At 45.9% G+C, this 64,945-nt stretch overlaps 2 protein-coding genes across 2 annotated transcripts; one reads left to right on the forward strand and one right to left on the reverse strand.

Moving 5' to 3' along the window:
* The first annotated feature begins 7,718 nt into the window (after positions 1-7,718).
* GPRC5A (G protein-coupled receptor class C group 5 member A) lies at positions 7,719-32,151 on the forward strand. Its single transcript, XM_046013923.1, has 4 exons — positions 7,719-8,123; positions 24,723-25,651; positions 27,899-27,957; positions 28,284-32,151. Exons 2-4 carry the CDS (start codon positions 24,730-24,732, stop codon positions 28,374-28,376), a joined length of 1,074 nt encoding a protein of 357 aa, XP_045869879.1. The 5' UTR covers positions 7,719-8,123; positions 24,723-24,729; the 3' UTR covers positions 28,377-32,151.
* A 15,025-nt stretch (positions 32,152-47,176) lies between these two features.
* GPRC5D (G protein-coupled receptor class C group 5 member D) lies at positions 47,177-54,871 on the reverse strand. Its single transcript, XM_046011799.1, has 3 exons — positions 53,977-54,871; positions 48,387-48,454; positions 47,177-47,248 (listed from the first exon to the last, which is right to left on the reverse strand). Exons 1-3 carry the CDS (start codon positions 54,869-54,871, stop codon positions 47,177-47,179), a joined length of 1,035 nt encoding a protein of 344 aa, XP_045867755.1.
* Positions 54,872-64,945: the final 10,074 nt, after the last annotated feature.

Genomic DNA, 64,945 nt, shown 5'->3' on the forward strand with positions numbered 1-64,945 from the left:
TTCTATTGTTACTACGGCTTCTGGTCAACAGTAGGCTATTAGCAGTTGAGTTTTTCGGGAGCCCAAAGTTATACTTGGATTTTCCACTGTGCAGGAAGTCAGCCCCCCAACCCCCACGTTGTTCAAGGGTCAGCTGTATATGCAAAGCCTCAAACCTTAGACAAGTCCTTGGCTCTTCTCTCCTTTCCTATCCCACATTCAATTCATTAAGTTCTGTTGGCTTTATCACCAGAATGTATTTGGAATCTGGTCACTTCCTACTGTCCCTACTGCTCCAACTGCTCTCTGCAGTCTTCTTCTCTAGCAATGGCCTCCTACTGGCGTCCTGCTTCCAGACTTTGCCAGCCCTGTCCCCAGGCCCCATGTGTACTCTCAACACAGGGGAGGGTGACCCTTGTGTCACCCCTCACCACCCAGGCTTCCTGTCTCTCTCAGCATAAAAGCCAAAGACCTCACGAGGATTCACAAGGGCTGAGGTGATCTGTACCCTCTTCCTTCCCCCCATCTTTTCTGACTTCAGCTGCTTCTCTCTCCATTGCACCTTCCTCCCCAGTCCCTCGGGCCTCCTTGCTGCTCTGTGAACATGCCAAGTTCAGGGCCTGCACTGCTGTTCCTAGATATCCGCAAGACTCACCCCATTACTCCATCCAGGTCTTTGCCCAAATGCAGCCTCCCCCCAAGGGTCTCCCTGGCCCCCTAGGTAGCGTCTCTTCCTCCACAACTCCTCTGCCCAGTTCGGCTGATCAGAAGTGATTTATCTCATTGTTGCTTTCTTCCTTTCATTAACATGTAAGCACGGTGAGGAGAGACTTTGTCTTGTTCCCTGTGGACTCCCTACCTTCTGGAAGAGTGCCTGGCATGTAGAGATACTCAGTATATATCTGTTGTAAGATGAAATATCACAGGCTCATACTGGGGAGTGCAGAACAAACAGATAAGAATGTGAGTCATCACAGAGTCCTAAACACTCATGTGTCTGAACCACATTTCCAAAAGAGCTTCTCATGTCTGGAAAGGTTTTTACCAGACCAAAGATTTTTGTTCTTCTGAAATGCCTCCCACAGCCTGGCTCTGTTATCCTCAGTTTCCCTAGAATTCTCCTTTCAGTGATGAATTTTTTAGTGCTAGCCATCAACCTTTTTCATAGACCATTTTTTCCTTTTGTACTTATCCTTCTGGATGGAGCACTTACATATAATAAAATGCATCCATTTTTAAGGGCTGGTTTGTTGGTTTTGACAAACACACACAGCAGTGTAACAACCACCCCAGTGAAGACAATCGAACACATCCATGACCCCCCAAAATATTCCCTCATGTCCTTCAGCAGGAGGTCTTCAGTCCTAAGCCCTGGCTCTGAATAAGCACGGATCTGCTTTCCGTCATCACAGATAAATTCTGCCTGTTCTAGAATTGTATATAATCGGAAGCATACAGTATGTACTCTTCATTTTCTTGCTCCTTAGAATGTTTTTGAGACTCATCCATGATGGTGTCCGTATCAGTGGTTTGTCCTTTTTCACTGCCGGGTGAAATTAGCAGACCATTCTGTTAAATAGAAAACCCTCCCAGGGTGGGCAGTTGGCAATCGTGGTAGTCCCTTAACACTTTAGTCTGAAATGAATTTCTTTCTTTCTTTTTTTTTTTTCGTTGAGCAATATATGGAAAGTATAAGAACATCGGGTAACTGGAAATGAGGGGGGAGGCCTGACAAAAGCAAGAGGCTGAAAGGCAATTTTGCTAGCATCACCAGTTTGCTTGTCTTTTGTGTACAGACTCTAGAAGCTGCCTTCCTGCCATCAGTGCGTAAAATCCAAGAGTGAGTAAATGAGTCTTGCTGAACACTTGCTAGGTGCGGGTGTATTTCTATTCGATGTGCTTGACAACACTGTGAATTACATGTCCGGCACTCCCTTCTTTCAGATGAGGAAACAGCCCTTGGAGCCATTAGTGGGATTCCAGCCTGGTCTTCCTAACTCTGAAGTTCAATCATTCAAGCTCATTTTAAGTCCTTGGACGGAGTGTAGCCCAGCTGGAGAGGGGTGGGGGGAGAGGAGGATCAGGGAGAGGAGGAGAGAGGGGGAGAGGAAGAGGAGGAGGGAGGGAGGGAAAGAAAGCATGAAATGGGAGAGGAGAAAGAGAGGTCAGGACCGATCCTCTGGGTGAGAGCTCCTGGGAGGGGGAGACTCTGGGAAGCTGCATTGGGTTTCCCAGCATGGAACCAGTCTGGGCACTTCCTGGGATGCGATCCTCTAACCCAGGCTCGGGGTTACTGGCAATGGCTCTCTGGTTTCAGCATGGCCGCCTCAGCGCAGAACTTCCCTCTGGAATTCAGACCCTGAGTACGGGGCACAATCCTAAAGTCAGTCCCAAAGCCGGTGGGGAGGCCCAGGCTGGCACGGGACCTGCTTCCTAGCAGGCTCACTAGAGCCCTGGCGCTGCTGGCTGGCCAGCGTGCTGACCGCAGGCGCGGGCTCCCTGCACCCTGCATTCCCGGGCTTCAAGTGTCATCTCTCCCGAGCCGCACGTGTTTACCCTTTGCACACTCCACTTCTCTCCCTTCCACCTGGTGGAGGTGGGAAGGCAAACCTGGGCCACTTCAACTTGAAGCACTTGAGATGCCCCCGCTGTGCTAGGTCGGCTCCCTTTACCATTTCCCATCACCAGCTGCTGGTGGTGGGAGGGAGGGCGGGGCGGATGAAAGATCGCCCACATTTCAGAGGTGTATTAGTTTCCTAGGGCTGCTGTCACAATGTATCACAAACCGGGTGGCTAAAAACAACCGCAGTTTATTCTTTCATTTCTGGAGGCTAAAAGCCTGCAATCCAGGTGTTGGCAGGGTTGGTTCCTTCTGGAGCTCTGAGGGAGAAACTATCCCGCCCCTCCCTCCTACCTGCTGCTGGTTGTTAACCTTGCTGTTGCTTGTGGCGTTGTAACTCCAGTCTCTGCCTGTGTCCCAAGGCTTTCTTCTCGATCTCCTCTGTGTCTGGGTCTCTCTGTGTCTTCTTCTTCTAAGGACACAAGTCACTGGATTTTGGGCCCCTGGAGTTGCTGTCCATCTTAACATGGCTTCCTGTTGGGCCCCTGCTTCCTGCTCCAGGGAATGAGCCCCGTATTTGGCTCCTGCTCAGTGGGAACCCTGCTTGCCAGATGAGTCTGGGATTCCACACTCAATCTGGCTGCTGTCCACTTGTCCAGCTTTGTCCCCCACTGCCCACACTTTGCCCTCGGACTGGAATGCTCCCCGCCTTCCTCACCCCTTTTCCCTCTCCAGGTGAAAAGCTCTTAGGCATCCTTGAAGCCTCTCCCCTGCGTGAGGGCCACCCTGAGTGCTGTGGGGAGTGTTGACTGTGGCCTTCGTCCCAGCTGTGGTCCTTGGGTGTTTCTCTCACACAACACCCAACACAACGCATTGCTTTCCCTTCGTTATCGCCCACCTCCCCACCAAACTGAGCAACTTAAAGGCAGCTACCGTTTGAGGCCCCCACAGTGATACAGAAGATCATCCACGGCTGTTCAATGGCTGAACAAGCATGGACGTTCCCTTCAGAGACCTAGGAGCATATTTCCCATACTCGTATTATATTCCCTACAATGCTTGGTGCGTAGTTGGCTCTCCAAAAGCTTCCTGTACAGTTTAGCTATTGAATGGAAAAGCCACTGAAGTGAAGGGAAAGAAAGGGGGGGGGGCCCTGGGCCTGAGGTTCCTGAATTCTGAGGTAGTGCTGGTTAAGGGGCCAGAACCAGGGGGTGCCTGGGTGGTTCAGCCATTGGGCGTCTGCCTTCGGCTCAGGTCATGGTCCCAGGGTCCTGGGATCAAACCCCGCATCAGGCATCCTGCTCAGCGGAAAGCCTGCTTCTCCCTCTGACACTCCCCCTGCTTGTGTTCCCTCTCTCTCCTGTGTCTCTGTCTCTCAAATAAATGGATAAAATCTTAAAAAGAAAAAAAAAAGGCAGGGGCAGAACCAGGACATTGGTTCCTGCAATCAAGTGTGGGAATCAGGGGGGCACCTGGGTGGCTCAGTCCGTTAAGTATCTGACTCTTGATCTCAGCTCAGGTCTTAATCTCAAGGTCATGACTTCAAGCCTTGCGTTGGGCTCCACACTGGGCATGGAACCTACTTGAAAAAAAAAAATAGTGGGGATCTAGGCGATGTTGGATGGTGGGGTGGATAAGGGGGTCTCAGCAGGGACTGGCTTCTGGGACTCCCAGCCTGAGGTTGACCCAGGCCCATCCCCATGGAAAGTGACCCCTTGCTGGCCCTACAGCTAAATGAAGGTCATTTCCAGCATCAGACCAGCCTCTTTTTTGGGGGAACAAGGCACCCTTATTGTGAGGCTCTCTCTTCTCATCTCATTTCCAGTCATGTGAGCTTCTCTTCTGTGTCCCTTAACAATGCTACCTGTCACTTGAAGCCAGGTAACACTCAAAGGAGTTGGAGTCACACCTGGGTCTCCAGATTCCCTTTATACCATTTCTTCCACTGATTTCCAAGGGCCTTCAACCTTGTTCTCCAGACCATTTTAGTCTAGAATAAGAGACCTAGCAAACAAATTATTTCATTTACTGGCCCCCTCCTTATCCCCATCAGGGGTAACTCAAAATTACTCAGCTCTCCCATCCTCCCAGGTCTCCACCCCAGCCACCCCCCACCCCACAACCAGACCCCATGGGGCTTTTTGCGGGCAGAGCAGGGACTAGTAGAGGCAAGCAAGGTACCCAAGGCTCACAAGTGAGTGCTTAAGGAAGCACTCACTCTCAGGGCTGCGTAAGTACCTCCTTAAATTTTGTATTCTGGGGTGTTCTGGCTTGGTGCTGGGCTGGTGTATTCATAAAGGGATGGGAGGAGAAAAAGAGGTTGAAAGGAGGGTAGAAGATTGAGTGCTGAGAGAAGAAGGTGGGGAATCTGAAATCATGGCAAAGTGAAGAATAATGGGTGTTTCCTTTAGGTAGATATCTACTAGTGCAATTACTGGATCTATTTTTAACTTTTTGAGGAACCTCGGTACTGTGGAATTTAAGAAACAAAACAAATGATCCTAGGGGAAAAAAGAGAGAGGAAAACTGAGAAACAGACTCCTAACTACAGAGAACAGACTGATGGTCTCACCCAGGGTGGGGGGGGGGGGGTAATGGGTTAATAGGTGATGGGGATTAAGGAGGGCACTTGCCATGATGAGGACCCGCTGTTGTATGGACGTGTTGAATCACTAAATTGGACACCTGAAATGAATATTACACTGTATGTTAACTAACTGAATTTTATTTTATTTTTTAAAAGATTATTTAAGCAATTTCTACACCCAGCATGGGGCTCGAATTCATGACCCCAAGATCAAGAGCTGCTTGCTCTACAGACTAAGCCAGCTAGGGGCCCCCCCAATAACTGGAATTTAAACAAAAACTTAAAAAAAAAAAGGCAAGAATAATGGGTTCATGTGGTCAGGGGTAGCTTTTCCCACAAAACTCACACACATACAGCCTCGGGTGTCCTACATGTTACCCAGAGAACAAGCAGCAGTAGGGAAAACAGAACACAGTCATCCCTTTCTCATTAGGTTTCCCTGAGTTTCTTGTCCCAGGAAAGCCAAAAATTGGAAAGAAATTTCCAAATTCATGTCCTCTTTGTTTTCACTCCGTCCTCAGATACTTGACATCTTTTCCTGGACATCAGGGACCTCGCCCTGGGCTTGCTGATTCAGAGTCTTAAAATGCCTGAGCTGGAGAGCCCTTAGGGGCTCCTAGTCCTGGGAGACACTAGTCACACAGGGTTTCAGGGCACCTGCAGTGTGGCTCCTCCAAACTGACCAATGCCGGTGTAAAACAGACACTGTGGTTCTGAAGCCCTAGTTTGAAACAAAAGAGTGTAAAATAGCTCACTAATGTCTTTTAAAAGCTTGACTATACTGAAATGATAATGTTTGGGCTCTATTCGGTTAAATAAAATATAGTAAAATTAAACCCCCCCCCCTTTTATTTTAAGTGGCTGCTAGAAAAAAAATTTTAAATTAAAACTTTTAAAAATTTTTAAATTTTTATTAACATATAATGTATTATTAGCCCCAGGGGTGCAAGTCTGTGAATCGCCAGCTTTACACACTTCCCAGCACTCGCCATAGCACATACCCTCCCCAATGTCCATTAACCCCACCACCCTCTCCCTACACTCCCCAACTCTGTTTGTTTCCTGAGATTAAGAGTCTCTTATGTTTTGTCTCCTGCCCCATCCCATCTTGTTAATTTAAAAATTTAAAAAAATATATTAATTTTTTTTAACACAAATCCTTGTGTGAGGGGCTAACTTTCTGTAGATCGGGTGAGGGAGTTGCTCTGCTACCTACAGAAGCCCTGCCCAGAAGCAGGTGGTCTAGGAATGGGTTAGTGCTCAGTTCCCCATTGAAAGGGCTTCCAGCCATGCCCTGTTTCCCTGGAGAGGCATTCTCTGTACACTAGCTGCTAGAAAATTTAACATTACGTATGTGGCTCCCATTAGATCTGTTGGACTCGGCCCTCATCCAACTTCGTCCTTGAGGAACCATGAAACAAGAAAACGGGGGCCAAAGACCTCACTTAGCAGATGGCTCACACTAAAAAACACTGTAATTTTCACCAACCTCTCAGTTGCCGCTACACACACACCCACACACACACCCACATACCCACCCCTGGGAGCCTGGGAGCCTGGGAGGGGAGCCGGCAGACCACAGAACCCTGGGCTGCAGGCCTCAAGCAAAATGTTCCAAGACTCAAGATGTTGGCTGTGGTTTCTTGGGAGTGAAACGAAAATCGAATAAAATCACATTTTAAAAACCCAATAGACTCTGGAAACTTGGGGGTGGGAACAAAGCTGGGGAGCCCTAGGCCTCCCCCTATGAATTCACAGGCACAGTAACGCAGATTAGTTTACCAGGTGTGACAATTGGCGCCTTAAAAGCCCCGAACCACTCCCCCACCCCCACCCCATGACAGTTGGGGCGGAGCCTTTCCTGAGACCTGACGCGGAGGGGCAGCTAGTCTAGGATTGTTTGACAAGTAAACAAAGCCAAGTTTCACTAGGATTGGCTTGATAAATGGAAGAGGAGGGGGCCGCGAGGGAGGGGGAACCAGACTCCAAAAGCAAATTCCTTTATTTCATAATTTTATCTGGCGTCCCCATTCTCATCAACGTTCATTGTCCCTTTGCTTTCAGAGAGGCAGTTAGGAAAGCACAGAGATAATGATGTCTGCGCCCTGGGACAGCATTCACAGTGCACATCTGACAGTTCCGACCAGTGGAGTTGCGGAGCTGACTCTGGACCGCCGAGGAATTTTCCTTGGTTTCCACCTGGCTTCGGCTAGGAAGCCAGAGTGTGGTCACCCCGTTCCCCGCGCCTGGCTTCCCATCCTGCACGGGTGGGTGAGAGTGATAGAAAGGTTAAGCCAGGTGGAAAGGTGAGAAAATCCCGTTGCTCCCGCAGTAGGCGAGGAAGGCCCACCTGGAGGTCAGCTCTCCTTGCTACAGACGCGCACAGGCACCCGCACGCGCGGGCTGGGGGACCCGGGATTAACATAGGAGCTACCACCCCGGTCAGCCCTTGCCCTGGGCGGAGGGGAGTGCCCGGCGGGGGTTGTGCCGGGCGGGGAGGGCGGGTGTCGCTCCCCGCAGCCCCCGCCCCGGACGGGACAGCTGGAGGCCCGCTAAGGAGCGGTCCCCTGAGTCGCCTTTCCTCCGCTCCTTGGGACCCGCCGGTGCGCGCGTCCCGCGGCCGTCGGATGCGCTGGGTGGGGCCCGGGTGGTTCACCCTGCTCCCCCCCACCCCCCCATTTCTAGGGTGACTGTGCCGCTGACGTCAGACGGCTTTTGGTTCATTCCCTGGCACGGAGAGTTTATTTTCACGACAGCAAGCAGCGCCGCGGAACTGGAATAGGCGTGTCCTCTCCCCCGACCCTCTCCCGCCCCTTGTCCCTCTGCTCACCCCCTCGCTTGCTCCCTCCCTCCGGCGACTGCTGCCTTTATAACCGCTCGGCGCCGCGAGGGCGGGATAGCGCCTGCCGGCTTCCCCAGAACCCAGGGGCTCCAGGGCCGCCTCCGACGCGCGGGAAGCGAGCAGCTCAAGTTCACGCGCCAAAGCTAGGGCTTAAGGTAAGTGAGGCGCACGCCGCGGGGGCGCGCTGGGTCTCCGAATTTAAATCCTGGGCGGGGTCGGGGGGAGTGCAGCGCTGCATGGGGTGGGATACAAGAAAAGGGAACTCCCTGGTGATGGACTACAGCTGTCTATGAGGGGGAAAAAATCCCAAGAAAGGAATTTCTCTAGTTTAACTCAACTCAGGTTTTTTCCCCCGCTGAGTTTCCCAGGCTAAGACAGAGGCGGAGAGCCAAAAGACAGGATAATAGTTTGTGCTCAGACACGTTGTACAAACTTTTAGCAGGTGGAATCCTGGCTGGGCAGGTGAGCAGTTTTGGGATCGTACTAGGGGAAGAAAAAAAAAAGGAAGGAGATTTTATTTTTTATTTTACTTTAAAAAATATTTTATTTATTTGACAGAGAAAGAGAGCACAAGCAAGGGGAGCAGCAGGCAGAGGGAGAGGGAGAAGCAGGCTCCCTGCTAAGCAAGGAGCCCTCTGTGGGGCTCTATCCCAGGGGCCTGGGATCATGACCCAAGCGGAAGGCAGACACTTAATCTTAACCGACTGAGCCACCTAGGCAAACCCCCCCACAGCCCCGCAGCCCAGAGAAGATTTTATTTTATTTATTAATTTTTAAATTAAAAAATTTTTTAGAAGATTTTATTTATTTGACAGAGATCACAAGTAGGCAGAGAGAGAGGAGGGAGCAGGCTCCCTGCTGATGGGAGAGCGATACGGGACTCCATATCAGGACTCTGGGATCATGACCTGAGCCAAAGGCAGAGGCTTAACCCACTGAGCCACCCAGGTGCCCCCAGCGAAGATTTTAGAGGAAGGGATTGGGAGTGGAGAGGGTTGGGGATTGAGAGTAGGGGAGATGGTGACAATTGCTACTTCACGCAGGTGCTGAAAAGTTTTGGTTGATTTTGTCCTTCCACAACAAGCATACCCTTCTGAGTTTTGGGATATAGATTGTAGAAGCCACGGCTTTCCTTGGTGTGTCAGGCTGTGGGCTCCACCACATTCCCTCCCTGGCTGTCCTTTGAGTTGCTCAGGAACCTCATTGCAGATGGAAGTTGAATATCCAGTAACAGCCTACCTTCTGGCGACAGCTAGATAGGACCCAGGTATGGTCTCAAGGCTGTCTGAAATGCTCCCTTCAACTCCATGGGGAAGGAAGGGTTAGTCATAGGGGAAGCCTGCTCTGAATCTAGGAATTTTTTGAAGGATCTTTGGTTCCTGACTTCTCTCCATGCTGATTTTCTCCTCAGGCCACACCTGTTGAAGGGTTCAGTTGAATCAACCGCTGCTTAGGGCTCATTCCTGAAGGGAAAAACCTGAACTGCTTCAGATAGAATGGGCTGGGGCCCATGGGAGGGGTGAGAATGGGGGTCAGAAGTTCAGCCTCCAGGTCTGTGTGCTGGCTCCTACTCGGAGAGGGAAGAAAAGGCAGAAAGGAAGAGTCAGCAAAAGCGTTACCTGGGAAACAGGGGCTCCTCTGAGGGTATGGCGAGACGTGGGTCCTGGGGCAGATAGAAAGGATCAGAACATTCCTGGGACGTGCTCTCGGTCTTGAATCTGGAAAACTGATTTCTCATCTAGGCTCTGCCTCACTGTGTAGCTATGAGGCAGCCAGGTCCTGGGCCTCGTGTTCCTCCTAAGGAGTCTTGGGAAGGCCCCCAGCTCCTTCCCATGGCTGAAATTCTAGCCCCTCTGTGTCTGCACATGTCCCTTTGGGAGTCCACCTTGGAGTCTACTTCTTGTATTCCACTCCTTAGTGAAAACTGAAAACGGATTTTATTTATTTATTTATTTTTAAAGATTTTATTTACTTATTTGACAGAGAGAGAGTGAGAGAGAGCGCAAGTAGGCAGAGTGGCAGACAGAGGGAGAGGGAGAAGCAGGCTCCCCACTGAGCGGGGAGCTCTATGCAGGGCTCAATCCCAGGACCATGGGATCATGACCTGAGCAAAAGGCAGCCGCTTAACCCACTGAGCCACCCAGGCACCCCTAAAACATACTGTTTTTGTAAATGTTCCATAACCACTTCAACATAAGTAATCATATGGAGCACAGGTTGATAAACTAGGTCCATGGCCAAACACATCTCACAGCCTCTTTTTGTAAATAATTCTGTTGAACACAGCCATGCTCATCTCTATGGCTGCTTTCAGCTACAAACATATGACCTGCACAGCCTAACCTACTTATTAGTTGGCCCTCTACAGAAAATGTTTGCTGATCACAGATATAGAGGATCTGAATTATATGATTAACAATGGGGATATGAACATATGAACAATAGATATGAACATAGAAAACATGAACATAGAGATTATTTCAATTAAAGTATCTATAGAACATTTATAAAAATTTACCATATTATTATTCCTTTGTCTTTTTCATCTGCTGAAGACTGATAAAAAATATTGAAGTCTCCTAGAAGTATTAGAGTCTCCTATAGCTAGTATTTCTTTTGATTTCTCCTTGTATTTCTGGTAGTTTTTGTTTTATGTATTTTGGTGGTATGTTATTCAGTGCACGAAAGTTTATAATAGTTGTATCTTAAATGTGGAGTATACCTAATTATTAAAAAGCAAGATTTTTGGTCCATATAATATCTTTTTGCTTTAACTAAATTTGTGTGATATTAATACCTTAACTTTTATTTCTTCATTTCTTTACCTTCAGCAAGCTATTTAATTTTGTACTTGATATATAATACCTGAAAAATAAACACTGTTATTATTACTTATATTTGAATTTATTTACATTTTTTGCTTTCAGTTTTTTTTGTTTTATTTTTAGAGGCGGGGAGGGGAAGAAGAAGAGGGGAAAAGAGAATCTTAAGCAGGCTCCACAACTAGGGGGGAACTGCCTTGGGCTGATCTCACAACCCTGAGATCTTGACCTGAGCTGAAATCAAGAGTCGGATGCTTAACCAACTGAGTCACCCACGTGCCCTGACTCTGAACTGTTTCTGAATCCTGTTGTTTTAGGCAATGTTCTTATAAGTATTAATATAGTTTAATTCAGTCTTTTTTCATTTAATATTTTATTTATTTATTCATGAGAGACAGAGAGGCAGAGAAGGAAGCAGGCTCTTCACAGAACAGGAAGCCTTATGTGGGACTCGATCCCAGGACCCCAGGATCATGATCTAAGTCAAAGGTAGACACTCAACCGACTGAGCCACCCAGGCATTCCTAGTCTTTTTTCAGATGAAAACATTACCATTTACATTTATTGTAATAAGTGTTGCTTGTTACTGCCAAATAATTTTTGGCCACATGGTCTGTTCTCTCCGTCTTTTCCCACATTAGATAGCCTCTATCTACTTGGGTGCTTAAGTGGCTGGTTGTGCTATTCTAAGGGCTTAGACACAGCCTTGTAAGGAGGGATGGTAAGTTTAGCTTTGGACTTGTTGGATTGAACATGAATATGTTCCCTTTATATATTAAAATATTTAAGGGGTGTCTGGGTGACTCAGTCAGTTAAGCATCTGTCTTCGGCTCAGGTCATGATCTTGGAGTCCTGGGATCAAGCCCCACATCAGAGTCCCCACTTGGCGGGGAGTCTGGTTCTCCCTCTGCCTCTGACCCTGCTTGTGCTCTCTCTCTCTCTCAAATAAGTAAAATCTTAAAACAAATATTTAGAATAAAGTGTATTTGAGGATTGTGAGCTGGTATAGTAGTAGAGGACTTTATCCATCTTTTCCCTAGATATTTTATTTCTTAAACTCCTGGGCCTAATCGCTTTGGAAGTTTCACTCAAAATCTTATTTTCTTTTGTGTTTTTAAAAAGATTTCCAGGGTGCCTGGGTGGCTCAGTGGCTTAAAGCCTCTGCCTTCGGCTCAGGTTGTGATCCCAGAGTCTTCAGATGGAGCCCCACATTGGGCTCTCTGTTCAGTGGGGAGCCTGCTTCCTCCTCTCTTTCTCTGCCTGCCTCTCTGCCTACTTGTGATCTCTGTCTATCAAATAAATAAACAAAATCTTTTAAAAAATAAAAAGATTTCCAGTATTTTATTTTATATTCTGGCATTTTATGTTACAATAATCTAAATTTCATGTGCTTTGTTTAGAATGGAGGAAGATGGTATGTAATGATCCGAGGGATCTACCTGAAAGTGATGAGGTGGCCATCAACACTGTAGTTATACTTGTTTAGATCTGCCCAAGGAGGTTCAGTAATCTTTTTTCTCCCAGTTAGTACAAAGAAACTCAATTCAGTGATGTTATTCAGATGTTATTCATAAGCTGTTGCCAAAATCATTTTTATGTCATCAGAATTAGGATGACTACTCGGAACAGGGGATCCTGGAGATTTCCCTGTGGACACTTTCCATTTATAACTAATCCTTCATCAAGGGCAGAGAAATTCCTGTGGGACTCCACCCTCATCTTAGAACTCAGCCTAGATAAAAATACGAGGATAAGCATCAGTACGTATTCATCTTCAGACCTTCTCCATTACTCACACTTGATAATAAATAACTTGCTTTGAGTAAATATTCAGTGGTCAGTCTTAGTCCAAGACATTGGCTCTGCAACCCTGGTGTAGATCAGAGTGCCTATCGAGCACCATATCTACAAGTGGAAAATTGGCTCTGTTATCTTAAGAAGCTTGTTAGCTGATGGTTGAGTCAACATTGATTTTAATGTTTAACATAAAACATATATATGGAAAAACTTGAGAGCTAAGAAATAATGAAGAGACCCACAAATTCAGAATGAGATGGGCCTAATAATTTTTTTTAAAAGATTTTATTTGTTTATTTGACAGAGAGACAGAGATCACAAGTAGGCAGAGAGGCAGGCAGAGGGGGAGGGGGAAGCAGGGTCCCCGCCGAGCAGAGAGCCCGATGTGGGGCTCAATCCCAGGACCCTGAGATCATGACCCGAGCCAAAGGCAGAGGCTTAACCCACTGAGCCACCCAGGCACCCTGGGCCTAATAATTTTTTAAAAACCTCAAGATAGAGGTAAGTTTTGGGCTAAGTTTTGAAGAAGTATGGCACATGGCTTGTGACTAGGAGGGGAAGGCTCTTTCTGGCTGGGAGAAAAATGTACACGTGGAGGCAAAGAACACGACTTTATCACAACGCCTTGGGTAAGCCCAGTTACCTTCTGGAGAGAAATAGCTCTTGGAAGAGTGGCTTGTCTTGTGTGAAGGTGGAGAAGGGGGAGTTAGGAAGGCAGGAGGAGAGGGGTGGACCCACGGAGAAAAACCATGAGGCTCAAATTGTGACTGAATCTGTTAGATAAAAAGGGGCTAAAATGTTAATCCACAGATCCCTTCCCTTCTTTGTTCCTCTTCCTTACAGCATTTAACTGTATCGACTGCTCTTTAATTTTTATTTATTTATTTTTTGAAATTGCTCCTTGGCTTCTGGGAAACCACTCGGGCTTATCATCATCATCATCATCATCATCATCATCAACCCCTGATCATTTTTTTAAGCACTTTTCGCTGACTCCTGCATTGACGAGGTGGTGTTCCCCTGGTCCTGTCCTTGGCCCCCTTCTCCATACTTGCTCCCTGTGTGATCTGGTTCTCCTCTTAAAGCTTCAGATACCTCCTCTAGACCCACCCGGCATGTAAGGTGGAAGCCTCAGATTCGTAGGTCCGAGGGTCAGCACAACCTGGGGTCCTATAGCCTGGCTTCTAAGCACCGTGAGATCTCAGGCAAGTTATTTAATTTCTTTGTGCCTCAGCTGTGAAAAAGGGGCTTAAGAAGAAGGGTTGTTGAGGGAATTGAATGAAACAGAGTGTAGTCCCGAGGAAGCTCTCAGGACTTCATGCTTATCGTTTCTGGATGCCCCCCCCACCCCCTTGCATGGCCCATATTTATCTTAGATTCCGCACAGCTCCATTTGGCCTTGGTGCTCACTGGCCTGCGTTTCTAAGTTCCATTCAGTTGTGTAAGCCAGAAATCTGAGAACGAACCTGGGCTCCTTCATTCCCCAAGCCCCGTCTCTTCTGCCTTCCTAAAAATCTCCCACTATTCACCACACATCTTTCACGCCTCTCCTCCTTGGTCTCTATAACTTAAAAAAAAAAAAAAAAAAGACCCATTAGGTGGACGAACTCACTGTTTCTGCTGTGCCCTCAGCCTTCCTTGCACACCCTGTGCCCCCTTGTTTGTATGTCGGTAGGACCCTACTGGTCCTCCCAGGGGCAGCAACCACACTTTGGATCCGTGTGACTCATACATTTAACACAGTACCTGACACAAAGTAGGCACTGAAATGTTTGTTGATTGAGTGTAGGCTCGCTCACTGTGGAGACTTCTCAGAGCCCGTTTAAGTGGAGAGAGGCTGGAGTCGGGGAGAAAAGCTTCAGAGATCTTGACAGTGATTTTGACATAAAATGAAAAATTACATTATGCTTAAGACTGCGTGTAAAGGGATAGTCTTAAAGCTACTTGACACTGGACATGGAAATTCTTATTTATTTATTTATTTATTGAGGAGAGCAATCGCAAGTGAGGGGGAGAGGCAGAGGGAGAGGGAGAGTCTTAAGCAGAGCCCGATATGGGGCTGGGGCTCCATCCCACAGTCCTGAGAGCACTGCTGGGCTCCATCCCACGACCCTGAGGTCACAACCCCAGCCAAAACCAAGAGTCCCACGCTCAACCCACTGCACCACCCAGGCACCCCTGGACATGTAACTCCTAAGGGTCAGTCTTCTCACCTGCAAAATGGGTTGTAGAAATAGTAAGTGAGACAGATAACAGATGTAAAAACATGTAAGTGAGAGAATACCTATAAACACCTGAACAATCTGCATTTGTGCCCGGCTCTGGGGAGCTCAGTATGTGACAGTAGTCCTCACTGTTTTTACTCGTCATTATGTAGTGACCATGACAATATATCAAATGGGGCAATTCAGGAGGAAGGAGAAAACTAAAATGCTAAAAATGCACACATTTGCCTGGCTGGGGGACGTGAGGACTCAGTTTCAACAATCACAGGTTATTCGGTATTTATTCCCCAGGCAGTGCTAACAGGTAGGTATTGTCCTCTACATTTTCAGATGACAGAATGAGATATGTCTCATAGGAGGAAGATAAGATTGGCTTTGGCAAGGCCTTGGGCCCCAGGTTATTCACGCTCAGATACTCTGGGGTGGGGCGGGGGAGGGGAGGGGTGCAGGACCTCTGGCCAGCCTGCGCCACTTTCCAGGTCTAGGTAGGCTTCAGCATCCCACCCCCCTGGGGAGGAGAGAGGGGTGGGGGGGAGCTGCAGGACTCATCAGTGCTGGCATTTGTGCTTGCCTAGCAGTCAGTGCCATACATCTGTGTCTGTGAAGATTGAGTCTAGGTCTAGGGTCAGCATTGCACTACCCGGTGGCTTTGTCCCACAGGTGCGCCTCCGCCTGGTGGCCCTCTCCACCTGCACTCAGACCCTGAGTCACCTCCAGCCTTGTTAGGGAGTTTGATCAGGAGTTGGCAGGACGTGTACTTTTAATGACGGGAGGTGCGGCAAGAAGAAGAATGAAGGGGAGGGAAAAAGATGTGGCAGTTGTCCAAAAGGAGCTTCCTAGAAGGGTGAGCAGTGAGACTGGAGTGGGTTCTCACCCTCTCGTTCAGCACCCCACCCTCATTTTACAGGGGAGAGGAGGGACATTCCAGATTTGTGTCCGCATCTGATGCAGTCAAAACCCCTTCTTTCTAAAGGGGTGGGGTAAAGACTGGGCTTGGAGTTGAGCCCAGAAAGTGACTCCTGCCTCCCCCTTCCTCCCTTCCCTCCCTGCCTTTCTCCCTCCCCTCTCCCCTCCTGGTCTTGTGCTTCTTCCTTTCTGCCTTTTACTTCTCCTTTTTCTTTATAACTTTTCATGCCCTGACTCATTCCAGAAGGACTTAGGACAGTGCCGGGTGACTTCAAGGCCTCATTTGTAGGTGTTGGTGAGTTACTGGACGGTGAGTGGTTAGCTCAGTTAGCGGCTGCAGTAAGTGAAGGGGATCTCACTCTTATGACTAATGAAAGTCCTTTCCTCACGTCCCAGGTCAAAGGCTACATGCACTAAAACTGTACCATGTTCCTCCAAAGTGCAGGATTTAGTCATCAGGGAGTTGGGTGGGAATGGAAGACCGGATACTGGTAAATCGCTCTCGGCTTACCCGGAAATCTCAGGATTCATGCTCTCCTGGGAGACCCCTGGAGTCATTTAGATGGGAGCATGGTTCCAGACCTGGCCCAGAGCCCCTAGCCTCGGACCCAAAGTGTGCTCTAGACAGCCTGCAGGAGGAGGAGGATGGGAGAAAGGGAGGTTAGAACTCAGGACAGCAAATAGGAGCTAGTGAGGAAACCAGGTCCGCCCCACCCCATCTCAGGAGCAGCCCTACCTCACTCACCAGACTCCTCTCCTATCCCTGTGCACACTTGTCCATCCTGGTTAGGCTTTTACCATGCATCGGGTGCTAGTCCAGAGACTAGGGAGAAACACTGAATGTCTCCGTCTACTCAGAGCCTTTGAATCCAGAGGAAGATACAGACTTAGCAATAGGCATAGCAGGGCTGTGTGTGCTATAGGAAGCACAGGGCAGGATTATGGCTCTTCCCCAACTCCCCCTCCCCGACCCCCTCACCTCCCTGCAAAGAGTGGCTTAGAGGGGACAAGCCCGGAGAAGCAGGTGGGTGTTTTGAAATGGTCCAGGAGAGATGGGCAGCCTTAGGGTGGGGAGACATGGAATATTCAAGACATGGAGAGATGGAAACCATTAGGACATGCATGTTGGGTCTGGTAAAGTGGGACAAGGATTTCTCAGGCAATTTCCCAAATCAGAGGTAGATGTGAAGTTGGCTTTTAGTGCCTCTGCCCCAGTTCACAAATGGGGAGACCCCTGCGATGCCTCCCGGCCCGCTCTCACCTTCTCTCCCAAGACCTACTTTCCTGCCCTGCCTCCTGCAGCCAGTCTAGGGGACAGTCACTGTTTTCCCATATAGGAATCTGAGGGTATGCACAGTTGGAACAGCTGGAGCAGGTCCCAAGCAGTCACGCCCATTTCCGAGGGCAGGTCCCTCCTGGCTCTAAAGTTCTTTCCAGACCAAGGGCTCCTCGGTGTAACTTTGGGGTTAGAGTTCCGGTTTGAACCCCCACCCTGCCGTTTCCTTTCTGCATGACTGGGCTGAGTCAGCTGACTTGTGCCTCAGTTGCTGCAGGTGGAGGACAGCAGTCAGGATGGCCCGAGCTACAGCACGAGGTGCTTGTGATGGTTAGGAGAGGAGAGCCCTAAGAGCGGGACTGGTGTGCACTAGGAGTGTGTTCGTGACGAGACTTTCTGTCCCCATTCAGAGCAGTCCAAGAGTACATCGATTCTTTCAGCCCCCATGTGGTCTTTGTAGGCGCTAGTCCTTTCTTGTCTGGAACCTGGATCTCTCTGTCCTTGCCTATGGTTCCAGAGGATGCCCAAAGAACCCTGGGTTACATTCCATTTTCTCTTTCTTCCTCCGGCCCTCCATTTTTCTCCAAGGCGGGTTTCGCTAGCTCCTGGCAGTTCCTATTCTCAAATGCTGATTGCTTCCTCTTTCTCCACAAACCTTGCTTTCTAGAAGTCCTTTTTAGCTTCTCAGAACCCTGTCCTTTCCCCGAGCCACCTTCCCTGTCTCTTTTACTCATCTGGGCCACTCCCTGGGTGACACAGGGTCTTCTCTGTACAGAGCTGCTCGTGAATAAGTCTGAGGAGTTTTTTTTTTTTCCCTCTGACCAAATTCAAAGTACTTAGAACATTTCAGACCCATTGCACAATGCCTGCCCTTGCTGGGGAAAGAGGTGGAGGAAGGCTAACAGAGGTGAAGTAAGGATAATTCCAACAAAATTAGTCACTCAGATAAAACGTGTTTGTTAAGAAAAATTTTTAAAAGAGGTTTGTGAGAGAATTAGGAAATATGAACCCTAACTGGATATTTGATATTACAGGGCTATTAACTTTTGAAGTGCGGTTAAGTTAAAAAGGAGTTTTATCTTTTAGAGAAACACACTGAAGTGTTTGTGCATAAAATGACAGGATGTCTGAGGTTTGCTTAAAAATAATCTGGTGAGTGGGGGTGGTGATGGTGTTGGAGCAGAATTGGCCATTTATTGGTAATTTCTGAAACCAAGTGATGAGCCTGTGGGCTCTTTGAGTCTGCTTGACAATGTCAACATTTCTTTTAAAACAGTGGGTTAGGGAGAGAGAGAGTCAGAGAGCAAGTAGGTGCGGAGGCGACGGGCAGAGGAAGAAGCAGACTCCCCGCTGAGCAGTGAGCCCCACTCGGGGCTTGATTCCAGGACGCTGAGATCATGGCCGGAGCCAAAGGCCACTGCCCAAGTGAGCCACCCAGGTGCCCCTAAAAACAGTGTTCCAAAGGCACTTCAGGGACTGTTTGCCCATCTCCCCATGTATGATTGGAATGGGCGGTGGAGGTGAAATGCAGGGCAATTGCAAACCCATGGCCCATTGCTCTCGTTGGATCCCGGTCTGCAGGTGCCAGGAGGCCCAGGACACAGCCCTCTCCTGCACAGCTGCCACTAGAAGGGAGGGGCCAGAGATCTTAGTTGGCTGTCTCAGCTGAGGGCCAGATGTTCGGCCTCACTGTTCCTCTGGCCAGCACCACGACTGACTGTCCTTCAGGCAAACACCTCATCTATCCCTGTTAAGATTTAGAGTTTTCAGGCCCAAAGTCCTTCGTGGTTATGGGGCCATGCTGATGACTGCTCCTCAAGGGACATTTCTACCTTGAAAGCTGGGGAGGGAGCAGCTGGCAGGGTGGGACAGAGAGGGGGAACCACCTTTGCAGTGAGGCCTCAGCCTTCCGACAGATTTTTTTTTTTCAGCGTAACAGTATTTATTGTTTTTGCACGACACCTAGTGCTCCATGCAATACGTGCTCTCCCTATTACCCACCACCTGGTTCTCCCAACCTCCCACCCCCGCCCCTTCAAAACCCTCAGGTTCTTTTTCAGAGTCCATAGTCTCTCATGGTTCATCTCCCCTTCCAATTTCCCTCAACTCCCTTCTCCTCTCCATCTCCCCATGTCCTCCACGTTATTTGTTATGCTCCACAAATAAGTGAAACCATATGATACTTGACTCTCTCTGCTTGACTTATTTCACTCAGCATAATCTCTTCCAGTCCCGTCCATGTTGCTACAAAAGTTGGGTATTCATCCTTTCTGATGGAGGCATAATACTCCATCGTGTATATGGACCACATCTTCCTTATCCATTCATCCATTGAGGGGCATCTTGGTTCTTTCCACAGTTTGGCGACCGTGGCCATTGCTGCTATAAACATTGGGGTACAGATGGCCCTTCTTTTCACTACATCTGTATTTTTGGGGTAAATACCCAGCAGTGCAATTGCAGGGTCATAGGGAAGCCCTATTTTTAATTTCTTGAGGAATCTCCACACTGTTCTCCAAAGTGGCTGCACCAACTTGCATTCCCACCAACAGTGCAAGAGGGTTCCCCTTTCTCCACATCCTGTCCAACACATGTTGTTTCCTGTCTTGCTAATTTTGGCCATTCTAACTGGTGTAAGGTGGTATCTCAATGTGGTTTTAATTTGAATCTCCCTGATGGCTAGTGATGATGAACATTTTTTCATGTGTCTGATAGCCATTTGTATGTCTTCATTGGAGAAGTGTCTGTTCATATCTTCTGCCCATTTTTTGATATGATTATCTGTTTTGTGTGTGTTGAGTTTGAGGAGTTCTTTATAGATCCTGGATATCAACCTTTTGTCTGTACTGTCATTGGCAAATATCTTCTCCCATTCCGTGGGTTGCCTTTTTGTTTTGTTGAGTGTTTCCTTTGCTGTGCAGAAACTTTTGATCTTGATGAAGTCCCAAAAGTTCATTTTCAGTTTTGTTTCCTTTGCCTTTGGAGACATATCTTGAAAGAAGTTGCTGTGGCTGATATCGAAGAGGTTACTGCATGTTCTCCTCTAGGATTCTGATGGATTCCTGTTTCACATTGAGGTCTTTTATCCATTTTGAGTTTATCTTTGTGTACAGTGTAAGAGAATGGTCGAGTTTCATTCTTCTACATATAGCTGTCCAGTTTTCCCAGCACCATTTATTGAGGAGACTGTCTTTTTTCCACTGTATATTTTTTCCTGTTTTGTCAAAGATTATTTGACCATAGAATTGAGGGTCCATATCTGGGCTCTCTACTGTTCCACTGGTCTATGTGTCTGTTTTTATGCCAGTACCACGCTGTCTTGGTGATCACAGCTTTGTAGTAAAGCTTGAAATCAAGTAACATGATGCCACCAGTTTTGTTTTTGTTTTTCAACATTTCCTTAGCAATTTGGGGTCTCTTCTGATTCCATACAAATTTTAGGATTATTTGCTCCAGCTCTTTGAAAAATACCGGTGGAATTTTGATTGGAATGGCATTAAAAGTATAGATTGCTCTAGGCAGTATAGACATTTTAACAATGTTTATTCTTCCAATCCAAGAGCATGGAACGGTCTTCCATCTTTTTGTGTCTTCTTCAATTTCTTTCATGAGTGTTCTGTAGTTCCTCAAGTACAGATCCTTTACCTCTTTTGTTAGGTTTATTCCCAGGTATCTTATGGTTCTTGGTGCTATAGTAAATGGAATCGATTCTCTAATTTCCCTTTCTGTATTTTCATTGTTAGTGTATAAGAAAGCCACTGATTTCTGTACATTGACTTTGTATCCTGCCACGTTACTGAATTGCTGTATGAGTTCTAGTAGTTTGGGGGTGGAGTCTTTTGGGTTTTCCATATAAAGAATCATGTCATCGGCAAAGAGAGAGAGTTTGACTTCTTCATTGCCAATTTGGATACCTTTTATTTCTCTTTGTTGTCTGATTGCCGTTGCTAGAACTTCTAATACTATGTTGAACAAGAGTGGTGAGAGTGGGCATCCTAGTCGTGTTCCTGATCTCAACGGGAAGGCTGCAAGCTTTTTCCTATTGAGGATATTTGCTGTGGGTCCTTCGTAGATAGATTTTATGAAGTTCAAGAATGTTCCCTCTATCCCTATACTTTGACATGTTTTAATCAGGAACGGATGCTGGATTTTGTCAAATGCTTTTTCTACATCAATTGAGTGGACCATGTGGTTCTTCTCTCTTCTTTTATTGATTTGTTGACAGATCTGAAAAGGGGTGAGGTGGAGAGGTGAAGGTGAGAGCAGAGGAAATGCGCCCAGCCTGGATCTCTCCCTTCCCCAGTGTATAGTGCGCTTGCAACCAGCCCTGGGCTGGGGGCTTCTCCCTCTCCTATGCTCCTGGCACACCCCAGCCTGGCCAGTCTACTCCTCCCTTCCCGGTACCACCCCCACAGTGGGTGTGCACCTAGGCAAGGCAGAACAGACCTTGGGGACTTGGGTTTCAGGGATGCCTGCCCTCTCCCTCCCATTTCTCACCCTGCACTGCCCTGAAGAGGTAGAACAGGACCGTGATCCATTCTTTGCTCTGTGCTCCGTGTGTGGTAGGCATGACCCTGCAGTAGAAAGCAGGTGACACACCCTGGTGACAAAGGGCCATGGGAAGCCTGTGGCAGTAATGGCACATTCTGTCTGTCTGTCTGTCCCTTCTGTTCTACTAGGGCACTTGTCTGTTTTCTCCTTAACCGCTGACTCTCTAGCCTAGTGACAGGCACATGGTGGTGCTCAGGACACATTTGTTGAGTGAATGGCTGATACAATACCAAGTTAAGCATGGCAAGTCGAATTTCATTAAAAATTTGGGAATATAGGGATGCCTGGGTGGCTCAGTCATTAAGTGTCTGCCTTCTGCTCTGCTAGGTCATGATCCCAGGGTCCTGGGATCAAGCCCTGCATTGTGCTCCCTGCTTGGTGGGAAGTCTGCTTCTCCCTCTCCCATTCCCCCTACTGTGTTCCCTCTCTTGTTGTGTCTCTGTCAAATAAATAAATAAAATCTTTTTTAAAAGTTAGGAAGATAGATTGAAGCTATACATTATTTGTTATTTATATCACTTAAGTTATTTTAACACACCACACCTATAATATTCTAGCAGATGCATAATTGTGTATGTGTATGTGTGTTTTATATTGCATATATATATACATATATAATTTTTTTCCCTAATTGGCATGAGAATAAAACAATGCTAGGGTGATGACTATCTCATCCAACTGAAATGCAGGTTTTATATATTTTTAAAAAGATTTTATTTATTTGGCAGAGAGAGACATCACAAGTAGGCAGAGAGAGAGGGAAGCAGGCTCCCCGCTGAGCAGAGAGCCTGATGTGGGGCTTGATCATGACCTGAGCCAGAGGCAGAGGCTTAACCCACTGAGCCACCCAGGTGCCCCATATCTTTTTTTTTTTTTTTTTTTAAGATTTATTGATTTCTTGGAGGGTGGGAAGGAGCAGAAGGAGAGAATCTTTTAAGCAGACTCTGAGCTGAGTGCAGAGCCCAGCCATCATATGAGGTTCTGGATCCCACGACCCTGGGATCGGGACCTGAGCTGAAACCAAAATTCAGATACTTACCTGACTGTGCCACCCAGGCGCCCTCGGATTTTCTATCTTTAAGGGAAGCAGTTGTTTGAGTTCTGTCTGCATTGACGAAGATGCTCGCTTGTCCTGGGCAGTTAGTGAGCAATGGCTCCTTCCATTTCCCACTGTGCTGTTTCCCCGAGTTGAGGTTGGATCTTGAAGACGTAAGATAGAAGAAAGAGACACGGGTCTTCTTTTTCCTTTTTTTGGGGGTGATCACAGCATCCCACAGAGCTGTGAAGGGCCAGAGAAACCTTGTCTATAAGCATTTATGGGCATGTGGTGAAGACATTCTGGCTGTTTTATCTGCTATCAGGAAAGAGACAGGCTGGAGTGAATGTTTTGTACCTTTTCCTGCTTCCTGGTCCAGTGGTTCCCCTTCCTTCCAATTCCTTTCTGCACTGTTAGGTGTTAGAGGAGGCCAAGATCTTTCGCTGGTTATTTTCTGTGGAGGGGTTCTCAGTGAGCCTTCTCTTCCTCCAGCCCGGTCTCCTACTCCCTGCCCTGACTGTATTTCTCCTCAAGTCGTTCACAACTAACTTTTCACTGCGAAGTAAGCGATCCTATCAAGGAAAAGAAAATCTACAGCCCCCTCTCCCACCCCAAATCTGTTGCAAATAGCATTGACAAAACAAAAGGAATTGTGTCCTAGATAAACAGCCAGATAATCCAGAAAAAAATGATAGGTTGTTGATAAACTTTCGAAATTCAACATCTTCCCTGACATTGACTTTGGACTTTGAGTACCGTGTATTTTAAGGAAATGTACAAACTCCTTCTCTCTTCCAGTTTCCCATTGTATCTTCCTACCATGCCCTGAATTCTTAGGAATTTGATTTCGTGAGGTTTGGGACATCAGCTGGGTTTAAAATTGACTTGAAGTTTGTGGGAGCAGAGAAGGAAGCAGGTGTGGGAGATAAGGAGAGATATAAAGGAAGTATAGCCAATCAGTTTTGTTTTTTTTTTTAAGATTTTGTTTACTTACTTATTTGAGAGCAGGGATCCTAGAGCCAGATAACTTATGTTCAAATCCTGCTTCTGCCATTTTCCTCGTGGTATGATGTTGGGGAAGTAACATCACTTGTCTCTGCCTCAGTTTTCTCATCTGTAATACATGGCTAATATTTTTTACCTCCTGGGGGTGCTGTGAAATTTAGCTAATAAATATGACAGGTGATTGGAAGAGTTTCTGATCCAGAGTAAAATTGAGCAGTAGCTATCGGTAATATCTTTCACTGGATTATCCACTGGTTTTTGGTGTCTCCTCCAGGACTTCCCTCCCTACAGATAGTTAATAAAGAACTCGTTGGGACAGAGAAGACTCTTCCCATCACTTTTTGGAATAAGACTAGAGCCAGCTTTACAAACTTTAAGGAGGGAAAAAAAACCCCTTCTAACATATGACGAAAGAGCTGACAGGAAGAGGTTTCAGTGCTGGTGAAGTGGATGTTTGTTCTTCCACAGAGAAATCTGCAGTTCAGATTAACTCCTCATATCCATGAAAGAATGGGATGCATACAGGGTGCCTGGGTGGCTCACTTGGTTGAGCGTCTGCCTTTGGCTCAGGTCATGATCCTGGGGTCCTGGGATCGAGTCCCATATTGAGCTCCCAGCTCAGCGAGGAGTCTGCTTCTCCCTCTGCTCCTTCCTGCTCATGTGCTTGCATGCTCTCTCTCTCTCAAATAAATAAATAAATAGAAATCTTAAAAAAAAAAAAAGAATGGGATGCTTACAAATGCCTGAAACAGATAAAGGTGGGGGAAAAAACCCTCGAGACTGATAAATGATGATTAAAGTTTAAGCTTAGAGATTTCCAAGTTCATGAATTCTGACACAGTACCAGCCCAATATCAGGAACCCTGGCAAGTTATTTTTCGAAAGGAGACCTCAGAACCCCTAACCAGAGCACCGAGTCGTCTGGCGTCAGGGTACCCATTAGTATAGCTTAAGTGTGGGGAGATTGCGCGTTTTCCTTCATCAGTCTTTAGAATTTGCCAGGAGAGCTGGAGACACGTTGCTTTATCAAAGGAAGCAAATTCAGGGGCAACACCCTGGTCAATCTTTTTGGGTCCCCGTGCCTGAGTTTGTTAGGAGATTCACTTCTCCCTCCCCCCAACTTTGCTTCCACGCAGGACCAGAATGGCCACCACATCCCCTCCTGGTTGCCGCTCCAGCCTGGCCACCAGATACCATAGACTTTGTGATACGACTGAAATCTGGGGCATTGTCCTAGAAGCAGTGGCCGCAGTTGGGGCAGTGACCTCGGTGGCCTTCATGTTCGCTCTCCTGATTCTCGTCTGTAAGGTGCAAGACTCCAACAGGCGAAAAGTGCTCCCCACCCAGTTCCTCTTCCTCCTGGGCGTTCTGGGGATCTTCGGCCTCACCTTCGCCTTCATCATCCAGCTCGACAGCAGCACTGGGCCCACCCGTTTCTTCCTCTTCGGGGTCCTCTTCTCCCTCTGCTTCTCCTGCCTCCTGGCTCATGCTTTCAACTTGACGAAGCTGGTGCATGGGAGGAGGCCCCTGTCCTTGCTGGTGATGCTGGCCCTGGCCGTGGGCCTCAGCCTCGTGCAGGACATCATTGCCGCGGAGTACCTCATCCTCACCATGAACAGGACCAATGTCGCCATCTTCTCTGAGCTTTCAGCCTCTCGGCGCAATGAAGACTTTGTCATGTTGCTCATCTACGTCCTCTTCCTGATGGCGCTGACCTGCCTCACATCCTGCTTCATCTTCTGTGGGGCCTTCCGCGGCTGGAAGAGACATGGGGTCCACATCTTCCTCACCATGCTTCTCTCCATCGCCATCTGGGTGGCATGGATCACCCTGCTCCTGATTTCCACCTTTGGCCCCACATGGGATGATACCATCCTCAGCTCGGCCTTGGTGGCCAATGGCTGGGTGTTCCTGTTGGCTTACGTTGCACCCGAGTTTCGGCTGCTCACAAAGCAACGGAACCCCATGGATTACCCTGTTGAGGATACATTTTGTAAACCTCAACTCATGAAGCAGAGCTATGGTGTGGAGAACAGAGCCTACTCTCAAGAGGAAATCACCCAAGGTACAGAGCATGGCTGGGCGAGGATCCCTTGTAGAAGGATGGGGGGAGAACCGTAGGATATTGTAACTGTAAGGAACACTCAAGACAGTCTGGGTCATACCCCTGACAAAATAGGAAAGGTCCCCAAGGCTCAGATCCTGCTTAAAAACATCCAGCTAGTTAGAGTTCTAATAGAACTAGAAGCTGGCCTCTGGAGTCTTAATCTCGTACTTCCTACACAATAACCTGTGGGTTTCTCTGAGTCAGAATAAGACGGAGAAAAGGAATCACTGAAGAAATCTCTAGAGACAGGCAGGTGAGATTGTGTTCTTTATAAAAGAGAAATAGGTATTCCTTCCAGAAATGTGGAGCCTTTATAGATTTGAATAGAGAAAGCCGCACCATGATTTCTTCCTATGGTCACAGAGCACGGAGGCAGGAGAAAGCCCTTTTATCATAAACCAGCAGGGATCTCCATAAAGCTACTGGGGATTCTGATTTATCCTGAAGAGCCACATCTGGGGCGTGGGAGGGAAGAGGTTTTGTCTGACATAAAAGAGTCTATCGATTTGGCTCCTGCCTGAAGTTGTGAGAAACCAGGTGTTATGTTGTTCTCACAACAAACAAAGGGCTAAACTCGTAGCTAGTGACTGTCCTTGCCCCCAAGGAATCTATTCATTGATTTCTGGGCCTAATCAAGGGAGGGGGATGGGTTCGGGCAGGAGAGAGGGATGGGAGCCAGCGAGATTCTTAGCTTCAGCTAACAATTTTCTCTGCCCTTGCAGCCGGGGGTGCAAAGCTCCCTGGTGCTTCTCACAGCAGCTGTGGTCCCTGTCCTGGGCACTGGAAAGCCTGAAGGGAAGCGGGGATGTCTGGAGGAGATATCTTAGCTCCACCAGCTCCTGTCCTTTCTCCTGCCGTGGCTCTATCACCACACTCCTGGACTCTCTGTTATCAATCCTTAACCACGATTCCTCCCTTTCATCCCTCTTTGCATTCATTTTATGGACCACTGTCACCCTCATCTCCCTGAAATACTTCTTGGACTACCACATTTTCCTGCTCACGTACCTCGCTGGCTCCCCAGTACCCACCATATTTGCTCAGGGAGGAGGCTTTTCACAGCCAGAACCCAAGACCCATGGAAGCCATGCTCGGTCCAAACAATCCCAGTCACCGCCTTTCCCTGTCTGTGTGTCCAGGCTCCAGGCACGTCCTTCTCCCAGCCCTCCTCCTTTTCCAGTCACACATTCCCTAGTCTCATTATTCACTCCACCCACAAGCTGTAGAACTTTGAGATGCTCTTATCAGAGTGTGTCCCATTCCATAGCTATTCATGTGGCTGTCAGATAGCCCTCCAGCGTTAGCCTCAGGCCAGAAGTCATTCTGGTTAATCTTTAGATTTTTTTAAAAAAGATTTTATTTATTTATCTGAGAGAGAGACTGAGAGAGAATGACAGAGATAGTGAGAGAGAGAGAGAGAGAGAGAGAGAGAGAAAGAGAGAAAGAACACAAGCGAGGAGGAGAGGGAGATGCAGGCTCCCCGCTGAGTAGGGAGCCCAATGTGGGACTTGGTCCCAGGACTCCAGGATAATGACCGGAGCCGAAGGCAGACCTGTAACTGACTGAGCCACCCAGGTGCCCCTGGTCTTTAGATTTTCCACAGGATCTTATGTAGAGAAAGTATCTGAGGTATGTGTAAAGTATACTGAACAGGTACATTTTGGGGGGGATATCAAAGGGATGTTTTAATTGTTTTCATGATGATTGTATGCGTTTTCTCTTCCGTTCCAGTGTTTAAATCCCTCTCATTTTCCCTAAAGACACAGAAAACAATTGCTCGAAAGTTCTGCCCCCTCCCAAAGAAAGTAAAAAGAAAAAAAAAATTTTTTTTCTTGTGGACAGTTAAGGAAGTGGGTAAATCCTCAGTGAGATTCACTTCTGGCCAGATCTATATCTGAAAAGACTGGTTTCAAATGGCTTTTGGGGTGGTCTTGGGATGAGGTGCCCTGGCAGGGAACTTTCTGGAAAGGTGCATCCCTAGTGATCCTCTATTGGTAGCTATTCATTTATTCCTTCAATGTGGTGCGTGCTTTGTGCCTGGCCCTGGGCCTGGGATAGTCTCTTCCTCCATGAACCTTAAGATTCTACTGGGGAGACAGACAGATAGCAGGGCATGACTGACTGACTGAGTGGGGGTGAGCACAGGCCAGAGCAGGAAGCCGGTTGGGCCCAGGAGCTGTAACCCCTCCCCTCCCTCTCTTCCAGGTCTTGAAGAGCTAGGGGATACACTCTACGCTCCTTATTCGACCCATTTTCAGCTGCAGGTAAATGGTTTCTCCTTTTTCGTCAGGGGCATTAGCTCTCCGGTATGTTTGTCCTTCAGGAACACAGGCTGTAGCCATTCTGAGGGCCCCTAGATGGCCATCTTGGAAGGACAACGTGTCTCCTTTCCTGGATCTGCCTCAGGGGTTAGCACTGGAGACTGAAGTATTCCTAGTGTTCTGGAGTATTCCCAGGGGACAAGGAGGGGCACTTCAGGGGGACGGATGGGAGAAGGGGGAGAAAGTTAAGGTTCCTGCCCAGATTGGAGCTCTGTTGAAATTATCTGGGAATTGGAGTGGGCTTAACAATATGGCTGCTTCCTTTTCAGAATCGGACCTCCCAAAAGGATTTCTCCATCCCACGGGCCCAGACTCGGACTAGCCCTTACAATGACTATGAAGGAAGGAAAGACGGCAGTTAGCTGTTCCGAAGAGTGGGACGGACAGCAAGTCAGCCAACCAGTGGGGAGTTCCGAGGGCTATGGGCTAAATCCCGAGCCTCCCAAGGAAACTGTACAAAACCTTTCAGGAAGAACTTGCCTTGCCTTGGCTTCTGGAGTTGCCGGGCGGCTAACAAGACTCCAAGGCCTAGCACTCTAGTATTTTCCTTTGTCCCAGGCTTGGGATACTTCTTTTAAGTGGGAGGGAGCCTCCAGCAACTCAGGGTGTGCCCCTTACTGAGCCCAGTCATTCCAGCAGTGACTAAAGCCATGGTCATCTGAGGCTTGCTGGCTCAGTGAGCTTCAGGAGCCCGCTCTGGTCGCTCAAGGCTGGTTTTGGGAGGACCGCTCGGCCCAGAGCAGAGCTGCAAATGTGAGTGAGAACAGCCAAGGCCTGTCCCTGCTGAAATCTACACTGGAAGCCATCGGACTGTCACGCTCCCGCCTTGTCTGGGTACGAGAGACCACAGGTACCCCAAATGTACCCATCTCTGTGGCACTACCATGGGGCCCCTGTGGGTCCCCAGCACCAATTCACTGGTCTCCATTTCCAAATTTGGTGTCCATCCCCGGACATAAGCTCCCCTGTCTGCTTTCCCAGAACTTTCTCTTCTGTATCTCATGGGCAGGGGACAAGCCCAATTTCTCCTTGGTGGGAGAATTCATGCTCTGTTCTTGCTCTAAATTCCGGGCACGGATTCTTCTGTCGTCCCCTTGCCCCTCAGCTTCTGTAAATAGCTTCGCACTGTATTCAGCACCTGTGTTCTGTAAGTGGGCATTGTCTACAAATGGGGAGTGTTCCTTGTAGAATAAGTTATTCCCCGCTCCTCATGTGGAGACGCAATAAAGATATGGTGGCAGGTCCTTGACGGTGGCAGAGGGACAGTGCGAGGGGTGTGCACTGGACTTGAAAGAGAGACGGCGGGCACTCGTCTTCACATGGAGCTGAGGTCCCGGAGCTGAAGTTCAAGGTTCAATTCCACTGGGTGTGCATTTGACCCTTCTCTAGACATTTCTCCTTCTCCTCCTTATGTCAAAGACAAGTGTGTTTTCCCTATTTGTTGAGGTGAGGGGCAAGGGTGACACGGGAAGCCAGGAAAGGTCACAGATCCTAAGGTTTTGCTGCAGGAAGGCAGAGGAATCACGACCTTGGAATGGGGTTTGGCAGGCCAAGTCGGACAGGGATGAGATTTCAAAGGCAGCTTCACAGTCCCCAGGTTTAATTGTAGGAGGACATATATTCCAATCCCTATTTGACAAAATTGGTTCATAATATCCTTTGGAAAAGACACAGTACCTGACAGTTTTTATTTACTTAATTCCAGAAACAGCTGTGTGGGGTAGGGCCACAGGGAACAGTTATTGACGAAGAAAAAAAAAAATCCCCATGTACTGAAACGGATGACATTTAAACACCTTGTAGCTGAGTTAGGGGGTTACCTCCTAAGAGCCCAACGCTCTGCTTTTCATCAAAAGGAAAACCTGGTGTGGGGAGAGGCTTGGTGATGTTGGAGGTGAACTGACGACACTCTGAATTAAGGATGTTCACGTGCCACAGAGATTTGGTTGATTGTTTCTCACGTGGCTTTGTGCTAACATTAGCCTAGTTTTGCGCTGAAAAGGGGGAATTACAAATTATGATTTGGATCCTTCTAGACCATTCTAGTCTTTTCTTAAGAGGCCATAACCTGGTGAGGTTGTTATGAGGGGAACACAATATAATTCCAAGTCTATCTGTCGCAGTGTAGGTACTCAAGAAATACACATTCCCTCCCCTCTTTTCTTTCCTCCTCTGGGCTTTAGCCTATCAACCAAGCAAAGGGGGCTGAGTGAAAGGTAAAGCCACAGAGGACCCTGGATCTGCTTTCTTTTTAGGGAAGAGCATCTCCCAGACTTTTGTATCTCTTCAACCTCTTCAAAAACGGGAGAAAACATGGGGATGGCACTCTCTTCTAAGAAATACAGCATTGGGGGCATCTGGGTGGCTCAGTGGGTTAAAGCCTCTGCCTTCAGCTCAGGTCATGATCCCAGGGTCCTGGGATCAAGTCCCACATCGGGCTCTCTGCTCTGCAGGGAGCCTGCTTCCTCCTCCTCTCTCTCTCTCTCTCTCTGCCTGCCTCTCTGCCTACTTGTGATTTCTGTCTGTCAAATAAGTAAATAAAATCTTAAAAAAAAAAAAAAAAGAAATACAGCATTGGGACAAGTAGACCATCTCCTCACAGACTTCTTTTCCTTGCCAGGAGGTAGATAAACTCTCCCCATTCAAACAGCCCTTGTCATCCTCGTGGCTGCTACTCCATCTTCAGGTATTACGTGTTCAGGACGTAATTAAACTCTTCTGTTAAAATAGGGACATTGCAGGGACTGCAAGTGTTGGTACCTGGCGATTGCTGTGACACCCGAGAAGAGGGTTTCAAAGACTTCCTGTTAGGTCTCCACCATCCCTGGGCTGAAATAGAATGTGCAGATTTAGCCCAGCCTGGTCTCTGAGTGATGCCGGTTGATTGACTACTGGGAACCCAAATGGCCTCTCCTTTGAACTAGGTAATGAAAGGAACCTCAGCAATCTTCCTCCCAGCTTTCACCGCCAGGTGGGAAATAGACTGTCTCACTTCAGGTTGGGGGCAGCTCCACGGCTGCCATACTCCACGTTTCCACTTGATGGCGGTAAAACCTCAGGGATGGCCCTCGGGGGGCCGGGCCTCCGCGAAGCAAACCTCTTGCCCCAGCTTTCCGGTGACGTTCAATGGGCTCCAGGCCAATGCGTCCCATTCTAAAAGGCTCCTGTGCCTGAGCTGTTCATGCGTTCCCTCCCGCTCTGACAGACTTTCAGGGCCCCGTGTCTTATTTTTGTGAAATCCTCCAAGGTATTTGGAGCCCATTTGCATGCAACCTGGCATCTTTGCAGATAGCGGCCTTATATGCTGTTATTAATGCGCACGAGTATTTATGTGGTGAGAACATCGGCTTTCTGTCAGGAAAAGCGTGCCCAAACAAAGAGCACTGCCTGGCCCCGGAAATGGAAATCCCTCCCATCCTCCAGCCCCAGTCCCAGCCTGCATTCTGGGTTCCCTTCCTGCATTTCTACACTTGTCCTTACTGCTGAGACCGAACTGTGCCCAGCTTATCTTTTCCTTCCTGGCCCGCTTCCTTCTGTAGCAATCAAGGTTCACAGGGCTGCCTCGTCCCAGCCCCAGTCTGAAACATGGAATTGTTTCAGAACTGGAGGTGGAGGCGTCAGAGAAATCTTTCTCCAGCGTCCTGGACTGCTGAGATCTGAGATCTGGGATTCGGGCCATCCGCCTCCAGGTTGAAGATGGGAGGCCTTTGCACGTTCTGGGGGTTCAACCTGTGGTCATCTGGAATCCCTTCCACCCAGCGCCGACAATGCTTTTCCCCCTGCCTTGGCTTTAGGACAATCTGGGTATGCAGATGGCTCTCTGTGGCCATGAATCAGGGCCTGACCCTCATTTCTGCAACCTCCAGATTGCTAGAAGTTTCTTAACCCTTCAGAATGGAACACTCCAGTGCCTGAAATGTCGGGGTTTGAGAAGGTCACAGAACTTCTTTTGTTGGTGCCTCATGGCGTTCATTGTACAGAGCAAAGAGCTCAGGCCTAATGGAGTTAAGGCACTGAGACCAAATTTCTGGTTTTGTCTACTGCCAACACTTGTGTGGTCAGTTTTAGGCCTTTTCTCCCGAAAGTGGATGTCTGAGTAAGGACTCATAAAATGACCACGGTCACTCTCTATTTTAAGTTTTCCTCTTATTTTCCTTTGCACCAACCCCCTCCTCCATTGCCTTTTCTCCCCTGATCTCCCCTCTAGTCATCATCTTTCCCTCCTGCATTTAAGCTGTGGCGAGAAGGACGCGGTAAAGATGGGCATATTCTGGTTAACCCCATGTCACACTCCCATGAGCCCCAAGCCAAATGAACATTTCCCTCTCAGGAAAGTAGACTGACAAAGGAGGAATTGTAGGACAAGGCAGAAGTATAAAAATAAAAATAATAAAAAATAATAAAAATAAAAAGGGGCACCTGGGGTGTCCAGTTAAGGCTAAGCATCTGACTCTTGATCTCAGCTCAGGTCATGATCTCGGGGTTGTGGAATCAAGCCCCAAGTCGGCTCCACACTGGGTATGGAGCCTGCTTGGGATTCTCTCTCTCTCTCCCTCTCCCTTTGCCCTTCCCCTGCTCTAGTGTTCTCTCTATCTCTCAAAAAAAAAAAAAAAAAAAAAAAAAAGTCAGAGTTCTTCATTTCCCTGCCAGCATGAAAATCCTTCAACTCCCCTGACTCCCATATTAAGTCAAAACCCATACAGGTCCCTCCTGCTCTCCTTTGTAGTATGAAACTAGTGCTTCCCTCAGGGGGCTTTGCTGCAGCCCGGGGGATGGGCATCCTCACTCCCCCTGTATTTCCTGAGGACAGATTTCTGAGGCAGTCCTTGAAAACCTTTGGGAGTAACCCTTCTATTGTCATAACCTGAGCCACGTGTCTCAAGCACCAGATCCAAACAAGTTCTTCAACAGAAAAGAAGGTGACCCTTGAATGGAATTTGGTTACCACAGGTACAACACCAAACTGTCCGGTCTCAGCTGCTTCTCCTCCAGGCTCCCTTCTGTATTCTGATCTATTAATCCTGCTGGATTTTTATCAGCTCAATTAAAAAAAAAAAAAAAGAACCTCTGGCAAGCCCATGTAGCTACGCCCTAAGCTCTGGGGCAAGGTGGTGGGGGCCAGCACTGTAGAAGTATTACCTCTCTCTAAGAAGGAATAATTCCAGATCAACTTTTTTTTACCCACAAGAAATTGAAACAGAAAAAGCATAGATTGCATTTGGCATGCTATCTTTATGAACAAGATGGGAAAAGGCAGGGGTAATGGTAATAAAGTTAGGTGGAGTCCTAAGTCAAACATTCCAGAAGACCTGATCATTTAGAGATAGAGGTCTCTAGTGGTTTTCCACAGGGCTCTGTCTTTGGCTCTGTGTGGGTAACACTTTAATCCACCACTCGAATAAAAATAAAACATATTTATCCAGTTTTGCACATGACACAACATTAGGAAAGACTGAATAATAAAACGGAAGGCAACTGTATTGCAAAGGACTGGAAGCAAGATCCCACACCAAGAATTTACTTTAATAGATGTAAATGTATTCTTACCCCCCAAATAAATCACATAAACATTGTTTGGAAAGGCTTGGTTTGACAGTAGTTTTCATGGAAAAGGGCTGGTAGTTTTAGGTGTCTACAAGACTGACAGCGCCCAGTGATGTGGTTTAGAAGGGCAAAGAGCCAATGGCATCGTAGGCAAGCATTGGTGAGATGGTGAAGCCTGGGTCAGGGCGGGTGCTGTTCCCGCCTAATCAGGGGGCACGGTCTACCACATCCGAATATTAAATCCACTTCAGTGCATCTCCCCGTGATGGAGGAGCTTCTAGGACGGGAGCTCTTTCTAATGACATGATACACACCAGGGTTGATGGAATGGGGATGTTTGACCTGGAGAGGGCGAGACTTTGTAGGGCACATTCGCATAGCGAGGAACACTTACCATGTTCCTCTTCTGTGCCAGCTGCCTTTTGAAGGGCTCTGTTTGTGCAATGTTATTTGCTACTTATAGAAACCTTATGAGTTATTATGATTATGATCTTGCTTTTGCATTATACCTATAGAAACGGAAGCGCAAAGGCGACACAACTACCAAATGATAGGGCTGGAGGGTGAAAGCGGGATTTCTTACGCATAACCCCGTGCTGCTGCTCAGCTGTCTTTAATTAGAACAGCCTATGAGGTGGCTCAACGGTAAGAAATTTCAGGAAGGCAGATCCCAGAAGAGCTTCCTGCCAAGTGGTGGGTCATCTGCTGCTGGAGGTGTTCGAGCTCAGTGACGCTCCATTGAGGATGATGGGGGAGTTCTGTGTTAAAAGTCGGCAGGAGTACATAAGCTCCAGGGAGTGCTGGAACGCTCAGGGTTCTGGACTTTGCAATTGCTGTGTTGCTCCTGGTATTGGAGTCTAAGAACCATGGAGGGGTTATCAGTGTTACTGTAGTTTTCTTCTCCCACACCTGCAACCCCAACCCCCCAACCCTCCCCGCCCTTCAGGTGAAAACGAAAACGCTCTTCGTTGTTGGGACACACCCTTACCTGTTTGTGTGTCAGTGTTGGTTGTCACAATCTATCCCCTGGCTGGTAGTTTTATTTTACAAAACAGCTCTTCACAGCCTTGCTTAGGACTGGAAGGTGCCACTCGGAGACCTCACGTGCTATAGTAAACAACACTTTGTTGGCAAATGATGATTATGGAGACTCCTCTGCAAAGGCACTTGAACTTAACAGAAACTGGTGTGCCATGTCTGCCTGAGGTCCATGCAGCTAGTGCCTGAAATATCACCCGCTTGAGTTCTTTACACAAAAGCTACCATTTTTTTTAAGTACCAAAAAACCGGTTCCTGTTGTCCTTTGAGGCTGATTCATTGCATAAGAAAGAAATCATGGTTTGTATTGCTCAGCAAAATCAAAAAGGTTTGTGGGTTGTGCTTGCATAACCTGAGCTTAGAGTCTGAGTCATACACCCATGAACCCTGTGAACACTTGGGAAGCAGGCAGCGGGTCAGAGTAAGCATGGCTGTATTGAAATAGCAGTGAGAGAGGGAGGAGGACCAGGCTGAGTTGGGAAGAAAGTGTGGGGGTGGGCTGAAGCGGGAGGGAGAGAAGGCATATAGGTGGGAGGGAGGGTTAGAGAATCAGGGGCTGGCCAAATAATGAAGAAACAAGCATCATGAGGTGAAATGGAAATTAAGGCCTTAAGAATCAGAAATTCAGGAAAACATGAAGTTACAATTCCCAGGGTGTCATGAACTGTCTGTGGGATTAGGCAACCTCTCCGCAGAATCTCTTAGTAAGAGAGGCTGTTTTTTCCTGTAAGTTCCCAGAAGGTCATTTGTGATGAAAGAGGGGGATGGTGTGAGGGGGAGCAGCCTCCAAAAGGCACAGACCCTGACGTGTGCAGGTGGTTCTTTTAATGATATTGACCAACCCCCCCTCCCACCACCCCTTTTCAAAGGCGCTGGCTGGGTCCTCTGTCCCTTCCTTTTCCTGACATGCCTGGTAGCTGGGACATACCACATGGGAACCTGAATTCTTTGTTCAGGTGGCTGGTGTGTGTGTGTGTGTGTGTGTGTGTGTTCGTGCACATGCACACGTATGTTGCAAATTAAGAGGAAATGAGAAGAGGAAGAAATACAATGCTTTATCAGTTCTGCATAGAGGGAAAGTGGAGAAGTTTTTAGGCTCTCCAAATATTTTTTCCAGCAGTCTGTGAGAGTCTCTGAGATCCCTAGTCTATGTGCGGGTTGTCCGCTGGTAATCGCACCTGAATGTTCACCCCCCCCCCCCACACACATAGCACATCTATACATGTGTGCATAGATCAGATGTGACCATCAGGTACACAGCCCTTTCCACAGTGAGATGAGATCATATCCTTAATCTGACTAACTCTAGGTATGCATATAGATTACAGTGCCAATAAAAAATAATTTCCATTCACATCAGTTAACAAAACAGAAGATTGTTGGTGGTGAAGGAGAGAAGGAGGCATGCCACCAGTGTCCCTTCCCTAGGGCTCACAACCCACCCCGTGACCTAGCTTTCCACAGCCTTCCCCAGGTAGCCTTAGGGCGGTGTCACAATCAAATAGCATTACCTCACTTTCTGCAGCTTTCCAGATCCCTGCTCTTCTCAGCATGTGTCTTCGGCCAGACATGCATTCCAGTGTGAAAGACCTTCCTATAGATAGTGAAGAAATTTGAGGAGGTACCCTATACACCTAGTTGTGGTTAGTCCTAGGTAGGTAATCACGAGGCTATTGGGGTGGGCCTAAACCCTGAAGCAGGGCCTCTCAAACATTTTCAACTATTGGGACACTTAGAAAGTGACACAAATATTTTAAATGGATGGGGGTGAATGGGGAGGGGGGTGAATGGATGCTGCCACTCACTGCCAGATGTAGCCAGTCTGGGGCGCTTGTCACCTCAAACCCTGCCTGGCTGCCCCTACATCTAGGGAATCAACATTCCGCCATCTTGTAATGGACTCACTGTCTGGTTTGCCAGTCCTTCTTGGGTCTGATTCTGCACGTTAGGGTTCTGGATGGTTTCAATCATTCCCTTAGAGACAAGTTTTCCCATAAGTCTATGCCTCCCACTTGGGTCTTACTCCAGCTCTTCCCAAAGCTCTCCAAACTCTTCTTCACGGTGTTTACACCTCTGTCCAATATGGCTTCCTTTGTGAGCCCTCATCCATCACGGTAATGCTGCGGTCTCCCAGTAGCTGGTCTTCAGTGGGCCAGTCCGTTTTCTTCTGAGCGCTTATGATTTGATATTGTATTTATTTGCTGTTTCACCTGTTCTTTTTTTTTTTTTTCTTTCTTATCCCTCTGTATGCTTCAGGAAGACAGCAACTTGTCTTCTATTCCCAGAGCCCAGCATAGTGTCTGCAGACATAGGAGCCTTTGTTGCATGAATGAATATAATTTCGGGGAGAGGTATTTTTTTGCTCATCACAGGCTGATTGGGACGGATTACCTCATACAGAGAACACCACGGTCAGATTCCGTCTTGACTGTTCAGGGGTCTTCAGTGCCATTTCTCCTGAAATAATTTTGATGAATATCTGCTGATTAACCATGAGTTGATTTTTTTCACTGTGTGAAGAGCTACTTACAAGCCTCAGGCTTGGAGACAAGAAAGGAGCTTCTCCAGTTGTTGGGCTGAGTGCGTTTCATCACATCCAAGTTTTATTTCCCCGAGGCTTTTCTTTGTCAAGCTTGGGAAAGCGCTGTTTCCTAGGAGAACCACACAAGAACAAGCTGCAAATATAAAAGAGGAAAACATCCCTCAAAGCAAAATTCAGAGAAGTGTTTTAGATTGATTCTCCCCAAAGATCAATTGCAATCTTTTCTTTCTTTCAAGGGCATTATTTTTCTAAACTGATTCGAACCAAATGGATGAACATGGACCTTTCAGTCTGTATAAAGCTAACTGGAAATAGATGAACATGCCAGCAGATGGGTTCAGGAAGGATTTATCTTCCTAAATTTCAAGGCAGTAAGCTGTTTTTGGCAACATTTTCTCTTAGGAGAACTGGGTGAGTGTGTCCGGGGTTGAACATCACACTGGACAAAGGGAGGAAAAGAAGACATAAATGGGAAACGGAATGTTTCCAGTGACAGGACCAACTTATAAAATCTTTCCACTGATTCTGCCATATCCAGCCAATCACTTTCTGCCGTCCTGGGCCAAGCTAGGAAAGCCTGGACAGTCTTTGCTACAAACCAGGGCAAAGAGGGAGAACTTTCTCGTCCACAGAGCAGTGCTTCCCAAACTCACTCTCTCTTTTTTTAAAGATTTTATTTGTTTATTTGACAGACAGAGATCACAAGTAGGCAGAGAGGCAGGCAGAGAGAGAGAGGAGGAAGCAGGATCCCCACGGAGCAGAGACCCTGATGCAGGGCTCAATTCCTGGACCCTGGGATCATGACCTGAGCCGAAGGCAGAGGCTTTAACCCACTGAACCACCCAAGCGCCCCCAAACTCACACTCTCTTAAGAGTCACATGGGTACCTGTTAAAAATGCAGAGTCCCAGAGCCCTCTCCTGGAGGTTCTCAGTGAGCAGTCTGGGTCTGAGTATGAACATTTCTATTTGGAACAGGTGTCCTAGCTTCCTAGCTGATTCTTCTGATCCAGCAGGCTTGAGGAAAGGCAGTGGGTAATTAGCTGTGTTTCTTCTTCTTTGGCAGATCAACCAAAGATTTTGCAGGCACACCCTGGTCACTGCCTCCCCAGCATTTGAATTCCAAGCCAGAGGAAGAATCCCCGTATGTTTTCCAGTGCTATGATGTGGTTCTACAAACAGTACTCAGGTTCCCTTTCTAATCTTTTTTTTTTTTTTTAAGATTTTATTCATTTTCTACAGAGAGAGAGAGAGATCACAAGTAGGCAGAGAGACAGGGGGAAGCAGGCTCCCTGCTGAGCAGAGAGCCCAATGCGGGGCTCAATCCCAGGACCCTGAGATCATGACCTGAGCCGAAGGCAGAGGCTTAAACCACTGAGCCACCAAGGTGCCCCGACAGGTTCCCTTTCTGGAGGGATCTTGGTGCATTTGCTGCCGTGGTAAAGATGGAACTGGGCGTCAGGAGAGAATCCCTTTAGGGATGGAATGGTCTTTTTCAGCAGGAGGTCCCCACCTGGGGCCCCCTCCTTGTGCTCCCGGTACAATCGCGCCTCCTCTCAACTTCTACCTTTGCCTCTAACCCCCTTCCTGAGTCTCTGTCTCTACTGGAAGGTCCATAGCCCTGTGTTCATCTGTGCATTTCCACTTCAAACTCAGCTAGTACAAGACAGGACACATTTGCTCTCCTCCCCACCCCCAGATCTGTTTTCTCTGGAACCCTCCCTCCTCTGAGTTAGCTCCCCTACAAAACAGAATCATCATCCACTTGCTGACCCAGGCCAGGGTCCTGACTTTTCCGTCTTCCTCGTTCCTTACATCTAATCCCACGTATCTTGTTTAAGGCAGTGGTTTGCAACCCTGGCTTCAAAACAGAACCGTGTGGAAAGATTTTAAAATGCACCCATGCCTGGGCTCCAGTCCCAGAAGTTCAGATTTAATTGGTTTGTGGTGAGGTCAAGCCGTGGAGAGCTTTTAAAACATCCCAGCTGATTCTGCTGTGCGGCCCAGGTTCCATCTCTGTTCCCAGTTCCACCCTTCCACGCAAATCAGATCAGCGGGGCTGGGGCTCGTGGGGGGAGAGAGTAAGCACTTACCTGGGGCACAAAATTCAAGGGAGCACCCAAAACCCCAGTGACAATATGTCTAAAAACCGAAATCAGTGCCCAAAAGTCCATGATAAACAACACATCACCATTCTATAAAAACAGGCTGTTGTGGTTTGTCGGTTTGCCCTGCCTGATTACACAACAGGGGCAATTGTTTCCCATGGGGCTGCCATTCCCAGGCTTGTGTGGCTGCCATGTCCCTCCCTGGGTTTATGAGGATTGACAAAGTAGTGGAAACAGATTGGGCAATGGGCTTAGATTTGTTTCAATGGAAAGTTTCCAATTGGATAAGTGTAAATAGGAGTGCTCTTTTTGCCTTCTGCCTAAGAGTCCAGCAGGGCTCAACACAGCATGGGCTCCCCCTTTGCAAGCTCCTCACTCACACCCTGGCTCGCTTCCTGCCTTTGGGATGTTAAGTTCCCTGTGAGCTGACCCAGCCCAGCTCCGCACCCGACTCCTGTTGCTGCCCACTACCGTGTATGTGTGCTCTAGCAATAACGCACGCTTTACAGGTCTCTGGATGGGTCTTGATTTTGCTTGCAGCTATGCCTTTCCTCAGGCATTTTTTTCCTGCCTTGCAGATCTGGGTAATTGCAGTCAGCTGAGAAGTTTTTTGGTGGTGGTGTTTTGGTTTTTGGTTTTTGTACTGCCCAGAAACACTTGGCTGAGATCGTGAGTGGAGTTGGAAAGCAGCCTTACTTGCTTCACTTACCAAGCCCCATGTCCTGGCACGAGTCTGCATCTCTGGGGTTGGGGGAGAGGGGCACATTTTCTAATTCATCCACCCATAGGGGGCACATTTTTCTAGTTTGCACAAAGACCCTGTTGGTGGCTGCTCTATCATTCCCTCCATCATCTGCCCTAGGAATTCCTGCCTACCTATTTAAGACAGAGCTCAGGCTTTTGACCTCTCACTGGTAAGTCTTCCTTGCCCTCAGTGGCTCAGCCAGAGTGAGTCTGTGTTTTTAAGTTACCACCTCACTTCACCCTTCTACATGCTTTTAGGATGGCAGCTATCGCAGTAAATTGTAATTATGGGAACAACGGTGGAGCCACGTGACTGGCAGATCATCCTGGCATCTATCAGTCAAGAACAGAGTGGTTCTCCTTTAATCTAAGGATGTCTTTGAAGAGCACGAGAACAATCAGTGGTAAAATAAAATATTCAGACAAGTAACTCCTCCTTTTACTTCAGGATACCAAACAACCGGCTCATGGCCAAGTCAGTGAGAATGGGCTGGGCTGGCCATGGTAACCGCTCCGACTCTAGGTGATTTAATAACAGAGGCTTATTTCTTGCTTCTACTACATCTTCATCTTGGAATCCAGATGGATAGAGCAGCCACGGCTTGCCACCATGGTAGAAAGAATTCAATTTCCTGAGGGTCTTGGACTGACAATTAATTGCTTCTGCCTGGCATAGACCTTGGAATTGACATCATTTCTGCTTAATGTATTGGCCAGAATTAGTGTCATGGTCCCACCCAACCTCAAAAGTGCAATCCTGCTTTGTGCCTGGAGGCGGGAGAGTTTGAAAACATTTGGCAAAGAGCACTTATGACTACCAGAGTTAACACTTTATATAAAATTGACTTTCTTTACTTCCTAAATAGACACATTCTGCTGCTTGTTTCAGTGTTTAGAAAAAAGAGTTATCAATAGCAGGACATGGTGGTAACAACTGTAGCTAAAAACCAAAAGCACAGTCTTTTTTGGAAATCTGTCAGTGACATCTCTGCCCATAAATAAGGATTCTCATGGGATATGTGACTATTTCATTTTACAGATGCAATTTAAATTATACTGTTAAAAAATAGCAGAGTGGCTGTGGCCCAAACACAATTTTAGATGAGATTCTTTGTATCTTAGAATGATATATATATATGTGTGTAAATATATATATATGTATCTGTATATATAAAAATACATATATGTAATATATAATACTGTATAAATATATAAAATTAAATATATAACTATTGTATTAATATATATAAACATTAAATATGTATGTAAACTATAAATATATACATACACACACATTGAAATAAACTGCCTAATCTGACCAATAGATGAAATGAGAGAGTGGATGTGAAAACCATTTGTAAATTGTAAACTGTCACCTATAAAGTGGTATTTAAAAGTGAATTGCCATTAGCCCAAGGGACCAGTCATCCCAAATATCCAGATGTTAAGATCTTATCCTGCTATGGGTGTTTCCTTGTTTCTTTTCCCTGGGTTTTCATTTGCTCTTAAAACAAATCCCTAATAATATCAGAGATCTAGCAAACATTTTTTTAAAAAATGTGAATCAGATGTAAATTCAAATCAAAAATCAAAAAGCTCAGTTTTTCCAGACAGAATTGCCCTGGGAATAATGACATGGAATTCAACATTTAGGAATTTAAAAATGAATTGCAGATGACTTCTGCCCAAGATTCTTCTACATACAAATAAAGTCTGGGTGGGATTTACAACAAAATGCTCCACTTGTAGAATATATTTAAAAAAAAATCCAGCCTTGTTTGTATATTCGAGTGGGTCCTGTTTTACGAAGATGTGTCATTTGTAGACCCTTAAAAAGAGAATAACTGAGAGGTAAATTTCACATTAAAAAGGAATTTTAAAAGCAGACTCCCTTGGTGCATTTATATCACATAAAAGAACATGTGAGTGAGTTAAAAATGTCAGGTGGGTAATAGGGAGGGCACGTACTGCATGGAGCACTGGGTGTGGTGCAAAAACAATGAACACTGTTATGCTGAAAATAAACAAATAAAAAAAATGTCAGTTCCTTAGATTAAAATATATATGAAATACCACAAATTGTATATTTTCTTTACCTGTGTTTTACACCTTTTTTTTTTTATGGATAGCTTCCTCCGTATCTGCTTACAGCATGTACTCCATTATGCTACAGTAATTGGACAATAACAGATATAAGTGAAATCCCTACCAGTGTAATTTACCTTGAACCCTATGACGATGCCATTATCTCAAGAGCTTGGGACTATAATCGTGTGGGAGTCCTGTTGAAATGAAACATTATGTCTGACCCCAAATGAAAGAATTTATATGTAAAATAAAGTGTAAATACATCTCCTATCAAATGTCAAACTTTTACATGTGAATAGTTTTCTCTAAGAACATATAAAAGTCAATAAAATCTTCTTACTTTTTACATTAAAAAAAAAAGTCTGCTTGGAGGATTCAACCTGTTGGTGATCTGGTGCAACTTTGCCAAACCCAGACTTGATTTAACCACTTACTGAATGTGGTTTAAATTCTAATAGTTCCACCATCTTTAGAAAAATCCAGAAAGATGTCCAATGGCATCTCCAAAGTACACTTGGTTGTTCTTTGAGTGATGGGTGAGATAAATATTAGAAATACAGCATTCAACTCAGCTCTCAGTTCTGACAGAGACCATCACCGTAATCCAATCCCACTGATTTTCTTGAGGATTTCTTGAAGGCAGTTCCAGGGAAGGCATTCTAATAATGTTGTGAGTGATGGATGCATCCTGTGCTTCCTGAGTCTTCCACATCGAAGTCCTTTGAATAAGTAAGTTCTGCTACATGTTAAAATGTAAACCTAATTCTAACTTATCTATCTGTGAAGAGCAGCAAAAATGATGTCTCACAAGAGACCAACAGCTTAGAAGTGGCCTGAGCCATGAAGATATTTTCAATGACTCCAAGGAGAAGTCTTTATGGAGACGTGAAGCATGTCTTCTCAGAAGTCAAGGTCACGATTGCCCCTGTTGAATGTTAATTGAGAAGCACCTTCTTTACATGAAAAATACAGAGGCTTTTGTACCAAAGGAAGCACAAATAGATTTTCTAGTTTATTGCTCATAAATTAAATGTGCTTTTAAATTAGATAATTAGGCTTAATCTGAGGAAAAGGCTGTAGAAGTATCCTCTTTACCATCTGAGCTTGAGGGAAAAAAGGAACCTCATTCTGCTATAACTTAAGGGCTTGGTGTGTGACAACCCTAGGTCCTTATGTCATCACAGAAAGTTTCTGGGAAAAGATAGATTTGGAACCTATTGTGGAAAGAGGAAAAGAAGGATAATAAGGCATGAATCTGGCCAGTCTGAAGTAGACATAATCTTAGGAAAAGGATCATTAGTTTAAAAGAAAAGAGAAGGAATAATGATAGAGTGAGAAAATTTTAGCCTAACCAGACCACAGCTTGAGATAAGGCATGATATCTGGAAGGCCTTTAAAGCTTATGGGGAGAGCATGAAATTTAATGTGGAGGGAAACAAATCTTTGGTGGTCTTTAGGATCAGGAAAAAATCATCAAGATAAAGGATATGTTAGCTCCACAGTTATTTCATTAGTTTCATGCTCTAACTGAGCTAACCAGACACATTACACCAGGGAGGTACTTCATATTTTTAAAGATTTTATTTCTTTATTAGGGAGAGAGAGGGAGAGGGAGAAAGAAAGAGGATGAGCAGGAGGAGGAACAGTGAGAAGACTCCCTGCTGAGCAGGGAGCTTGACCGGCATCCCAATAGGACCCTGAGATTATGACCTGAGCTGAAGGCAGACACTTAACCGACTGAGCCATCCAGGAGCCCCAACAGGAAGAGATTTTATAATAATGGTTTTCACCGGTATGCTTCCTTTTGGATAAATAAACAAAAATCAGAAGAGGATTATCTAAAATACTTTAGAGAATTAGCGCCTTTCCAATTATACAACCCAGGACATATAAGTAAATGAGTTTGTTTTTATTTTTTTAAAGGATTTTATTTCTTTATTTGATATCTATAGAGAGAGCACAAGTAGGCAGAGTGGCAGGCAGAGGGAGAGGGAGAAGCAGGCTCTCCACTGAGCAGGGAGCCCGATTTGGGACTCGATCCCAGGACCCTGTGATCATGACCTGAGCCAAAAACAGCAGCTTAACAGACTGAGTCACCCAGGCGCCCCAGTAAATGAGTTTAACTCTTCAAATAATACTCGCTGAATTGAGTAATTAGTACAATATGCCCATCACAAATAGTTTTATCTATTCTTTTAAGTGGTTCTTCATGGCTCTTGACTTAGAGGACTATTGGGGTTTTTAGCTTTATGGAAATTGCTGCATAAACTTCAAATTTTAATTTTTATTAAAATATTCTTTAACTTCACAAAATCATATTTTTCTGGACCAAGCTCTCCTGTGTTGGCCACTCATGATGAATGCTATGCCTTGCTGGCTGGAGGATAATTCCCTGCCCACAGCTTCCCGCTGAGGGAGCAGACATATGTGACCAAGTCTGTACCACATGACCAAGCCAGGCATAGCTGAATGGACCAAGGGTGGGGACCAGACCCACAGACAGTCGGTCCACAGGCTGATTGTAAATTAAGAGGGCCACTTCCAGAGAGCTTCCAGTCAGAAGCAATGATGGTCAGCTGGACCATTCAGGCTCCCTCTCAGGAATCTGAATATGACACACGGGGAGAGAACCAGTCAGCTGGTAGAGGGTGGGTATGTGAAAATACCTCAAAAGGAAATTGAGACAGTGAAGAAAGTGTCAAAATGGCTGAGGGGAGTTGGAGGGCTGGGGTGAGGACAACATGCTCCTACCAACACTTGATGGTATTCCATGGCCATGAGGCTGGCTGAGTGGCTGTTCTGGTTCGCGGAAAGGAGTTTTGTCTCCCCGCTGCCATATGTAACCTTACACCACAACTTCATTCTGGAAACAGCCTGATTGAGGCACTTGTCACCTTACAATCCCCCCAAATCTAACTAATAAGTAGTCCAAATTTTGGCACAAAGAGGTTCAATTTTACTTTTACTAATACTAAGAAAAACATTTCGGGAAACAATATGGGCCATCATCTATGGTTTTAATGGGTTTATTAAAATGTGACAGCCAACTCAACAGAAACATTTCCTGCCTGCACCACACCACACCACACCACACCACACCACACCACACCCCTCCCCTCCACACCACAACAGAATTATGATGAAGGTGTTGTTGTCATCATTTTTAGGATTAAAAACTAAGAGCATCAGTGATGATAATTTTCTTCCAGAGCTGTTCTAAGTTTCCATGGGTTGTTTTCCCTCTCAGGTTGGGTTCTTTATGTGGTTTGTTAAATGGTGTGCCACCTAATAGATAGGTCAGAGTCTTAATGTTTAAACCTTCTCCCTCAATTTGGTATTACCAATAAGGGCAGAAGGTCAAACTCTTTGGGCATTTACCTACATACTGGATTGTTCTGAGAACATGGCTCAGGACGCAGATTTTAACAAGGAGTTGCTATCTGAGGGTAGCAGAAAATCATATAAAATGTGGGAACATTGTGTAGAGGGTGAGGGAGCCTTTGGACAGTAGCTGGAGATCTGGATTCTAGTTGATTCTGCCATTAGCAAGCCATATTATTCTGGCCAAATCTCTCTCCTCATCTGGAAAAGGAGGGAGCTGGGTTCCTGAAATTCTCTGCATTGTGTTATCTCCCCCAGGAAAAACACAGGCTCTGCTAGAGCAGCATTGTCTGCCTTATCTGATTAGGGCTCAACCCAAGAACAGCTTCTGGTACCTCACAGGTGCTCAGGAAATGCTTGGTGGCATTGAGCAATTCAGGCTGTATATTGCTCACAAAAAAAGGCTGTCTCCCCCCCATGTATGGAGTCTAGCTTCTTTTCAGATTGCTTTCACATAGGAGGCACTCAGCACTCACTGGTCTGAACTATCACATTTGGTTCTCAGCGGGTCCACACTGTACTTGCTAATACAGAAATACAGGCATGGAGAAGCCTTATTGAATGCCTATGAGTTGGAAGACTTGGACTCCCACTAACTGCTGTGTGGGCAAGGCTCTGGGCAAGTCATTTCACTGCTCTAGAGTTCTGTTTTCTTATCTGGAAGGTGAGAGGGTTAAATCAGGCCCTAAGAAGCCCTCTGGTGGCACACTTCTAACTCTGGTCCTGTTGCACCTGTTAGGTACAGCACGTGGGTCATGAGAACTGATGGGTCCGTTGGGAGGGATGTGGGACTGCAGGAGGAATGAAGGCAGAGTAATTAGTGCAGAGGCCTCAGCTCCCTGGAAACATCAAGACAGGCAGACGGTGCTTTTTATATGCACCACCTGAAATCATTTATGAGCATCAACTAGGGTGGCTCTTTCTTTGCTGTTGTTGGTTCATCAAAGCAGGTCACTGACCTCAGCCATGTCTGCTGGCATGGGGTGCTAAAACCATGGGAGAAGCCCTGCCAGAATCCAAGCCTTGAAGTCTGTGTTACTTAAAACGTCCAATTGAGGGGCGCCTGGGGAACTCAGTCCGTTAAAGGTCTGCCTTCAGGTCCGGTCATGATCTCAGGGTCCTGGGATTTAGCCCCACATCAGCCTCTCTGCTCAGCAGGGTGCTGCTGCTGCTCCCCCTGCTTGTGCCCTTTCCCTCTCTTTCAAATAAATAAATAAAATCTTTAAAAAAATAAAATAAAATGCCCAATAATGGGATCCTGAGGAATTTGCTATAACTTTTATCACAAATTCTGGGTCTGTCATATTTATAAAGGGGCCCTTTATAAAAAATGACTACAGAAGTAATGCAGGAGTAAGTTGCTACTAACCTCTATATTTTATCAAAGTAACATGACCCTAATTTTTTCAGGCCAAGGTCTTTTGGCCCTATTAGTAAGAGCTGCCAGTTAGTTCTCGCACTGCTAAGGAAAGAAGTCCTTCAGTTTCAGGAAAGAAGAAAGAGACACATAGTCAAGGTAGGGTGGCCAGCAAGATTGTAATTATGCTTGAGACAGTAGTCTTCTGATGAAGGGTCTGGATGGATGGAAAGGACTGGGAAGCAGGGAAGGAAGAATGAGCCGGTACTTGGCTGGAACAAGACTCGGGGCTCCCCAGTGACCCATCAGGGCTACATTAGGATGGTCTTCTGAGTTTCCACTATGCATGTTTTCTGTGGACTTTATATTTCTGCATCTTGCTGGGGGCTTGGTGTAGCGGGTGGGATGAAACACTCTTGTGTGGGATCAACAGTCTGGAAAAGAAGAAAGGCCATTGTCAATTTTCTGAGTCAATGCAAGGGGTGATACTCTCCAGAGCTATGTTTGAAATATCATTTCAGCATCACTTAATCCTTTGTTAAGAAAAGAAAAAAAATAGAGGCTACGCACATAAAAACTTTTTTTTTTTTTTAAACCCTCTTCCCTTTAACCAGTAACAAAGATATTTCTGCAAGATTCTTGAATAGCTGATCACTGGAAATTGAAGTAATCCAAGAAATTCTTGGAGAGGATGATAAATATTTTCTCATCCTATTACTGTCCTCTAGAGTGTTCATTACAGCAAATGCTCTCTCTGCATCCTGGTCTGTGCGCCATCCTTCCAGGAAAAGGCCAAGCCGCAGATAACAGACCAGAGGGATTAGCTAGTTAGAGTGGCCTCGTACAGTTCCTTGAGCAACCAGTGTGAGCATGACTTCCACCCTCGGATTTTAGTTATGGGGACCAGAATATAAGAACTGTGTCCCAGTGTGGTATTTTTGGCTGCCTGCCTCTGTACGCCGTCAAGTCATCCGACACAAACACAAGTCACCTCCAGTTCTACTCAGTCATGCTCCTTCCCCTTTTGCCTTGAAAGGATTAAAACGGTTTCGTGCATCTGGTGAGGAGGGAGGGTGACGGCTCTGCCCCAGCTCTCCGGGGTGGCTTGGGCTGTAGGAGCTACACAGTGACTCAGAGAGGCGGCTAGCGGGGCTCAGGGGATTCATTTAGACCACCGATGGACAATAGAAACAGATCTGACCTCATACACATTTACAGTTCCCGGCCGTCCCCAAGGGGAAAAGCAGTGAGCCTCTTCCTTGTCATACTCACACCAACCTTTCGAGCTGCTTTCCTTGCCCGCGGCATTTGCCTATAGCCGAGTACCTTGTTGATGCATGGCGGTGGGGATCGGGAGGGGCTTGGGCAGACGCGATGGCATCCCTTGCCTTTATTGCCCTGCCCCGGGACGGGTTTTATCAGGATAGCTCAAGCTCCTCATGCTTGTGGAGACGAGCCTACCCTACCTCTCCTCTCTCAGGTCGGTATAGACATTGGAAATGAAGCCTGACAACTCTCCTAGGGAAGGAGTCCTTGCTCTGTCCGTCGGTGACCGTAGATGAGCACATTTACCTGCGGCTGAATGAGGGTACCATATGAAGTTAATGCTACATCCTCCTCAGCTCCATCACTGTCTCGGGCTGAAAGCCAAAGATGGGAAGGGCTGGGTTAGTGTCAGAGTCACCTGGAAACAGCACACGAGGGCTATGAGAAGACCTGAGGGCTTGTGAAGAGGCTCTTGACCCTTGAAAAGGAATTCTCAGTTGAGGCTGTTTTTTGTTGTCTTTGGTTTTGGCTTTGGTTTGTTTTTTAAATCTATGATGTTGAAAAAGAGTGTTTTTAAAGCTTATGAGGAAGGTTGGGTGTGGGTAGTATCTGTGTATTCATCTGTGTTTCGGGACTGAAGATACCGAACATTGGTCATCACCTAGAGGAAGAGCGCTGCTCGCAGTGGGTCAAGGTCTTTTCTCCCGTGGTATTACCTGTGTGACCTTGTGTACCTCACTGTCCTCCACAGGAAAATACAAGGCCTTACCTAGATCATCTCTAAAGTCCCTTCAGGCTTGATACTCTGCAAGCTTTGGTTCAGCTTTATAAAAAACCAGCTTTATAAAACAAGATCCCTAGAGATCATTTTCTCCTGTCATAGAATAATCACATGCATGAGCATGTGATTTAATGTCAGGCTCCTCAACAAGACTGTAGGCTCTGCGAGGACAGGGACCGTATCTGCCCTCACACCGGGGCCTGGCTCCATACACATTCGTTGTTTGACGGTCACAGGCGTGGCCTCGCCCTGAATGTTCACGCTTAGCGGCTCTCTCACTTGCTAGCTGTGGGCTAACCTAGGGCCCCATTCTTTAACCTTTGGTTGCCTTTCTTTCCTGATGGGAATAAAAGAGGGACAATGATGATCATAACAGTAAAGCTACTTCATTGGCTTGTCTTGAAATTTAAGCTCATCAGTACGTATAAAGCCCTTCAAATAGGGCACGACGTATGGAAAACACACTGCTGGGGCACCTGGGCGGCTCAGTCCTTGAGTGTCTGCTTTCTGCTCAGGTCGTGATCCCAGGATCCTGGGATCGAGCCCCACATTGGGCTCCCTGCTCAGCGGGAAGCCTGCTTCTCCCCCTCCCACTCCCTCTGCTGTGTTCCCTTTCTGTGTCTCTATCAATCAATAAATAAAATCTTAAAAAAAAAAAAGAAAAAGAAAACACCATACTGCTATGCTTTGTGAGTTAGTATCCAGTGGTGTGGTCATGACTGGTGCTCTGACATCATCATCCTACTGATATTTTTTAGAGGGTTGGATCCTGTGAAATTTGGAATGCCCTTCCTTCCGGGGGTGGGGGCAGAATAAACTGAATTCTTAGTTTAACTTTGCTCCTTGAGGCATCATTCCTTGAGTTCCTTGAGACTTTCTGACATTCAGCTCCTTGGTGACCAACATTCATCCAACATACTCATCGACTAGATCATAAATTGGAGAAGCCACCTTCTCCAGAAGTTTCCAGCACTAGTTGTTGCTCATGGATTTACCAAAAGGCTGAGTGTTTCTCTCTATTCAACCTGCAACCGTTTCGTGGTGTGAAATCTGAGTTGAGTAAGGAAGACCTTCTGTTTACATGGGGAAGAGGTGAGGACACTAGAACCATCATTTAAAGACTAGGAGCCTGAACTCCTAGAGGTTGAGGAGCTTGGTTTTGCCTCAGAGTTGGCAGGAAGCAGGGCTGAGCCTCAAAGCCAGGGCACCCAGATTCTGCATTCTTTCTGCTGCCCCACACTGCCCAATTTTCTCACGCTCCCTGCCTCTTCAGGAATGGCGAATGCTTGCTGTATCTGTCCTCAGACCAAACAAGTCCTGCCCAGACTCACTGTCTTCTTCCCTACTTTATGCCACGTGTCTCTCTGTCACTTGTAGCTCCTGAGGGTGAGAAAACAGTTTTGTGATTTGTTCCTGCAAAAAACCAAAAATCACACTGCTTAGGACCATTGAAATTGGGTTTGTTCTAGGAAGGAGAGGGGCGGGATGTCTTGAAGGAAAAAAAAAAACGCTGAAAATTGTCCAAAAGGGCTGTCCAGCGAAAGCTGGTATTTGCAGGGTACCTGGAAGGCTCAGTTGGTTAAGCATCTGCCCTTGGCTCGGGTCATGACCTCAGGGTCCTGGGACTGAATTCCTTGTTGGGTTCCCTGCTCAGCGGGAAGTCTGCTTCTCCCTCTGTCCCTCCCCTCGCTCATGGTCTATCTCTCTTTCAAATAAATAAATTTTAAAAATCCCTTATATTAAGGAGATATATATATATATGAAGCTGGTATTTGCTATCCGGAAAACAACCTGATGGACTTAAGTTTGCAAGAACATTCTCTTGTTTCACATCATTTTATAGTTATTGACCCCCTTTTACACTGCATAGACTCATTATTTTTGTCTTAATACCTTAAAAATGAATCATACTAGGTTTGTCTGTATACCTTCAAACAACAAACAGAAAAAAAAAATGCCCATAGCAATGTGATAGTTTAAAATATACATGGGTCTTGCCTCTTAGCAAACTTGACATAACAATATCTTAAGTACGCTAAAGCAGATAAAGTAGTGATAATCCTAACAGGAGCTTTCCCTCCATAAACAAAAGAGAGAGAGAGAGAGAGAGAGAATCGTGGCTGATAGTCAATATTTAAGATCTCCACAAATTATATGGCATTTAAAATTCTCAGTTAAAAGGGCAACTGATTTTTTTAAAAAGTGTAATCAATATACAGCTTTCTAGGAACGCATTTATAATAGGGGGCAAAAAATATTTCTGCCCATTTGTTTGGGGGTCCGTAGTAACATTCCTGAATGCATTTTCATTCTCCAACCAGATGTTTTTCGATCTTGGAATTAAGTCCATAAACCACTTCAGGAAGATAAAACCTAATCTTCTTTTGAAAGACTCTCTCAGGGAAATGGAGTCCTTAATCCCCTTTACCAATCTATTTCAGTGTTTACCAACTCTTATTTTCACTTTTAATCTAAATCCTTCACGCTTTGGTTTGAGTTCATTTCTGCACCTTGTCTTTCGTTGGAGACAGAAAGAAACAGGACAGCAACTTCTTCAAGAGAGGTCTTTATGCTTGTGAAATTCCCTGCTCATCTCCTCTGGTCTCACTCTTCTTTCTGATAAATAATTCTGGTCCCACAACCCAGTGGTAAATAAAATAGTTATGTGACTGGAGTCACAGCAACAAGCAGTAGTCATCAGAAGAGTCACATGACAAAAGCATGTCTCATGGACTTGAACAAAATGCCATGTTTCGCTACAGAATTTAGAGAGAGAATTTGAATAGTCTGTGATGAAGGAACCTGTTTCATTGTCTTAACCTTTCCACTTTGGTCGCATGTTATAATCCTTTAATTATCTTTGTGGTTCCCTCTTAGCCTCCCCAAGTTCCCCCATACTTCTCATTGGTGGACCCCAGAACTGGAATGGGTATTCTCCTTGGAGACTGACCAGTGCCAAGTACAATAGCCTGATTGTTCTGGCTGACCACACGTCTGTTGATACGCTACCGTGACTGTTTTTTGAGCCAATGAAAACAAAGACAGTGGTAAGCTGCTTTCCTCTCACCAGCTTGTGACCTACCGGGCACACTTAGGGTTTTTCAAGTTCCTGTTATCACACTCTACTTGTCTGGTTCTTATCTATCTTGTGTTGTATGTTTTTCCCAGCTTGGTGTAATCCTGTATTTTGTACTAAGTTTTAATCATTTTTCTAATTTTTGATATTTGTATTTTTCCCAGCTGACCTAAAATCTGATTTTGTTGTCCAACTTTAAGTTTCTGGTTATTCTGCCCAATTTGGAGAGCAATCTTTATATTCTTTACCTCATTATTAATTAAAAAAAAATCAAGGCTTGCCTGGGTGGCTCAGTAGGTTAAAGCCTCTGCCTTCGGCTCAGGTCATAATCCCAGGGTCCTAGGATCGAGCCCCGAGTCGGGCTCTCTGCTCAGCAGGGAGCCTGCTTCCCTTTCTCTCTCTGTCTGCCTCTCTGCCTACTTGTGATCTCTGTCTGTCAAATTAAAAAAAAAAAAAACAGTATCAAACTACATTGATAATGACTGTCACTGGCAGGCCATTTCCTGCTCAGAAACGGATTTTCTAATCATGCATGAGTAATGAAGATATCACTGGGAAACGTGTTTTTTGCACGCCCTTGTTCTACCACCAAGACAATCCTGAGAACACTTGAAACACCTGTGTTTTGGGGTATAGAATATTGGTTGTTATAAATCCAGGTATGTTTGGGGCATTATAAAACTCTGAGAACTCTTCTCTCTTTCTCTCTCACTTTTGTTTCCTGGAAACATACGACAACAGTAAAACAGACACAAGAAGTTTTATCCTATCTGCTGATGAGAACTTTGAGAAGTAGTTTTGGGGATTGACTCTGCAATTCTGCCACAAACCTTAGTGATCTAATGATGCACCATCAACAAGGAAAGAAAAACCCTTATAGGAAGGATGTATAGCGTTAATTTCCGACTCTGTCAACTGCACTGAAAAGAATTAATGGATGCATCAATCTGAGCAGCATTTAATTTGAATGTGTAATTAGCCATAGATTATAGCTCAAAAAACGTGTATACACTTAAAGGGAAGGCTTCTATTAATTTTTTTGAGCCTGGTGAACATTATGTGTGCTCTACAAAATATAAAATAACGTAATTTTTGCACATTAGAAATAAATTGTAAGGAATCAGATGCCTATTAAGACATAAAAATTGATGTAAAACTATGATATTAGGTTATGAATAATAGGCCAGATGTTTCAGAAAGGAATGAATGTGTTTTGACATATTTCTAGATAACCAGAATTAGCCACTATTTCCCCCAGGTTGTTAGGGTCTGAGCATTTTTGTTGTCAAAGTTAATCTACTTTATTCATTAGCAAAAAGTATAGTCAGGTGGCTTGGTCTTCGAGAACGATAAAAATCTGGCCAGAAATTTTTATGAAAATGTCCCATAAGCAAGTTGCTTTTTTTCTATTAGTGATGACACATCTGAGCCTTTATTAGAATTCTGATTCAGTGGCTCTTCCTGCCACTTTTTGTAAACCTTGAAGGCTTTCATGCAGTGAATGGTATGAAAAGTAGAAATCCGGGAGTTATTGGGCTTTGTGCTGTTAATGAGGTGATGAGTCCTATGAATCAGTTTATTATGATGTTTGGGCAAACTAACTTCAAGACTTAAATTAAAAAAAAACACCAATCGCCGTTGCTGGGATTGACTTGTGCCCTTGATAGCCAAAACATCTGGACTTAGCATCATAGGTCATGCAATTGCTTGGTCCAAGCCTAATTTGGGGCTGGTTAACTCACTTTATAGGGGGTGCCTTTCTTTACCCAGCGTGAGCACTTAGAGCCACACCCTCTTTATTTAGGGCCTTTGATTCATTTCTGTCTTGGCCTCTTCCCCATAAATCTTGGTATTTTGGAAGCACCGATTTCTCATAAAAGTTTAACATCAATTCTGGGTGTTTCTATCTCCATGCTGGAACTCCGAAGTCACCCACCTAAATTGTGACCATTTCCTTATTGTTCCCTCTTGGTTCACCTCGTTTCTCAATTTCTCCCTCGGGAGAGCCTCCCTGCTCCCCAAATCCCCTGGGAAAGTACCTCTTGAGAGTTCCTGGTTCTCCACTCTGAGGCTGCATTGGTAGGCTGGGGCAGGGCAGGTGTTGCCTGGTAAAGGGCAGTTCTGCTTGGTCGATCTGTAGAGAATGCAGAGCTCCGGTATGATGTACAGCAGCAGGAAAACCCATGCATTGGTGACCAGGGCAATACAGATGACGGGGTCATCCCACTGGGGCTGCCGCTGGAGCTGCGGGTTGCCTCTCAGGAGCACGGAGATCCACACCACCCAGATAATGATGGAGATGAGCACAGTGACAAAGATGAGCCTTCCGTGTTGCTTCCAGTTCTCACATGGGCCACAGAAAGTGGCTTTGGAGACGAAGAAGGTGAGGGCCATCAGGAAGAGGACATAGACCAGGAGGACAACAAAGTCCATGTTGAGCTCACAAGGGGTCATATGCATAAACATCATACCCCTGGTCATCATGAGAGTCACGTACTCAATGGCAATGATCACCTGCAACAAGCTGACACCAATAGCAATGCACAGAATTGTAGTCCAACAGAAGGAGACTCTACCTCGGACTAGCTTCACCAGGTTGGAGGCATGAGCCAAGAGGCATGAGAAACAGATAGCAAAGAGAACCCCAAAGAGAAAGTAGCGCACAGGGGCAGTTTGCTGATTGAACTGAGCGATGAAGGCAAAGGCAAGGCTGAAGAGTCCCAGCACACCCAGGAGGAAGAGGATCTGAGTGGGGAGGGTATTCCACAGGCAGCAGTCTTGAACCCTTCGCAGGAGGAAGAGGAACGCCAAGAGTAGTATAATTGTGACCACTATGCCGATTATTGCCAAGGACTCGAGAACAATGCCCCACGTGCCCTCGTTTTCACAGACAAAATAATAGTCCTCAGTGGACTTGACGCAGTCCTCATACATGGTGACTTATGGGTGGACCTCACGAGAACGGACTTCTGTCTCCCTGCAAAAGAAAGAGGGGACAAACTTCAGACTACATCCTCACTCAGAAGCGCCTGAGTTGGCGCTTCTAGTTGGCTTCTAATTGGCTAGTCGTGTTTGGGCACCACAATGTCTCTCCTTCCCAAATATGCAAGAGCCCCAACCATCAGACCCTTAAAACTCTCCTAGCTCTCTCTTGGCGGGAAAAGCAGAACACTCTTCACTCGGAGTTTCCAGATACGTCATCCATTTTCATGTCGCAGTCTGTATCAAGGCTTTTTGAAATTCGAGGCAGAACCCTTTTCATAAAATAGGGTGTGCGACAATGTTTGCCTGATGGGCGAGATTACAGTTGTATCAGGCCCCAGAACAAAGGTTGTCAACATCAGTGGATCACTGGATCATTCAAGACGCTGCCGCACTGCCTGAAGGAGACAGGCAGATCATTTTTCTTCATAGTTCTACTGGCTGTTCCTTCTTTTAACCTAAGCCAATCCAATGCAACATGTTACTGCTAAAAATCTGTACTTTGTCCATCAAAGAATTATACAAAATGGTCCCTGCCTTCAGATAACTCTTTCAACAGTTGAGCACCAAAATCTATGTCTTTCCTGAGGTTGCCTAGGAAAAAAATCCCACCTATTCATGAGGAAAAATAGTACCTTGCAATTGAATACTCCTAGCTCTTTATTCCTCTTCAGTTATTGCCAGGCCAGATGGCTGGAGCCATCCGGGTTTATAGCTACGGGCCTGGCCCCTTCATTCCGACCTACCTTCTCTGTGTCCACGCTGGAAGTTGAGGCTCTACTGGCTGCAAGGTTGTAACTGCCAATGAGTAAGAAGGAGACAATCTCAGCTTCTTTAATCTCTCCCCAAATGGGCGGAAGGAATAGAGGCTCTCACTCAGGTTCCTGCACTGCCTATAAAAAGAACCGGAAGGTCAGAAAGACACGCCTATTCCAGTTTCCCAGCAACTTTTTTACAGAAGTTTCTTTGGTGAGAACAATTATTTTCTATTCTATGGCTAACCAGAGGCACCTTGGCCTTAGAGGGTGCTGGAGGTGACTTTAGGGAAGACTTCTTCCTCTCTGTAGACTGCACTGTGTTTAGGAAGTCCCAGTGGCCCTCGGTTGTACATCAGGACACTTCATTCTTCTTCTGACCTACTCCCTAAAGAGCCCTCTCTGGAGTCCTCCTTACAGCTCGATTTTTCATTGTGAGATCCAAAAGAGCATCCATTCAACAAAGGAATGCTAGTTTTACTGGGCCATAAAGAGGGGTCATGGGCATTAGAAGGGTCAGTAGTTGGCAAAATTGTGAATTAGGGGAAATTTGTCTTCTCTCCTACTCCCTTTTCCTTTCCATTGGAAGTCTTTTCTCAGGCTTTTGGCTGTCCACCAAGTGCGGGCCCTTACCTGGACCAGCTCTTCCTGGTAATACTGAAGGCTTTGGTATAATTTCCCTTTATCATTCCTCTCCTTATCCCCATCAGAACACTCTTGTTCTGGGTTTCATTCCATTGGGGCATCCCTCCCAGGGCCCAGGATAGAACTCACAGTTGAATCTACCAGCCGCTATTGGTATAAAAATTCTGTTCCTCCTGCTACAACATACAAGGGAGCACATAGCAGTGTTCAGCCTATACAGACTGCACCCCCACACTCCCCACTCCAACTGACTCCTTGTTTCTTTTCCTTGGATATTTGCATTTTGACAGAAGACTTCCAGATTCTTCAAATCAGTACCTGCCGGTCTGGTTTCAAGTCATGCTTGTGAGCTGACCTTATCTTTCTCATCCAATGTATTTCTTTCAGGTCTTCTGGCCCTATGGTTTCCCCAGGTCAGTTTCCCCATTGCATCATAAAGAAACAAAGCTCCCATCTGCTTGCCTTCTCTTAGATGTTGTCCGTTGCCTGAGTTGCCTTTTGCTTTATTCCCACCAATTCCGTTTTCTAACCAAATACTTCCCTACCTCTAAGAGTTTGCTCTTATCTCCTCGGTGAACTCTCCTGCCTTCCCTAATCTCTGGAGCCCTCGCCGTTTACCTCCTATCAGCAACTCCTACCTCCTACCGCCAACTCCACAGCCTGTTGGGGCTGTGCTGTTCATGATTATGAAAACCATATTTTCTGCCCATTTTATCTGCATCAATTAATTTTTAATAAATAAAACAATAAATTAAAAAATAGTCGTAAGTTATAAATTTATTAATTTATTTTATTTGTACTAGCCTCATCCCCTTGATTCGATTTATAGCTGCTTGAGGGGTCAAGTTCCACATTTTATACCCTCATAGCACCTGGCCCCAAGGCGATCACCTCCCAGGTGATGGGTAGACTGTTCAGCTGAAGGAGGGAGTCTAACGACAGAATTCCAGGCCTCGTGAAGGTATGTTTTAACAGTGTGGTTTTCCAACAGAAGCTTTTTAATGGAAACCACCTGCAAATAAGTCAGGACCTTAACAAACTCCAGACAAATTCATTCTGAAGTGGCATTCTATCTTTAGGGACTCCTCAACTTTAAAGAGCCCCTTTTTTTCCCCTTCGAGAGAAGAATATTTTATGGAGGAGAGGCCTCTCCTTTATTTTAGGCATAATTGTTGTCTGTCAGAATCTGTAAAAGCGAATCTAAAGTTTACATTAGGGTAAAGAGATTTTCCTGACAGATGAGGAGATGTGACATCCATGAGAATTCACTCAAATAGCTTGGTGAGTGGTTAAACTACTATCTTTAGAAAGCAGAGGGTTTTCCATTTAATTCTTCCAAGAGAACTGTTCTGGTGCCCCCTTCCCCTCCTCCCTCCTTCCAGCTAGTTACTCATGGCCACTCCTCACTGTGGTGACGGTTCCATTTCTGGCATGCTTGTCTTCTAAGGAGATTCTTCCTGACCTGATGGCTTGAGGCTGGTGAATTAATGGGTTAATAACCACAAAGCCCTTTGAGCACCTTAGATAAAAGAGCTCGTCTCAGGTACTAATTACTGCTATTCTAAAACCTGGGGTCACGTAATTAACCCATATGCTGCTAGACCTTAAGGAAACGAGGTGTCCCTTTGCCTACACAAATCCACATTACTCATGTTTCCTTTCTTTTGACTTTTATGCAGCAACAACATCACACCAAACAGCTCAGATATGGCTTTGATGAATCCAAGTATATTGATTACAACAAGTCCAATAAAGATGAAGACAAAACAGTCAAGAGGTCAAATGCCTTTTGCCAAACACCCATTTGTCTTTTTTTTTTTTTTTAAGATTTTATTTATTTATTTGACAGAGAGAGAGAGACAGATCACAGGTAGGCAGGGAGGCAGAGAGAGAGAGGAGGAAGCAGGCTCTTCGAGCAGCAGGGAGCCTGATGTGGGGCTCGATCGCAGGACCCTGGGATCATGACCTGAGCCTAAGGCAGAGGCTTTAACCCACTGAGCCACCCAGGCGCCCCCAAACACCCATTTGTCTTGTCTCTCTCTTCCAGAAATAGAGCTGGAAGGTAACCTGGTCTGACCCTTCCACTGATAATTAATACTAAGGAAACCAAAATTATGGCACGAGGAATTTCATAATACAGCGACAGAGGCCCAGAGGGAGGAAGGGAGGTACTCAAGGTAGGGAATGTGAGAGGGGCCAGCCAGAGTTGTCCGACTGCGGGCACGTTCTTGCTGCCATCCTTGGCTGCCTTCCTGACGCTTCCCATCTCAGGAGGACAAGCCTTGAAAGAGACAAGCACTTAGACACGACACGTGGGTCGGGACCAGAAGGAAGGAGAAAGCCTAGGTTATGAGAGAGCATCAGATGTTCTGCCTCCTGTGAGAAACACTATCGCTGTCGTGACTGGCTGTGTGATGGCGGGAGCTGGTGGCCAGGGAGGGGTTATTTGCTCATTTTACTCTCTGTCATTTCCCAGGCTGGCTTCATGGGTGTGCAACCAGTAGGGTTGTTCAGGAACTCCCACTCAGAAGGAGCCCATGCTGGAAATTTAAGGCTTTGTGGTCTCTATCTTGAAATTCCTAATTTTGTCTTTATGAATTTGTGTTTTCAACGTGAAGTCAGATGGGACAATGGAGCATGCACTGGGGACTTGGAGCCGGGGCTCGGGTATGATCCTGCCTCCCTTTCCCTTCCTGCTTCCCTGAGACAGATTCTCCGTCACCCACTCCCTATTGCCCCTTGGTGCCCTGGGTCACTTGGCTTCTCCATTTCTGCCCCTGTCCCGTGATTGCTGCCACACTCCACCTGTGTGGTCACCTGTCCCCATGGGTTGAGGTGGTGAGTTCTTGGAAAGTGGGAATTGACCCACCTATGTTGAGGGAGGGTGCCACATTTTCATTCTGCACTGGGTCCTGCAAATTATGTAGCTGGCTTTGGAGATCTCATTAAACTTTCTGGTATAAGATGGTTAATTTGATGAACATTGTATTGGGATGTTAACAGGGTACAGTTTAGCTGTATATTAATAGAAAGCGTAGTTAGTTGTGAAGAAATGCAATGTTTTATCTGATTGAGCAAATTGTCAAGACTCAACTGAATGTCATTTATGAATGTGCAGGGTGTGTTTTGGAAAAGAAATGATCTGACAGTTTTTTCCACTTTGTAACTATTATAACATTTTAATTGAACTAGTATACATTGCTCTCATATTGGGAGGTTTTATCAGCATTAGAAGAAAGCAGATGATGTAAGAAATATAGAGGTATGTCAAGTTTAACTGCTGGATGGAAGTGTAAACACACCAAGACTGAGAACAATGCTGACTAATAAAAACTTTGATTTTATTTGAGATGCGTTATAAAAAAGAAAAAGTAGATGGAGGACCTTAAATATGGAAATGATTTAAATGGGGTTTAATTAACTAGGCAAAGCTGAACAAAAATGACGGAGTCCACATATCATTTATAATGAAATTTTTACAAATGAAAACCTACAATCCTCAAAATAAAAAACACACCTGTGGTTGCCTGGGTGGCTCAGTGGGTTAAAGCCTCTGCCTTCCGATCAGGTCATGATCTCAGGTCCTGGGATCGAGCCCCATGTCGGGCTCTCTGCTCAGCGGAGAGCCTGCTTCTATCTCTCTCTGCCTGCCTCTCTGTCTACTTGTGATCTTTCTCTCTGTCAAATAAACAAATAAAATCTTTAAAAATAATAATAATAAAAAAATAAAAAAATAAAAACACACCTGGAACACAGCAGGACATCCTGTCAACAAGTCCCTCACATGTTTCCAAAGAAAAATACATACATTGATCCATAGTTTGTAGGTTGTCAACTATTATTCATGAAAGAGCCTTCTAGTCATCTATTTAGTAATATATTAGGTGGCAAAAAAGAAAATGGGCCCACAAAGTTATAATTTTTGAAATTAAAATGATAAATCAGCTGACAAATTAAAAATTATATCCCTTAGTACAACAGCCTCCTGACTTACCACGGTTTAACTTCTAATTTTTGACTGATTATGATGACACAAAAGAGATACCCATTCAGTAGCAACTGAACTTCGAATTTGAATTTGATCCTTTCCCAGGCTAACGATGGGTTGAATGAACCTCTCTCATGATGTTGGGCAGTGGCAGCCCCAGCACCCGCCAGTCACGTGAACACGAGGGTTCACAACCTGTACACTTGCAACCAGCCTGCACCCATACAGCCATTCTGTTTTTCATTTACAGTAGAGTGTTCAGTAAGTTAACCAAGATGTTCAACACTTTATTATAAAATAGGCTTTGCATTAGATTGTTAGAGGATTTTTGCCCCTCTTTATGCTAATGTAAGTGTTCTGAGCACATTTAAAATAGGCAAGGCTAAGCTAGGATGCTGGGTAGGTTAGGTGTATTGTTTTTTAATTTTATTTATTTATTTGAGACAGAGAGTGAGCGAGCGAGCGAAAGAGAGGGGCAGAGAGAGAGGGACAAGTAGACTCTCCACCCAGCAGGGAGTGTGATGTGCAGGTCCGATCCCAGGACCCTGGGATCATGACTTCAGTCAAAGGCAGACGCTTAGCCAACTGAGCCACCCAGGCATCCCAGGTTAGGTGTAGTAAATGTATTTTCAGCTTACCAGATGTTCAGCTTGCAGTGGGTTTATTGGGATGTGACTCAACGGTAAATTGAGGAAGATCTTTGTACCATAATGTCTTATCAAATCTGTACTATTGCAGAACATAGAGAAGCTATGTTTTATCATAACTATAGTCTCAGATAAATTTTGTGATTTGATTTGATAAAAGCACTGATGTAAGTTGTCAACACTTCCAGTTAGATCAGGTATGAATGACAAGACAATTTTGGTGGACGACTTTTTTGTGTTATATAGATTTAATTTTACTTACAACTGGATAAGCTATAATGTCTGAGTTGAAAAAATATGTCATTGATTCAGTATTGTTTAGACTGGAGAAATTATAAAGGAATTATAGGCTTGGACAACAAATATGACCAGGAACCATGTCAGAATTATTAAAAACTCATTAACAACCATGGTTCATTCATCATGAATCTTTGACGCCTAAAGAAATTTCTCTTGAACCTCATGGATTTATTGAAATCAAATGAGATGACATTTAGCAAAACTTAAATATTTTGTTCAGATGTTGGAGCTGACCATATCAACTTATTAGAAATGGTAGAATTCCTGGTTGCCATAAGATAAAATATTTAGGAAAGCGTGATATATAAACTCGGAAATAAGATTTAGACTTTTTTTTTAAAGAAGGTGAGTTCATTTTATTTTTTTTTGAATTTTTTTGAATTCATTTTTTTCTTAATTTTTTATTTATTTCTTATTTTTTTATAAACATATAATGTATTTTTATCCCCAGGTGTACAGGTCTGTGAATCGCCAGGTTTACACATTTCATAGCACTCACGATAGCACATACCCTCCCCAATGTCCATAACCCCGCTCCCCCTCTCCCAGCCCCACCTTCCCCCAGCAACCCCCAGTTTGTTTTGTGAGATTAAGAGTCACTTATGGTTTGTCTCCCTCCCAATTCCACCTTGTTTCATTTATTCCTCTCCTATCTCCCTAACCCCCCATGTTGTAAGTATTGAATTCATTTTTTTAAAAAGATTTTATTTATTTATTTGTCAGAGAGAGACAAAGAGAGAGAGCACAGGCAGAGGGAGAAGAAGGCTCTCCACTGAGCAGGGAGCCCGATGTGGGACTCGATCCCAGGACCCTGGGATCATGACCTGAGCCAAAGGCAGATGCCTGATGACTGAGCACCCAGGTGTCCCAAGATTTAGATTTCTTGAATTGGGAAAATATCTCGTTTGGCAAATATCAGGGGACATGATACTTGGATAGTAAAAGTGCATATTTGGCTGATTTCAGAACATTCTTCACTACAATTTTGGAAGAAAACTGTATTTTAACATGTCAAGTACATTCAAGGATTCCAAAAGACACAGCAGTTTTAAAAGATGGCTGTCATTATGTGACATTCCTCCCATCAAGAAATGGAATTGAACTCCCCCCCACTTGAATCTGGGCTGACTTTCTTGTAACAAATAAAATATGGTGGCAGTGAGGATGTCTGAATTCTGAGGCTGGGTCCAAATGAACCTTGGCGGCTTCTGCTTTGGTCCCTTGGAATACCTGGTCTCCTGATGATTTTCCTGAGACACAGCTGTGAAGCTCTGAGGCTCCCAAGCCACAAAAGAGACCACATGTAGGTTCACTGGTCAACAGCACCAGTCGAGTCCGGTCTTCCAGCCATCCACGCTGAAGAACCAGACATGGGAATGGAAAAGCCATCTGGGAAATGGGTCCTCTGTTCCAAGCGTTCAGCTAAAAGTTCACTGAACAGATTTTATGCACATGTCTATATGCAAGAATTATTTGCATTCTTATGAGTTTTCATGTTTATTTCTACAGAGTTCTAAAAGAGCCAAGTCAATACTGGGCGAGGAAAGCTGCTTTGAAGGCAGAGGTGACATTAGTAATCACTACTGAGTGGCTCTGTAGAAGGGAGTATGACTTCAAAAGTCTAGAAAGATCTACACTAGTAAATATGGGTTGGTCTTTTTTTTTTTTTTTAACTGACTTGCCAATGTGCTGTTCTCTTGTTTTTCATTTCTAGAGGTGAACACCTACCTCCTTACCCATTGAATGGTCAAATGACCAAAAATTAGCATCTGGAAGAGTGCATGGTACTTAGCAGGAGAGCAAATATTGGCTTAGTTAATATTAGAAGTAATGAATATCTCTGGAAAATTTGTGGACAGCAAAATTTTGGAAAATTTGTGCACATCAGGCCTACCTGAAAAATATCACTTTAACAAACTGTTGGATTTTGATAGAAGGCTCTGTAAAACCCACTGATAAAGATGTCTTAGTGACAGGTCAGCTTTTTTCTGTAGTGGAAGTACAGATAATATTTTTCAAGGACTTTCATACCTTAATTATCAACGTGCAAACTACTATGTTTAATTCAAATGTTAGGTCTAGGAATAACGTAGCCCATTTATTTACTTCTAGAGCCTCTCTTTTGAAATGTATTATGACATTCATTCATTCATTCGTGTATTCACTCTTCTAATGACTTTTTTTGAGTGCCTGTTTTGTGCCACTACCGTGTCTGTGCCCGAGCTGCCGCAACTCACGAGAACTAGGACCCGTTGTCCGTACTCAGGTTGCTTACAGACAGGGGTGGGTGAAGAGTGAACGGATAATGGAAACATCGCGTACTCAGTAAATAATCTGAGGGTATGCCAGAGGGGAGGATCAGAGAAGACCTGTCAGAGGAAGAGATGTCTAAGCCGAGCTAAGCTATGTGAAATGAGGGGTCAGAGCGCTCCAGATGGAGGAAACAGTCTGCCCGCGCAGTGGCCAAGGTCAGGAATGGCAAGTAGGTCAGAGGGGGGTGCGGGGCATGAGTGGGTGAGAAAGGAGGAGGGGCCCAGGGTCTCATATTTTGAAGGGTATAGATGTTATTCTGAGGGTAATTTTATTTACTGTATTTAAGCTTTATGTGGCATTACACTGGATAGAATTCATTTATTCCTCTACCCAGCACATCGTTACAAAGCATCTGTGAGTGGTTCCCATGTCGAATGCTATGGGCATAGCGGTGAAGAAAACAGACACGTTTCTCATCTTGTCAAGCTTACAGTTTGGTGGGAGAGCAGACAGTAAAACGGCAAATACAAAATATCTGTATTTACTGATTGTGGCAAGTCCTACAAAAGATGCGATAATGGAGTAAGATGGTAAGATAATGGAGATGCTAAAGGAGTAAGGGAGTGGGGTGCCTCTGTTAGGGCGGGTTAGGAGAGTCCCTCCGAGAAGACAACACTGAAGCTGAGACCTGGGTGGGGACAGGAGAGAGCCAGCCACGGCCACAGCCATGCAGAACGGAAGGAAGAGCCATCCCAGGAGAGAGGGGACAAGGAACAGGAGCCTGAAGGTGCCAAACGTGGAGTGTCTGAGGAATGGAAAGAAGGCCGCCAGGTCTGCAGCAACGGATAAGAGTGGAACAGGAAGGGAGCCTCAGATGTGCACGTCTTGGGACCCTGGAATGCCATCTGACTGGGCTGCAGACCCACTAACCGGCCGAGGAACTGGGGGCATGGGAGAGGGGACTGGAGAGGATTGGGATGGGAAGCAGGAGGTGAGGGGAACGTGATGGTGGCTCTTAGTTTCCTAGGTCTGGGGGTAGGGGCGGTGGGAGAGAGCCCATGAGATTCAAGGGACATGCTGGCAGTGGGATCTCTGTCCTGCTGGTGGTTGAGAGACAGAGAATGAAGGAAGACTGGACCCCGAAGCCCCGAACCTGCTACACCAGCCCTTTCCACCTCGCAATTCATAGCCAGTCCTCTTTCCAGTTGCTCAGATTGGCGTCATCTTGTCTTTTGCTTTCTGTGCTGTACATAGTTTAATGAAAGATCCTGTTAGTTCTACCATGAGAATATATACGGACTCTAATCACTTCTCACCCCTTCAGTGTCGCGGGCCGGCTGCGGTCACCATCACCCCTACCTGCAAGGCTGTAGGGAGACACCTAGCTGGCCATCCCTTTCCTGCCCCCAGGCCTGTGCCTCTCACGGGACATAGTCAG

The sequence above is a fragment of the Meles meles genome, chromosome 7 (assembly GCF_922984935.1).
Source record: "Meles meles chromosome 7, mMelMel3.1 paternal haplotype, whole genome shotgun sequence".
NCBI lineage: Eukaryota > Metazoa > Chordata > Mammalia > Carnivora > Mustelidae > Meles > Meles meles.

Coding starts and splice junctions, on each gene's coding strand:
- GPRC5A (XM_046013923.1), top strand. CDS start 24,730: ATGGCCACCACATCCCCTCCTGGTTGCCGCTCCAGCCTGGCCACCAGA. Junction 25,652..27,898: donor TCAAGAGGAAATCACCCAAG/GTACAGAGCATG, acceptor CCTCTCTTCCAG/GTCTTGAAGAGCTAGGGGAT. Junction 27,958..28,283: donor CGACCCATTTTCAGCTGCAG/GTAAATGGTTTC, acceptor CTTCCTTTTCAG/AATCGGACCTCCCAAAAGGA.
- GPRC5D (XM_046011799.1), bottom strand. CDS start 54,871: ATGTATGAGGACTGCGTCAAGTCCACTGAGGACTATTATTTTGTCTGT. Junction 48,455..53,976: donor GAACCAGGAACTCTCAAGAG/GTACTTTCCCAG, acceptor TTTGGCTTTCAG/CCCGAGACAGTGATGGAGCT. Junction 47,249..48,386: donor GTACCCTCATTCAGCCGCAG/GTAAATGTGCTC, acceptor CTTCTTTTCCAG/ACTGTTGATCCCACACAAGA.